Source organism: Haemaphysalis longicornis, unplaced genomic scaffold, assembly GCF_048455015.1.
Source record: "Haemaphysalis longicornis isolate Haplotype H1 unplaced genomic scaffold, Haemaphysalis longicornis Haplotype H1 scaffold_8, whole genome shotgun sequence".
Classification (NCBI taxonomy): domain Eukaryota; kingdom Metazoa; phylum Arthropoda; class Arachnida; order Ixodida; family Ixodidae; genus Haemaphysalis; species Haemaphysalis longicornis.
In genome coordinates, this window is record NW_027526445.1 from 70399804 (window position 1) to 70471892 (window position 72089).

The 72089-nt window shown below is 45.9% G+C and overlaps 1 protein-coding gene and 1 long non-coding RNA gene across 2 annotated transcripts; both read right to left on the reverse strand.

The window, feature by feature from the left end:
- Window positions 1-22122: 22122 nt before the first annotated feature.
- On the reverse strand, window positions 22123-24404 carry LOC144149287 (uncharacterized). The gene is made up of 4 exons (XM_077680854.1): window positions 24258-24404; window positions 24017-24165; window positions 23667-23855; window positions 22123-22550 (listed from the first exon to the last, which is right to left on the reverse strand). The coding sequence occupies exons 1-3, from the start codon at window positions 24266-24268 to the stop codon at window positions 23686-23688; spliced, it is 330 nt and encodes a 109-aa protein (XP_077536980.1). The 5' UTR covers window positions 24269-24404; the 3' UTR covers window positions 22123-22550; window positions 23667-23685.
- A 146-nt stretch (window positions 24405-24550) lies between these two features.
- Window positions 24551-28660, reverse strand: LOC144149288 (uncharacterized). Its single transcript, XR_013318255.1, has 3 exons — window positions 28528-28660; window positions 24923-25066; window positions 24551-24613 (listed from the first exon to the last, which is right to left on the reverse strand). It is a non-coding gene; the product is annotated as an uncharacterized LOC144149288 (long non-coding RNA).
- Between the last annotated feature and the right edge of the window lie 43429 nt (window positions 28661-72089).

Here is a 72089-nt window from a genome sequence, read left to right on the forward strand (position 1 = left end):
AACACGCCAACCTACCAACACGAAAGCTAAATTTCTTAGTTGAAGATGTAATGCTACTGGTGGAGTTAAAGGTGTGCTGTCAGCTCTGTGTAGTATGCTTTCAAATGAAGACGAGCAAATAGGTGAACCATTGATGTAAAGTAGGATAAAAAACGGCCAAACAATCGCACGTAGAGGTGCACCAATGTTGCTTCCTTTTTATATGAAATATACATCAGAAAATCCACCTTCTGGTTACGGTTTCGGAGGTACTTTTGCAATAATAGTATCGGTGGTCCAGTTATCCCAACGAACTCAAAATCATACAAAAGAGTGTTGTGTTTGATCGTGTGAAATGCTTGCGTTAAGTCGATAAAAACGCCGCCAGCATAGCAACGGCTATATGTATACTTTTTAAGTTTGTCAGTGGGTGAAATAACGCAATGTCACAGGGTACCCAGAACGGTAGCAAAACTGGCAGGGACAACGAATGTTAAATTTTTTTAGATAATTAGTCATGCATAATGATACAAATTTTTCTATTGCTTTGCTGAAAAATTATAATATGGAAGTCTCGTGGTACTTAGTAAACCATGAAGTATATGCTTTTTCATGTACTGGAAATAGTTTACCTCTTTGAGCCCTTGCAGAAACACGCCTCTCTTAAACATTCAATTTACAATAAAACCGAGCACACTTTATATGAGGTGTGTGGAATATGTACTATCGAGGCCAGCACTTTTTACGGTCAGGTTGCGTATTACCTTGAGAGTTTCGTCTGGCGTCATTATGGTTGCTTTTAAATTTGTTAGGAGAGCCTCACACGTCCTAGTTCAACCATGCAGACTACCGTTTCTGCAAAACGTCCTCAGTGTTTTATCCACACTGTTCATGGATGTCCAGAACATAAACCTTATTCTACACAACATTGACGTATTGCAGTAGCAGACGATGCAATGTCCCGTAACCGTGCAACCGGGATTTTGACTGTGCACTGGACATAGGAAGCTCATCACCCAGCACACGTCTATGAAGTGCGTAACAAGTAATGAATGAGTTGTAACCTGTGGCATTTCGCTGTAATATTGTGACGCTTAAATTCATTCAAAAGGGATACAACACCTTTGTTCCAGCAACTTTTTCCCGGGATACAACACCTTTGTTCCAGCAACTTTTTCCCGGAAAGAATCGGAAAATTACTAATTCTAAATTTCTCTACACTTCAGCTTACGCCATGGCGGCTCCGTTCGCGTCGCCGCTATCCTTTAGACAATTTGTGTTTGCTTCCTTCTTCTCACAGCACCGCAGCTGCGCTTTGAAATTTCACATGGTAACGGGCACCGCTAAACATTTTGTGACTGCCTTTACCTCACCCCTATTAACTGACGACGCTAATCATCGTCGTGTCAGTCTCCTCCTCACGAGCCGTTTCATGATCTCGTGGCTGCACCATCTCGCCCGATTTTCTAGTACACTGTCCTAAAGCCTCATCCTGTGAAAACCGCCATTTCGTTAAATCATTCATCGTAAATCAGAGATACGATCGCACAGGTACCGACTTTTATCACTCTATCGGAGGTGTCGCTATTGAGGCCATGCTTTTTGTGTATATGAGTGCCACATTAAAAAAAGATACAGAGAAACATTGCAAGCAATCAATTACTATTGAGTAATTTCTTGATTACACTTTTGAGACTGTAGTCGTAATTTGTCACTCTTTTTAAGTGACGTGCACAAGTGTACGGCCGAGCCACCGCATTTCTCACTCACTGCTGCACCGTGAACGAACACCTTGACTGCCCGGGGCGATGCGGTGCTCAACAAACCTGTTATCATTCAAGCGCTCTTACTCATTACAACGTTGTTTGTGTGGACATGTCTTATTAAAACGCTGGTAGTTTGTTCCGAAAAGTTTTAATTTTTGAACCCCACATTATTTGAGGAAAGAATGCGAAAATATTCTGGGCGCGAAGAGGCGAATTTAACCCTGCCATATCTATCAATAGACCAGTAGTATCACTTTCCCAGAAACGCTCACGTGGGGTTTAAAATTTTCAAATGGTGTGTTTACGGAAAATGCGCTTAAGGATTGAGGTCCTAACATGCCCGATAGAAACTGTATTACAGACCCTTTGAGCGTTCCTAATCGAGAGATTTAGTTTCATTTGCGTACCGAGTTCAAGAACATAGCGTGATAAGCGCACTAGCCCACGGCGATGCAGTTTTAAACCCATATAGGGACCGGGCGGCCGTTGTATGGCACCACCGTCGCTTCAGCGAACAGCGCCACCCTTGGCGAGCCGCTCGTCACTGGAATGCCGGTGACGGTCAGCGCAGCGTAACTGTGCATGGCTTTCTGTCGTTTTTCTGCGGTGCGGCTTGCAAAGCGTACATAACCCCACGTGCCTTTTTCAGATCGGTAAATCTTGAGCGTGGATGTGACGTTTAAGAGGCATGCCATGTGTGTGATTTACACCCATACTCAGTATTTAGAAATATGATCGTTGGGTTTTTTTATGGCGCAAGGACGACTAAGGGCAAAGAGCGCAAGAGAAAAGTTTATTTAATGAAGTGAAGTGGTTACCACAAAAAGGTAGGTAAAAAAAACGTGGCAACCGAAAATAGTAAAATCAGTTAAAGATAATGGTGATGGCTGGTGTATAGGGCCAGATTTGATTATGCGTGATAGGAAATGAGGTTTAAAAACTTCATGTCTGACAAATAATCAAACACACGTTTCACAGAAACACTGGCATCGTCACCTAGAAACAGCGATGGATGTAGGGGGATCTGTTGTCTGTAGAGTTCTCTGAAGTGTTTGTGTCGTGTTGTCTGAAGTGCCTTGCATGTGATTAGTATGTGCACCACGGATAGGGCCTCTCCGCATCTGCTGCACTGGGGTCTCGAAGATCCCGTCAGCAGATACGAGTGCATTGCATGGGTGTGCCCTATCCGTAATCTGGCCAAGGCGACTTCAGAGTATCTATTGCGTGTGTCGGTGGTGTATGGTCCCAAGTGAGGTTTTATTACATGTAACTTGTTGTCTGTTTGTTCACTCCAGTGTGTTTGCCATGTTTTGCGAAGTTGTTGTCTGATGTGTGGTTTCACGTCGGTGTAGGATAATGTGGTTATGTCTACTGTATTCAAGAGTGCAGCAGCAGCAGCCATTCGGTCCGCTGCTTCGTTCCCGGCTATACCACAGTGGCCAGGGACCCAGCAAAGAACCAGTTCAAATTTGCGTACATACACAGACATAATACCCTTGACTATTAAATTGATAACGTGATTTTTTGAAGACTTTGTTGACGACAACGCCCGCACAACACTGAGAGAATCTGTATAATGGATTGTGCGATGTGGCTTTGAAGGATATGATTAACAACCAGAAGTACACCATAAGCCTCTGCCGTAAAGATACTTGTATTACTGTTAGGAGTTCTCGTGACACGAAGGCCGGGCCCATGCGCCGCGCAGGACACCGAGGTGGAAGTTTTAGAGGCGTCCGTATAAAATTCAGAAAATTGGTACTTCTGCTGCAAATACAAGAAGTGCTGCAGAATTGCACATGTGGGAGCTCGGTTTTTATCTACCTGTGCGAAAGATGTGTCGCATGATACAGGGCGGAGATGCCATGGTGCTATAAAATCTTTTAGAGAGGTTGGATAGTATCTAAAAAGGAGACAGCAAGCTCTGACGCTTCATCTCTAACTCTGTAAGAGAAGGGCGCAGAGAACGATGGTCAATTTAAAAGGCGTTCAGTCATGGACGTATCATGAAAAACTGATTTAAAAGGATGGTGAGGCATGGATGAAATTTTAAAAGCATACAGGAGATCTGTGTATGCTCGCTGACGTTGTAGGTTCCATTTATTGCACTCCACATAGATGCTTTCGACCGGGCTAGTGCGGAAGGCGCCACACGCCAGGCGGAGCCCGAGATGGAGCACTGGGTCCAGCATTTTGAGTGATGTTTTACTTGCTGACCCATAAACAACGCTACCATAGTCCAATCGTGAACCTATCAAGCTGGTAAAAACACGTAAGAGAAGTTGTTTGTCAGCCCCAAAAGAGATGTGCGACAGAACCTTCAGGATATTCATTGTTTTTAAGCATTTATGTTTTAGTTGTTTTATGTGTGGGATGAATGTCAGCTTTTCGTCAAAGATAATACCTAAGAACTTGTGTTCCTTTTTTACAGGAATAGAGACACCGTGGAGTTGAATGTCTGGATCTGGCCGAATGCCACGCCTCTTGGAAAACAAAACACAAGTGCACTTCCCTGGATTAAATTTAAAACCGTTGCTATCAGCCCAGCCGGCAAGCTTGCTCACACCAAGCTGGACTTGCCGCTCGCAGACAGACAAGTTACAAGACTTAAAAGATAATTGTACGTCGTCTACATAAAGTGAACATAAAATCGACGGTCGCAATGCCTTCCGAAGAGAATTTATTTTCAAAATAAACAAAGTGCAACTTAAAACTCCACCTTGCGGCACGCCATTTTCCTGCACATGAACCCTAGAAAGTGCAGCTCCAACTCGCACGCGAAACGTTCTTTCAGACAGGCAAGCGTGTTCATCATGTTACCCGACATGCCAAAAAACTTCAAATCGCTGAGGATGCCGTACCGCCAAGCAGTGTCGTACGCGTTTTCAAGATCAAAGAATACTCTCATACAGTACTGCTTATGGAGGAAATCATCTTTAATATATGACTCTAACGCAACGAGTTGATCGTTCGTAGATCGCCCCGCCATAAAGCCCACCTGGCAGCTCTCGAGAAGACCGTTGTACTCTAAGAAGTACACGAGTATCCTGTTTATCATCTTTTCGAAGAGCTTACACAGGCAGCTTGTCAGGGCAATGGGACGATAACTGGCGGTAGAGGAAGGGTCCTTCCCTTCTTTTAGGAAAGCCACTACAATGGCCTCCTTCCAAGAGCATGGAATGTTCCCCGAAAGCCATATTTTGTTGTATAGCTGTAGGAGTGTTTCAAGTGTGTCTGAGTGTAAGAATTGTATCATTGTGTAAGTAATCTGATCTGCCCCTGGAGCTGAAGGTTTACATGTGGTCAAAGCAGCCTTCAGCTCATAAATTGAAAAAGGAGAATTGTAAGAAGTGTGCGACTTGTTGCTATAACGCAGTGACTTCTTCTCCACAGATGTTTTGTGTTTCATGAAAGTGTTTGTGTAGTGTGCTGAACTGGACACGTGTTCGAAGTGTTGTGCAAGCGTGTTGGCCTGGTCTTCTAGTGTGTCCCCTGTTGTACTAACCAGGGGCAGGCTGTGTGTCTGTTGTCCTTTTAGTTTTCGTATTCGTGTCCAGACTTTGTGTGTGTCAGTGTATGAGTTGATGGAAGTGAGGAAGGTGCGCCAGCTCTCCCTTTTTGCCTCACGACGCACTCGCTTCCCAAAAGCCTTTGCCCGTTTAAAAAAAATTAGGTTATCTGACGTGGGGTACTGGCGAAGGACACCCCACGCCTTGTTCTGGGCCTCTCGTGCCCGCCTACAGTCCTCGTTCCACCAGAGCCTCCTTGGGTTGCGGGACGCACTGGAGGCCTGGGGCATGGACTTTTCGGCGGCGTCGAGTATGTGTGCCGTGACGAGTTGGGCTGCTTCCTCCACGTGTAGGTGTTTTATGGTTGTGCGGTGTAGTTTAGATGTTTCTGTTAATGTACTCCAGTTTGCTTTTGATTCATTAAACCTGTTATGGGAAGATGGACTGCATGGGCCTTTACCTATGTACGTTAGGGAAGTGGGGAAGTGGTCACTACCATATGGGTCCGTGCCCACGCCCCACTCAAGACAAGGAAAGGGAATTGCAGAACCAATAGCCAAGTCGAGATGTCAGTACATATTATGTCCTAAGTTATGGTATGTAGGCTGTTCTTTGTTGAAAAGGCATGCTCCTGAAGATGTAAGAAATTTCTCTATCAGGCGACCTCGGGCATCCGTTCTGGAGGAGCCCCAAAGAGAGTTGTGCGCAGTAAGGTCTCCTGTTAGGATGTATGGTTCGGGCAGCTGGTCGACCAGCGCCTCGAAGTCAGAGCTCGAAAGTGCATGATCAGAGGAATGTATATGGAGCACACCGTTGTCAATCTATTGAATATTATTGTGCGAATTGCTACAGCCTCAAGGACAGTGTTCAAAGTGACAGGATGGCATGCTAAGGATTTCCAGGCGATTATGGCCACACCTCCAGAAGAGTGTGTGCAGCCAAACCTGTCCTTTCTGAATAGCATGTACCTACTTAAGAAATTTGTCTGTTTAGAATTCAGGTGCGTTTCTTGGAGACACATGAGACGTGGCTGATTGGCATGCAGCATATCATACACATCATCGAGATTTTTAAGGAGGCCTCTGCAGTTCCATTGAATGATGTTTTCTGTTCCCATTATTTACGTTTAAGAATGAATGGAGTGTGTGCGTGTGTTCATGTGTCGTCTTTCGGGGCTGTTACTCTGGGATTAGGCTTTTTAGGCCTGTCTGTAGGCTTGGAAGTCGGTGGCCGCTCCTTGCGCTGCGTTGCAGGCCGGAACGGCCCGACATCCATCTCGTCGTCGGATGTCCGAGGGGTGCCCGACGTACCGGGCCCCCCGGACTTGGCCCACCCTCGGCAGCCCTTCGTTTGGGCCACCACCGCCGAGGGCGTCTGGGGCACCAGAGGTGGCACGGGCGGTGCGGTGGCGGTGGGAGCCGGTGCGGAGCCCGTGGTGTCCATCACCTCGGTACCCTCCAACGCACTGGAGGACGGGGAGACAGAGGCGGGAGCGGCACCGGTCCCGACAGAAGTGGTTTGCACCACAACCGCTGCTGCCTCAGCAAGCGGCGTGGTGCCGGGTTGGGCTGCGTGAGGCAACCCAGCGGGGGCGGGGGCGGGACCAGGTCGGACTCGCTGAACAGGGTCCCTGTGGACACCAGACGCCGCTCCGCCCCCCCGGCGAGCCGCGTCGGCGTACCTCCCCAGGGGGAAAGAGGCGAACCTCTTTCGCGCCTCTGGGAAGGTAAGGTTCTCAGTTACCTTGATGTTGATTCTCTTTTTCTCCAGTTGGAACTTTTCACACTTGCGGGACTACGCTGCATGCGGCCCGCCGCAGTTCCCAAAAGCATAGGTCGGCGTACTCACTCGTGAGTACACTCATTTGTACTCATTTGTACTCAAACTCACGAGTGAGTACGATGATGAGTGATCACACACCCAGAAAAAAACAGTGAGTACGATGACGAGTGAGTACAGGGGTAAGTCCACTACTCGGGAGTACAGTACTCATGAGTACACTACTCATGAGTATGAGTACTCATGAGTACGGTATTCATGAGTATGAGTACTCATGAGTTTGAGTACTCATGAGTATGAGTACTCATGAGTACACAGTACTCATGAGTACACAGCACTCATGAGTACAATACTCATGAATACTGTTTTTGCGAGTGCTTGCACTCTTGAGTATATGCACTCCTGAGTACAGTAGTGCAAACAGCAGTGCAAACAAGAAAACGGACCACAAAAGCTGCACCCGAAGACACGCAGAAAAACGCAGTTTACGGCCACGGCTGCACCGGTAAGCCCCGAGCTCCACTGAGCCTGACCCGGCCTGAGAACAAGAGGAGACGCCAGACGCAACGCTAGTGCTTACGTTCCGTTTCGCTTTCTCACATGTACTTGCCTTCACGCAGTAAGTCGCCCAACGACAGTGCACCGCGTGAGACATTTTCTTCCTCTGTCCTGATTTATATGTAACCTGTGTTTTTCTCATCAATTAAACAATTTGTTTTTCTACTTAGTGTTTCATTCGAGCTACGACCTAGCTAACAGTGCAGATTAGTTGGTTATTCGTGAGTAATACAAATTGAGTACTGATGAGTACAGATTCAGTACTCAGGAGTGCAGAATGAGTAGTACTCATGAGTACAGAGGGAGTACTCATGAGTACAGATTCAGTACTCATGAGTACAGATTGAGTACGAATACTCGTGAGGACAAATGAGTTTGAGTACAAGTGAGTACGATTACAAATGAGTATTTGATGAGTGAGTACGAGTCTGAGTTTGATTGAGTACAGCGTGAATGAAAAACATTGTGATTGAGTTTGAGTGAGTTCTTTCTGTTTTGCCGACCTATGCCCACAAGACGGGGTATCGGATGGACAATTGTCGCTTGGATGATCATGCGCCGCGCATTTCGCACACGTCGTTCGGCCACGGCAAGAGTTTGTACCATGCCCGAACCGCTGGCACTTAAAACAGCGCCGCGGGTTCGGGATGTACGGACGCATGGAGCAACGGATAAAACCTGCATTTATGTGTTGTGGGAGTACTGCGCGGTCAAAAGTCAAGATAATGTGCTTGGTGGGAATCTCCTTGTCGTCTCTGCGGATAGTGATGCGTCTCACGGCAGTGACGCCCTGATCCTTGAAGCCGGCAAGGAGATCCGCATCCGTTTCGTTCAAGACATCTGTCTCGGATATCACACCCTGCGAGCTTTTGAGGCTTCGATGGGGTGTGACCCTGATGTCTAGATAAGCCAGTCTAGTCTGAGCTAGAAGCTTCGTGGACTGCTGCTTTTTATTTATATCGATTAGGAGTTCACCAGACCTTTGTTTTTGCACTTATATGATTTTCCTACTATGGCTTCAAGATACTTGGCGATCAAGAAGACTGACTGAGATGCTAGAGGGTGGGTTGGATTGAGCGATTCCATCACAAGAAATCGAGAAAAATTATCCGGTTCAGGACATGTTAAAGATGGCAATGGGAGAAACGATACTTCGGTGCGGCCCCTTTTCAGGGACCGATCACGTTTGGGGGGGGGGGGTTGAAAATGCCATATAGCATAGTATAAAAGCAGGGAGACTGGGGTACTTTCTTCTTTGACCTTACCCTGGTAGTCAAAGAGGTCCCGGAGCTCCCTGCCTGGTAGACAGGCAGGGAGCCCATCGGCCGGATCTTGACCAAGGCTCCGACGGCCACCGTTAGAGGTTTCTACCCTTCACCTTAAAAACACATCACCACGGTAGGTCACAGCTTATATTGGGGGGCTCGGGGTCCGCGGTATAGCCAGTACCGTCACCAAGATTACTCAAGGTGCCCCGTGCGGGGGTATTTACAAATAGCAGACGACGCTCAATGCGCCAAGCTGGAAGTCGAGCAGGAAGTGAAAGTTCGTTGCTTCATGCAATTTTTTCATGCCTGCATGCAGTTTTGCGTATCGAGGAGTATACTGCAGCTAAATGCTCCCACAAAGCCGGTGTGTGCAACCGATCTAGGAATGCTGCGGCGCTGGCCTTGGGCAGTTGATGACGAAACGGCGTCGACATCGTGCACAAGCAAAAGGCAAAGTTGGGGGGCGTCTTCTAAGATTTACCTCAAAACAGAAATTGTGATGGACGACGCTTCCGTAACTTCATTACCTACGGCTGAAACGTGTTTAATTTCACAGAAATGGTCTTACTACAGTGATCGGGAATCGTTGATAAAATAAATACCGCATGATAGTAGAACGTTACTGCCTGTCGTGGAGAAGCATTGCTTTACAAGAATTGCAATGATTGCTGGCTAGTTGGTAAGTGGTTTTTCAAAAACCAATTCCTCCGTGGTTGAAGGACGCAAGACAGGATGGTGCCAAAACCTGTACTCAGCTTCACAACTGAATGCTGTGGTCGGTTAACAAGCTGCCACCTATGCTTGAAAAATCATGCACACCTTCGCCTAACGACGATGAGGGTTTATCGCAAAGCTCTGTCGTGTGGGTTTCATTGGTTGCCTTCTGGATTTAAACTTTGGCTAGTGGAGCGTCGAATTGGCCCAGCACGCAGTTTGGTCTTTTGATCGCAGCGTCTTTGACTTCGACCATTTCCCATTTGATTTCGCAGGAAGAAAGATTTGCGTTCAACCATCATAATCATTAGACGGAGGGCTAGATGATTTTGCTGTTTAATTTTGAACTTCCATGCCCCCCTCTCCAAATCTAAACATTGTACAGCGTGTCGGAAATGTGCTGTGCTGGAGGACTCGGGCTGATGCACCCATATTTGAGGCAACTAATCGCGCGTTTTTGGTGTCTTCACCAAGCATTACACGATTTTTTAGGTACTCTGTAAAGAATACCTAAGCATTAAAAACACCGGCTGACGTTAACGCTGCCACATTTTTTAACTATCGGTGCCAGCCTTTATTCTACGCAGGTAGTAAAACGGGGAGGGCAGGAGGGATGGTGAATTGTTTGTAGCTTGGGCTGTTGAGTTGGTGAAAAACTTTGGCTCTTGATAAAATGACCACCACAAATGTGGGATTTCCACTTCGGTTTTCAGGCTCCCATGCTGTCACAGTGTCGCTCACCAAAATCGAAGGCACAAAGCTCATGGTTACAGAAAGCGTACCGCAACATTTCTATAGGTACCGTAATCCATCTCGTATGCAGGTGCCTTTCTATTTAAAGGACCCGTATCGAGGTATCCGAGCGCTAAGGCTGGCTTGGAAACCGTAGTCATTGAAACCAGTGAAAATAATTTTAAGTGGTAGAAATGAATAATAATATTGCTAATAGCTGTATTCCTACTGAGATCGCGCGGAGGGAGGCGCAGAGCGCTGCAAAAAGCGGTCGTGTCAGTGTAGCCCATTCCCAACCTTCCATTGATCCAATAAGTTTGCGTAGCCGTTAGTGCATTTAAGAACAAAATAATACTACTAATAGATGTTTTATTCGTACTCAGAACGGGTGGAGCCAAGCGCAGATCGCTGCAAAAAGCCCTCATGCCATTGCAGCCTATACCCAACTTTAGAAGCGTCCGACAAGTTTACGTAGTCATCACTGCAACTAAGAACTCAACACATCTGTCTAGACTGTTTCACCGCACATATACCTCTCAACACCACCAAACCGTTCAAACCACCGAAGCAAACACGACAAAAACAACTGGAGGCTGTGTAGTCCAATGCACCGGCTCATTCCACGGACGACGGGAGCGCCGAGTGGTGGCGCCACCCGTCCAGCTGCCCGGTCCCTATAGTTGCACGTATTAAACCTCTGTAGTTGCGTGGATGCACGCGCTTTCCGCTTATATACCGACCTTATTCCTAACGCCCTTTACTAACAGGCACAAAAACTGCTGTAGCAACTCGTGGTCTCCCGAGCCCGTAGCGATGACGACGATAAAGGATAATTTGACAGGATTAACAACTGGAAAATAACCAGCATATCTGAAGACCAAATGCCCTTCTTCAATTCAAAGTTAGCATGAGTGTAAGAACTCGAAAATTGGAGGTGATATCAACAGCTTAGAAGATGATATCGCACGTAGGGATTAGCGAACAAGCTGTTACCGCTGCGAAGGGGCGGGGGGGTGGAGGTGGGGGCAGGGCAGCGCTATCTTTCTCAACGCTACGGACGGAAGCAACGTATAGAGGAACGCAAAAATTCAAATCTCAAGTACGCCTGTGATACTCACAGCGACTTATTTCCTTTCTGCTCATGCATACTCACCATCCGCGAAAGCCGTTCATCCATGAGGCTTCTATTCCATGTGCGTGCAACTAAGTCGGTCAAATATCACCTCTAAACATCACGCGCTTGAATACAGGATTGGTATTTTGCTGCAAGAGTGCAAGAACGGAAGGCGTTTGTGTCACTATATACAAAGGAATTTCGTTGCTCTATTGTAGACATTTTATAAATATTTATAGAGCAGACCGACTATATCGACGTCTATTAATACACTTGTGCTGCGCCCATTCTAAAAAAAATATTAGCGGACACAAAAACATTTTTCTTCAGTTGCGAATTGAGTGGCATCAATGTGCATTTCAACGCCTGAGACGTCATAATTTGCCTTGCTTGACTGAACGGCTTTGCACTATAGGCCTCCTGCGCTGGAGTTTTGGCGACATGCAGCGCCCCTGGCGGCCGATGCCTCTGGGTAGTACAAAAGCAGACGACTCTCGCCGCCCTCCATGTGTTTTCAATTACAAGCCAGAGTGAAAGTTGTTTGTGGTGCTTTGTGGCGTGTTTAAATGACTGCATACTGTATGAAATAGCCCTTCAAGGAGTTGCAGAGGCTAAACAAAATAATACCCGCTAAACAAGCCGATATGTCGGCTTTCTTATGAGCGAGCTGTAGCGGTGGTCGCGGCGTGGGACAGTATCGCCAGGTCGGGGTGTTTAACTGTTTCACGACAGTTACATTTTTTTCTTCTTGCGTGCGGTCGACAAAGGAAAGTTCACGAGTAGCATAAACACGGAATGCTGCTCATCCTATATCCTGAGGTAACTGCAAAAGGTTGCTTCAGCGGGAACATGCAAGCGAACGCAAGAATTGCGCAGCCGACTCAGCTGACACTGCTTGCCTGGCACCGCCATTAAAACGAGTGGAAACTTTGTTTCGTATTTTCGCAAACTAAATGATTCTTGCGTAACGTTTTACGCCGCACGATTTACGAACGGCAGGGTACACGTATACAATCGAGTAGGTGGGTAATAGCGCCAAATAAACAAATTGAGCGCTATGAAAGTACGCAAAGCCTGCACCAAATCACACGCCCGCTGCCTGCAGAGATGTGTACTTCTATAACATCACATAACACAGCCGCATAGACGGCGCGGGGCCCCGAATATATACATACGATCATCACTGACTGTGTTGGTTTTCTAGTGCACGGGTCGTCGAATTTGAACGCCGACACGCCAGTTTTGACTTCAAATGGAGACAAGAACAGACAATCGGTAGTCCAGTCGAATCCCCCCCCCCTCTTCACACTTCGCCAGATTATTGTTAAATATTATTAGAAATTCGCTGAATTTTTTCTCTTTGCGTTCAAAGCCCCTCTGCTCCTCCAACCCGATTTGCCGTCCACCCCTCCGCCGTGTCGGCTGCATGGAACTCGGCCGTTGCTGACCCGCATTCTAGGCTATTAAGTGCGAACTGGGAATGTATGCTGCAAGAGCGTAATTAAGTAAAGTGAGAGCAAACAGGAAAGTGAGCGGCCTCGCCCGACCACTTTGTTTTAAGGCCACTAATTTTGTAATCGCAAAACAGATTTCACGCTTCTGACGGTCACGGCATTTTGTCACTGAGACACGCAACAAAACGGCAATCTAACGGTGCACCATGTATTCGCAACGGCGACGCAAACGAACACTGTTTAATGAAAGTGCACGCATAGTGTGCAGGTACGCAAAAGAGCGGCGCACGGCAGCAGGCGAGCGCCTGCGGTCCGCCAGACTCGCTGGCTTTTAATGCGCGTTCATCGCCGATTTTGTCACTCTTCTTTTTTGATCGGCTGTTTTTGAGAAGTCTTTTTCACCTAGATTATTGGTTTAAACTGGAAATTTCACTTCAAATTTCACTTCGTACTACCATCGATCGGTAAACCTACGAGTAGCAGACGCCGTCACCGTCCCGGCACTTTCGTCGGCGCTGTAAACGTGTTTAGCGCTGCAAAGCTTTTACCCCTAATGCAAACTTGATCGCTGAAGTAGATCGGACGCGTGACGGATGAGCTGGTGACCACGTCGCAAAATAATCGGTAGCGTCGAGCTCATTTTGCTTCTGTCAACACGGGATCCTATGAGACCCGCGGAGCTTTGTACTACCCGCAAGTACTGCCCGGAAGCCGCTGGCGCAGCGCCCCCTTAGCAGCGCAGGAGGCCTATTCTCTCTTGAGACGCTTTCTTGTGCGGACCAGTATAAAAAATCAAAACATCCCCCTCGCGAGGGGCACGATCAAATGCAGAGCATTTCCGCGGGGGGCGTGCCTGCCAGTCTTATGGATTACGTATTGGTTGTTGTTGTAATTGCCTTCCAGCGTAGACATTGTCGATGAAGTCGATGGTGAAACGTGAAACGTGCCGTGAACCCCCTGCCGCGGCTATTACGCAACGTGGAGAGGCTACGACGCAACGTGGCGCGGCTATGACGCAACACAATCCAACACAATCCACTTTAATCCAACCCAATCCAAATCCAAGCCAAGCCAAGCCAAGCCAAGCCAATCCAATCCAATCCAATGCCCTTCGCGAGAGAGTGTTATAGCGCCGAAATCGCGCCACCACATGAACGCGAACCGAACGCGGCGAGAGAGGGTGTTGCGAGCGGAGAGAAGGCGAGGAGGACGCGGGGGAGAGGGCGCACGTGTGGCCGACGGTTGAATGAGTCGCGTGCGTAACCTTCCATTCTGCGTCGGCTCCGTGGAGCAGTCGGTAAAGTGCCGCGTACCTTGCGCTCCGCCCACAGAGTCGTGGGATCGAAACCTGGCGCCGGAAGGTATTATTTCTTTATATAGTGTAGGGTGCGGACTACGTAGTGATGCGGACTACGGACGCCAACGCGGGTGACATCGTGAGTTACTATACTCCGTTTCATACATCAAGTGCAACGCTGTCAAAGCTAGCGCTCTTGTTTGCGCTGTGTGCTTGCGCGACCAAAAGTAGTGGGTTGCTTGCGGTGAGCCAGAAACAATAAATGCTTCGCCGGCAACCTTAAAGCATAGATATTTATCATCAGCTTCACAAAAAACACCCGTATTGCCGGACAAACGATCGAAATATGCGAGTTTGTATTTTATGTTTGTCGCTTTCGTATCAGGTTTTCGCTCTCCGCGCAACCTTGAACGCCGTTTTTTGTTTACTCTTGAGGCAGCGTTGAAAAAATGGCGTCCAGCTCTCGGGCTTCGGCCACGTCTCCTGTACGCATTTTTTCGAGGGTTCGCACATCAAGGTTGTCAAAGAACGCCAAGCAAGTAATTGCAAATGTGTACGCCCGTACCAGGATGCGTTTCACGGCGAAATGTGTGCAGGAAGTACTGAGTGTTGTGAGCGAGGACACGGAGTATCTCCCCGTACCGTGGCGAAATTGAAGGCAGAGGAGTGTGTGCGTGGGAATTTGGTGTCTCCAAAGAGAAGACCTCGCGACGTGACGATATCAAGCACGCGAACCGTCAAGCATGACAGCTTCACAGTCCATGCTATCCGTCTGAAAGTGCAGAGCATGTACGCAAAGAGGGAGATCGCGACACTGGGCAGTGTGCGAAAGGCTGTCAACGAAGACGACGACTCTCCGAACTTCACGAAAACCACCTTGTGGAGGTTAATGAAGGACATGAGCTTCACCTATGATCAGAGAATATGGAATCTTGGCATCATTGTTTGGCACCGCAGGTACCTGCGGGCGATCAAGGAATTCCGAAGACAGGGCAGTAAGAATCGTTGATGAACTTCCCAGGAATCTGTGACCTCTCAGGGGCGGCTTTGTTCACGAGGGGCAACTGGCAGAGCTGGAGCGTGGACACCTTTCTGTCGAGCCTGCTCGGGCTGCTTCATGCTGAGCCGATTCCCCGAGAAGGCTTTGTTACCGCGACAAAGCAAACTGTGTTTCCTCGTTGTGTGGTTTTGTTTGTGGGGTTTAACGTCACCAAGTGACCCGTGCTATGACCCGTGCTACATTGCAGTGCTGTCCTGTTCGGTCGTGAAGTGTATACAGCCGGAACAGTCATATAACTTCTGCAAAAACTGGGTGGAAGAAAGAAACGAAAGGAAGAAGTCGGAACCCACCAGGAAATCTACCAGAGGTGCTCTCCTATAAATAAAGTTTGAGTTTGTTTTTTAAACCGCGAAAGTCAGCCTCCTCTTGCAATATTTGTGTACGACACACAATCCGTATGCATTTATGTATGGCAACAAATTTTAACTCATGAGCTAGTACTGTTTTTTGTCATAGCATTAACCTATACAATAGACATTTCCTTAACACAGAAAAAAAGGCCATATCAAGGTTCGGTATGTAAAAACAATTGACCTATCTATGATTCTCTTGCGAATAAGAGCCTAGCTTAAAGAGCTACATTTTCAATCACAAAAGAACTCTTGCTTCCGGGTGAAACATTGTAGTGAAGAAATAAATAAATCACGCACAAGAATTCACAAAAATGTTGCATATATTCGGACTGGAAAGGGGCGAATAACAAATTTAAAATATGTATTATGCGTTTCTGTGCCATAAATCAGTATTCTAAGGTACAGAAATCTGCTTTCTAGCCTTTCCCATAATAACAAATGGTACGTTATTCGCAGCAAGTGCTTCAGGCTACTCCACAGTGCAGTGCCAAAGTCGGTTCCAAGCTGTTTCGGTAAAAACTGAACCCGTTGCTCTGCTGGCGGCCCGGTATAATCAATAACATGCTGAGTGTTTTAAGACAGGCCCAGAAAGAAGTGGATCATCAGGGCAACGGCAAAAACGAAAGTTGAAAGTGAGCACCTGTTGGTAATTCACCCTGGTTGGAACAGCTGTGCTAACTAATCAATGAATTAACGTGTTTTTCTTACACAAAGTTCTCGATAGAATCTACGAGGTAAACTGACGATCCCGCAGAATCGCGACAAAATCGCCACTGCTGGTCAAACATCGGTGCGAGCTTGTTTCGGCCCGCACAAATGAGCACGGTATGCATCCAATGAACCCATACGTGCAGTTCATTTCCGCACGTGCGCATTAAGTTACTGGGAACGAAATAAGATTTAGAACTGAACTCGCAGAAGATGTGATAAAAAATAAAAAGAAACGACGAAACGCGGTGTCGAACCCATGCACTTAAAATTCAGCGACTTTTCTCCAGAGCGACGCGTTAGACCACTCGGCTACAAAACCGCGCGGAGCGATACACCTTCTTTATTTGCGGACTACTTGCGTAGCCTTCACAGCGTTGCACTTGATGTATGAAACGGAGTATAAAATGCTCTGCATTTAATATCTGCATCACTGTTACTTATTTGCCAAAAGTTAAAAGTAAAAACAATCAACAAGTTAAAGGACAATTGTACACGTAGTTTTTATAAAGGGAACAGTTCAAATATAAAACGCTATGCACACTAGTTTTGGCAAAATGATGCAGTAGTTATTATGCTAAAATTTGCACACATTTTGTACCCATATTTTTCCGTTTTCAACTGTTACTCAATTGCTTTTTAACTTTTGTAATAATAATGCTCTTTAGGTGTCATGATGATTCGAACAATAGGCCGAAATCTACGCGCGGCATGTACGCTTACGAAATGTAGGGTGATTAGGAGTTATGCTGTTGTTTGATAACGTTTTTACCATTAAGTTGCATTTTATATTAACGCACTACAAACGCGTATGGTTTGAAGTAGTCTAAACTGAGCTGGGAGTCAGATAAATAGGTTCATCTGCTTATTCTGTGGGCTTTCATCGTGTAATCTGTCGATGGATCGGTTACGGGCGATTATGAGAAATTAAAACATTCTATTTTATAAACTTTATGAACATATAGTTAAAACATTGTATATATTCTCCAGGCATGTTCATAGCTTTTTGTAGTAGTTTTAACGAATAGAAAATGAGAGTAAGTTCACAGGGAATATTGTGTGCGGCAGCGAGCTAATCTGCACACAACCCAGAGCGGGGGAAGGGGAGTAAGGGGGAATAATTGAATAGAGCCGAAAGATAGAAGGGATAACTGATAGGACTAAATCTTCATAGCACATCGCTGACGTCCCAAACAAGACAAGCAGATCATTGTAATGACCCTTAAGCGGGCGGAACGCTTGTCATCGCGTTCTTCCCAAACTATTTTAAGATGCTTTACTGAAGCCGAAGTTGGTTATATATTGGTAAAATAGTGGGTATGCCCGCTCGATGTTTTTTGTAGTATGTATTTTTGTGTTTAGGGTAGGCAATTTTTTGAATATCACCTTTTATGTCTTAGATATTAAATTGTCATTCTAACGCCTATCGTTTCTGAGCATAATTGCATCGCTTTTGCTGTGACATATGGCAGGATATTTGAACGCGATAATAATCATCAACATGCTCACGCAAATATTAATCACTACTCAGTTTCGCGGTTTCACTCACGTTACTTCAACCAAATTATTGAATACAATGTAATCCCTATAAAGCTATAATTCTATAATCGGAAGGTTAAACGATCAATCGTCCAGCACTTCTGTAAATACGAAGCCCATTTTTGCAATTCTGTTGGGCACAGTGGAAGTTGACTCACACCATCATGTACCATTCATGGCTTATGCGGCTTGGTGAAGCAACCCTGTTGTGGGCCAAAAAATACTTTGTTCCCATCAACGATTGTCGTTCATACTGTTTCAATGAACGAGGAGCGGTTCCAAACAACTAGGGTGCTTTCATGGGCACAATGTGCCGCTTTTCTGGAAAACATTTTCCCAAGTGCCGCAATGAACTGGAAGCCATTGAAAAACATAATGTCTGTGCATGACTGGGAGATTATACTCTTGGTGGATCTCGCTGAGCTAGAGCTAAGTGCCGCGAATGTTTGTACCGCGAACCAACACCATTTTGGCTGAAGTTGCCTTAAAGGGACAGACAACCGATTTTTGTCGAGTATATGTTCGCTATCCCAAATGAAAGGGCATCACTCCAAACACCTTAATCCGAAACGGTTTTGCTGATAACGCCCTAGAACTTTTTAAATCTGAATTTTTAGATCTACGAACCGTATGTGTCCCTTCGAAAAATTGTGCTGGCAACCATGGCACCGAGTAGCACGGCAACATACGTTTGTCTGTATGCGAAATATAAAGTGGTATTTAAAAACTTGCGCACAGATAAAAAAATTATGAATTGAGGGCTTTTTTAATCCTTTATGTGCTTTTTAATCATGCACTGCAACTTTTTTTTTTTCGTTATAAGTCAGCCACGACGCCGACAGCCAAGCCAAGTTTCCGAAACCGAAACAGAGCTGTTCGTTACACGTGATTAAAGTTTTGCGCCGCTTAGCCGCTCTTCCAAATGGCATCGCTGCACAACTTGAGTGAACGCGAAAAAAGGATGCTGGAAATTATGCAACAACAAAAATTGGACCCGTATGCGATGGGCCCCGAGAAACAGGTATCATCAGACGAAAGTGACAGCGAGCCTGATTTTGACGACGGACCGCCGTCGCCAGATCCTGCGCGTCTTCAAAATACCGACTGGTAAGCATATGCAGGCCATAATGTTTTCATAATACATGTATATCACATGCTTGACGTTATCAATTAAACTACAGGTGCAGCTGCAAGAACTGCGTGGTAATGACGTATGCATACGAGTGCATTTGCTGCCGAGAATTACTGCAAATTTGTACGGAGACGTGCGTGACCTACGATCCGTACTATGCCATACTCTGCCTCGACCCGGTAGTCCTGCGAGTGGCCTACGTCGACGTCCGTCTGAACGGTGAAGACTATGGCGTCGAGGACGAACACAGGTCTGTACAATTTCAGAGTGATCCTGCAACTCAGAGAACAGGCATTCTTACACTGCTTTTGTTTCAGGAAGTACAGGCACACTGCCTACAGGCAGTTCACGAGGTGGATCTGGGGATACCTCGGCGTCGGCATCCGAAAAGTTATTCCTTCCTGCGCGGTCCATCGAATTAGGGAAACGTTTCCCTCTGAAAACTATCAAGGTTTTCAATACCCGCCGCTAGTGTAGCTCCGTAGAGCAGCTCTGAAGAGCAGTTCTGGCAAGCTCTGTAGAGCAGCCTTTAGCCGTGAATCTTTTCCAGCGCCTCTAAAATAAATGTTCTGGATTGGGAAAAAAAACACCTTTTCAAATGTGATCTGCCAGCATGAAATATGCCTGAAAATAAGATACTACAGAAACTGAATTCCTACACTAATTGGCAACTGCTCAGAACTTTTGAAATCCTACACTAATGGGCAACTGCTCAGAACTTTCGTAAACATGTTCACAGAAACACCATAGGAGACTTTTATTAGAATGAGAAGAGAACGTCTCGGCATACAAAAAACATGAAACAAGGTGCGGAGGCGAGTTTTCCAATGGCCAGTAACAAGAACACAAGATGTTCACACAAACACCATAGGAGACTTTTATTAGAATGAGAAGAGAACGTCTCGGCATACAAAAAACATGAAACAAGGAGCGGAGGCGAATTTTCCAACGGCCAGTAACAAGAACACAAAATCGAGCAGCAAGAGCAAACATTCGGTTCTTGGGTCCACAGAGTCGCATTATTATTCGCTAACAGTGTCCCATAACCACCATATAGGGCGACATTACACTGTTTGAACTTATCAATATGTACATCAAACGGGGAGTAAATAGACCTAGAAAGAAACGTCCATCAGGTTGCCACATAACATTTACCTCATTTTCATGGCTTAGCACAGGTGCAGTTTTAGCTTTCTGCATTTCAGCTTCCCTTATAGTAGCACAAGCACAAAAATTTTCACCTCAGAGCTTTGGAAGGAAGCAGCCGCACAACAGGTGAGACGGAATGCGCTGCACAGTGGCCAACAGTGTGGCTGCATGCTGTTTGAGAAATCAATGAAAAAGAAATTATTTGTCTGTCAAACTGACAAGTGTGGCCCAAAATGAATGCGACATGGATGTGTGACATGCGTGCGCTTAAAAATGAATTGCTGCAGTTATCCTCCCTCTGCCCCCCCCCCTTTTTATTTTCCTTGTTCTTCCGGGTTTGAACAGTGTGTATATAGCTGGCGCCCCAATTCAATAAACCTAATGGGTCGATTGTAAGCGCATGTGTTTGTCTTCTCGTTCCGTCCCATCTTTTCTGCTGTCACCTTCTTGTGAAGTTATGTATTAACCAGATCAAGCTGCCACTCTTATTAAGGCTCCTTTGAGCATTTGACTGACAAGAGAGGATAAAAGCACACAATACAACATGGAACACCACATCTGCATTCATATACTCGGTGACAACTTAAGAACGGCACCGGTAGTTGCCGCTGTGCCTTATGACCGTAGCCGGATGTTTCTCCGCGCGGCGCAAGTAGGGCGTTACTGGGAATATTTTGAACATGGCGTGAGCCGTTCCCGTAATTTTTTGGACTCAATATGCATATAAACGACTCCAGTCACAAGAAACAAACTGCGTGAGACAAGGCAGACGATATTACGCATTCATAGCAAACCCCTTTCAAAACGCGCGCGCACCGACTTCACGGGTCCGGCGCATTGGCGGAGTGATCCACTACATGAGGTGGTGCCGTTCTTGAGTTGTAACCGAGTCTACCAAATGCTATTAAGGCCATTCCCATTTGCAATAAGGAATGAATGTCAAGCAATCTTGCAAGAAACCAAGGAAAAAAAAACAGGCCACAACATAAACGCAACATGTCAAAATGAAAAGGTCTCAGCTTCTGAAAAGCACCACTGATGCCACTGTGACACATGCATCACCCTTCTTATTGAAAACTATGCTTGTGCTTTTTTGTTTGTCGCATTCAAGCTCAACTCTTTAGTCGCGGGTTATAAAGAGGTGCATTTACGTAATAAAAAACTGTCGATGGAAGCCCATTTACCGCCTCCTCACGAATATTCTGTGCTTTAATGTATGTTTTACCAACATGTGTGAGTATACACAAACCAGACCACAGGCAAGTAGCTTCAAAGCATATGACTACTTTAGTGTATTTGCTGTTCTAATCCTTTCGTGTTCTTTGAAAAAAAAATAATTTTGGTATGCACTACTAATACAAACAAGTACTGAACCTTTACAAAAAAAAAGCCATTCCACTCTGAAAAAGTGGATGACCAGCGAAGCTGAGGCAACGCAGAATTTTGAACAAATATATGAATTCTTAACGGACATCATGCTGTGACCAGCCATTCCACAACACCATTCAATCTTGGTAGATGGTCTAAAATTGGGGGGGTAGCTGTATCCGTTCTTGGTGGAGAATTGAAGCGTAGCAACAGGCTAAGCACAACCCGCACACTTAGAAATCTGCAACGTGCCTATCAACCAGGAGTACACACTAAACGCAGCCTCTGCATTACAACAGAAAGGATATGAAATTCAAAATGGGAAATGGTGACCTGCCAAGCAAGAGCAAGTGCAGTGCCAAATGAATACAAGCAAACATACAAGCAAATGAACAAACACGCACACAATTGCCTCGCACCTCAAAAAAACAAATGTAGACACACAGACACCTAGTGCTTCTTTTTGCCAAATCGTTTCAACTTTTGGCCAGCAGGATGAATTGAGGGACAGATATACAGGCCAAATTTTTTTCACCCAAGTAGCTGCCCAAAAACTATGTAAAAATGGAACAGGGGGCAGGAAATAGAATGGGACGGCACGCCTTCCAGTCTTATTAATTCCTTTCTGCTCTCATTGCTCAAGTCACAGTCGAGGCACGAGCAAACTCGGTCACACAGATGTCTTGAAACATCTCGACCTGGAATGGGCCATTGTTTCATACCTTCCTCAGCAACACGAATACGAGCTTCACAAACACACACCCTGACGAAAATGAAACAATATCTGCAAGTCGTAATGGCGGAAAAGTTTTCCCGCACCCTCTACCACCTAGATCGCTGCAATCGGTTGCCCTTGGATTAGGGGTCAAAATCCTTAGCAGTAAACATGAAAACATGCAACAATGGGCGTCTCAACCACCGGTGTCTCAGCCTCCTGCTTTGGGTTCGCTGCCAGATGGAAGAGTATCACGGGCCGCACGGGGTAGCTTGCCAAGAAGGTGAGATCCTCAGCCTGTAAATCAGCTGTTTTCATGTGTGACCAGACTGCGATGTCCCTTGCAGCACCTCACCCTGCAAAGGGGGGCAGAGGTGAAATTGTACCAAATGTTAACTTTCTTGAATTAACTTTCGCTAAGGTCGTTTTCTTGCTTGAAGTCGTACGGTCGAATAATAGCTTCCGTACAATTTATAGGAGAAGGCAAAAACAAACTGTTTAATTATTGTCTTGGGTTAGTAAAAACTGACAAATGCGCCTGGGCGGCGCCGTTCTTTTTTCGCTCACATGCGCTTTCTCGCGATCCGCTCAGGTCTCTCACCACACACGCACACTCGCTGACGCTCAACGCTCGACTGGCTGGGCACAGTCCGTCTCGCGCCCCGGTGCCAGAACACTCCTGTGTTTATGACCTACGGAGCGGCGCTCCGTAGGTCATAAACACAGCACACGGGACGGCGAGCAATGAGGTGACCGTGGAAGCACGTTTACCAGCTCCATGTAAGGGGAAACAGATGTCTGAAAATATAAACAGAGCACTGGCACTAAAATAAAATACACAAGAAAACGACCTTAGCGAAGGTTAATTCAAGAAAGTTACCACAATGTAACAAGCAGAAACACACGTGCATCAACATTGACTGGTGACATCAGGGTCGGTATTCTGCGTGGTGTTCGTTTCGAAAATATTGCCGCGACTTTATTATTGCAGGCGCAATCCCCGACCGGCTAACGGGGCTGTTCCTTGTTATGGGTATGCGCCCACTGGTGAGCAGAGGAGGAAGAAGTAGTCCGAGCTCGCTTGTGCTAGCTGTGGCACCGCCAGTGCTTGCCGGCACAAGTTCGCCATTTTAATAAACGTCTTTTACTCTCCTTACTGGAGTTCATAGCTACAATATCCATTTTGGTCCATTTCGTCTGGACGCAGTTGCATTTGTGAGGCCCCTGACCAGTGAGAGTGCTGCATAACATTCGGACGTCTGCATTAGGCAATTAAGGCTCACTCAAAACACACACTTCGAAACGGGCATGAACTGGACAAAACTGGGAATTCTGCCCCTGATGTATGTTACAGAGAGCACAAAATAAACGCAATCATTTTCCTGGTTCTTGACTAAGCGTGTGCCTTGATAAGGAACATATCCAAGCTCTGAAAGTGTCCCTGAGACAATGGAAGGACTCGGAATACTCACATAACAAGCGTCCAAGGTGCTACTTCTTGAACCGCAGCATTCGCTTGGCCTTCAAAACATCTATGTGGAGGCGAGGGTATGCAGCAGACATGGGTGCTGGTTGGGGTGACACCTTCCGCAGCTTCATGAAGCAGTAACTGTGCAGGGCACACTCTTCCATGCTGGCTACAAGCAGTTTCTGGACATATTCTGAAACGTCCAAGCACAGGAACATGATACACAGTTTACGGCTACTCTACACCACAAGCAACACCATGGCCAGTATTTTCAAATAGATCGTTAGCAACTGGTTGCTTCTGATTCTAGAACACAAGGAATTGCAGAAAGGAAAATACACCAAACCAGCTTACTGTGTGTTGCTTTGGTCTTTACAGGGCACAGCACTTCCCGCCCTTTGCATGATTTCGGCAACTTCCTGTGAAATTGGGGGTTGCCACTTGCATCCGTGGCCTGGTCTCGGACGACATTCTCGTTGTGGTGGAGGATGGCAAGCTGTGTCCTGCAACAATGATGTGAATGAAAACAGACTGCACGTTGCAGCACAAACTGAGAGAGCAGCTTTACAAAGATAAACTGTTAACACCACTGCACCTGGCACGCATGACACTTGGTGTGTATGCAGTTGACTTGGGAGCAAACTGATTTATCAGAGAGTGGAAGGACTCTAGGCATGACGTCTGTGATGCTGTTGACAGCTGTTCAATGTCCTTCAGCAGCCGTGGGTTGAGGACAATGCTCACCAGCTTTTGGTAGGCAGGTGTCCCTGTGAGAATAAAAGTACACCATTAAAAAGCAGTCTCCCTTGGCCAAGCATTGTTAGCATAAGAAGTAAGTAAATGTATTCGCACCGGGATCCAGCCACTCGTGGGGAGGGAGCTCATCATGCAGGCATCTGTGAAAGGGCCCTTCTTGCCCATCGTGCACATTTATTATGTGCCTTGTCAGGCCTGCAGGTATGAACATACATTGCACACATGTAACAAAACGGTAAACAAATATGACACCTCTTCCTCAAAAGTAGCGTCACCCGTTTCCCTCAACGAATTCCCTTACAGCTAGCATTGCAGAAACTACTGTGCCTGCATGCTGCACTTAGTAAAAACAGTTTCATAAGTCTTTATGCGATTTCGAAAATTACAAAAAGTTCTAAAAAGTTAGTTCTGGGTTTATCAGCATAACTGCAAGTGGGTTACACCATTAGGTGGCCATAATGCTCAATGTATGGTATCTGCTATTTTGTGTAGCTTGCTACTTACTTTTCCAGATGCTCAAACGCATAGTCACGTCGCCTTCTGAGAGTGCAACACAGAAGTAAAGGTGGTTGCAAATGTTCCGGATCCAACCACGCAGGGACGAGCACTCCTTTCTTTTCGAAGCAGCGTCCAGCTTTTTTTGGAGTCCTAATGGTTCAAAGAAAGCACAAATTAGTTTTGGAAACGTTCCAGAGCAAAAGCTCGTGGACAACCAGACAGGTAAAAGAGAAGACTAGCTAAGCCACAGTCTGTGAAATTGACAAAGGCTTACAGTACGTAATACTAAATAGGTAGGGCAGGCTTTCGCGTTCACCTGCATTTGCACCACCAGGTAAAACATTGCAATGACATCAACACTGAGAAAAAGCGTACCGCCTGTTATGAGGCATACTATTTTATAGTAGTTGGAAAAATGCAGATTTTCGCTTTTCAAAAACTTGGGCGGGACAACACTTCCCACATACATTAATTTTACATTTACATGTTCTTGCTGGCTCAGTGTTTCAACAGTTAGGGAAGCTCCACCAATCGCACTTCAGTGTTCTTAATTGGTGATGTCATCATTCATAATGTGATAAAGTGTATGGAGCAGCAATACCTGTTTTCATGCTTCCAGAATTTTCTGTAATAATAAGCAACTGCTGCTACTGTCAGTGGTATGTTTGTACTCAAGGCACTATAATCGAGTAATACACACACACATCACCTCTCTCCACCACCTTAAACCTTTTGCTGGAACACCTCAAAATATTTAACACAGCTTTAATAACTAGACAGCTTGGCTGAGGAATAGGGTATTTTAAATTTAAGAACTGCCACATGAAGGTGAGCGGGTTCAAAAGGGCTGACCCCATCCCAAAATTTTCATGATGGGTAAAGGGGGGGGAACAAAACGCAAGAACAATATCAAATAGCACAAGCGATGTCAGCTGAGCGAAGACGCCTAGCTTGCTACGTCAGATGAACACAATGACGATGATAAAGTTGCTGATGACGTGCACACGTTTTCAGTTATTGACAAGGTCTGTTCAAGAAATATTTTGTATGTCACCATAAGGATGGACAAAGCCACAAACATCTCCTGTTGTGAAATAAATGTTACTAATAATTATTGTTTTGTCGTGAGCTACGCACGAACGCAGCAGTGGTTCGCTAATGGGGTCCACGGAACCCAGGGGGTCTGCAAGAACATTTCGGAGGTCTGCGAGGCCCTCCCAAATTCTTCCACTCTTTCCCCTCCCCCACCCCCGTTCTTTTCTCCTTTTTGCCAAACCTTGATTGCAACAAAAATATGAGGCTTCGCTGCATGGCTTTTGTGTTTAATTGTTTCAATTTCTTTGCATAGGAGATGTTTTAAGGTTGGCTTTTTTCCACAGCATGCTAGCTATGCGGAAAAGCCAGACGTACAAAAGGCAGCATAGAGGTGTTCAGGCTACAGTAATCCCTCGTTAACTCGAAGTAGTAAAAACCGGGAAACATTTCGAGATAAGCGATATTTTGAGTTAAGCAAAACGCCGAAAATGTTTGCCCAGGTCACTGTAAAAGAAAAGCCAGTGCTGCCAGGAAAAGCTCCACTGCACGAGAGAGCTACCGTAGTAAAGGCACAAGAATTCGCAGGGAAAAAAAATTCCATGATTAACCCGACTTTTCTCTCCAATGTCAGAGATTTGCACTGCTTTGGGCAGGATATCTTGGTCGATATTTGGAAGCGTCCGTTGCACAGACCACTCACAACTCAGCAAAACTGAACTCAAGACGCGTCGCGCGCAGATCGCAGGGAAAACAAAGAATACCAGCTCGCACATGCAAGGGCTATGTTGCGTACTGACAGGTGCACGCTGCACCACCGCGCATAAGTCGCGCACAGGTGCGCACATGTGATCACTCCCACAGTTGCTTGACAAGGCGGATAGGAAACGGCTGTGTCCGCAGGAATTTCAAATTCGCCCTTCACGACCGCGTTCGGCATTATAGTAAGAGCTAAGCGTTCGCACGGAGCCCTCGTTTCCTGTTGGGAGTGGACTTTGCCTTCTGCCCTCCAGGTCAAGATTTCGAGATATCCGCTGTCCCCTCCGAAAAACGTTTCGAGATAAGAGGGGGCAAATACATAGCACCTATGGGAGGTTAATGCACGGCGAAAAGAAGTTTCGACTTAACCGATATTACGAAATATGCGAGTTCGAGTCAACGAGGGTTTACTGTACTTTCAGCAGCAACAGCAAATCGTGGTACAATATAAGTAGGGTTCTGCGTTTTCGAATAAATCCGATAAAATCCGAAAAACACTCGCCGGTAAAAATTTTGCGAATTCGGATTTATCTGAAAAACTCCGAATTCAGTGAAAACGAGACTACCCTTTATCTTTGCCAGGCATCCTCGAACAACTTTTCCCATTCTATTTTCATGTTTCCACTTTTGTTCGTTCCATTGACATTGCGCACTGGATTTGCTAGGTCTTCCCATATCTAGTGCGAATGTCGAAAGAGCATTCTCCATGTTTCGCGTGGTCAGTCGGAAGGAGCGTGCTGCGGTGACAGACACTAACATTGGAAAATATGCCTGAATATACTACAAGTTGTAAATGGATGTCACCATGAATGTTGCAAATATTGACTCTGCAATAAAAATGTCTCGACTGTTTGATTTCTTTCATTGTTGTACATGGCACTTCTTAAAGATCAATACTCTACTACCTTAATAATCCGAAAAACTCCAAATTCCGTGTACTCTGAAAGGACCCTCCGAAAAACTCAGAATTCGCAAAAATAAATAAACTTTGAAAACGCAGAACCCTAAATATAAGACACATATAAAAGTCATAAAAGTGCGAATTGAATAAGAATAAGGACCACTACAGCTGCAGCTGCTGAGTGTTTCACGTTATGACACGAATCAACAATGTTTTCTGCGGGTTCCCCCATCACACTTGCTAGTGCAAAAGAAGCCCCCGGCACACTCATGGTTCAGATACACTGCACTAAGTTTAAAGGCCTCGAGTTCTGCTCTTACTGTGATGATCAACTATCTTGCAATGGCCCTGAAAAAAAAACAATCTGATGGTCATTTGAAGTAAGCTCATTGCATTTCAAAGCTTTAAATTAATTGAGTCTTTGTATAGTAAGTTTTTTCGTTTAGTTTTTCTTTTTTTGCTTATTTTCCCTTTATGTTCTACTTCTCTCTCCCCCTCCTCTTCCCTGGCTGGATATGATTTTGTATGTTACCACTGTGTATAAGCATTGAAGAGGTTGGGTGAATGTCTAGGAAGACAAGCATTTGTATATGTCCGCTTGCAAATGGTTGGAATTTATTGATCGATTGATTTGATTGATTGTAGGGTTTAACGTGCCGACGCAACGCAGGCGATGAGGCGCGCCGTAGTGGAGGGCTCTGGATTAATTTTGACCACCTGGGGATCTTTAACGTGCGCCGAAATCTCGTACACACGGGCGTTTTTGCTCTTCACCTCCATCAGAAAAGCGGCCGCCGCGGCCGGGAATCGAACCCGCGACCTCGTGCTCAGCAGCGAAATGGTTGGAATTGCTGGCTGAGTGCTTGAGTGCGAGGCCTGCAGAAAAAGGAGCCAGATGAAACAGTATTGGTCAACCAACCCTTCGCGACATGCCAGCTATCAAGCTCGTGCTCCACTTCAGGCTCATGGTCCCGCAGATGCTTCCTGATGCTGGGGTGCCTGTCAGTTGTGATGGCAGCAATCTTGAGGTCAGCCCTCCGCAGGTCATCAAGTCCCCTAACAAAGCCTGCCTTCTCCATCTGGGAGCTGCTCTTCACATCTGGTGACTGCACCACAGAACACACACAAAAAAAATGTCACCTTAGCGCACTGTTTGTGCTGCCTTCCACGGTGCAGGCAGGCTCATGAAAGAAAAAACAAAGCTCATTCTTGCCTCTCCAACTTGCACCTGAATGGAATGGACCACCTTTGATGTTTCCGCATCCACAAAATTGTATGTGAGGTATTTCGCTGAGTGACCAGGGGAGTCGCACCTTCCATCCCCAAGCAGGCGAAGCTCCTGGCCTTTTAGGGTGACAAAAAGGTCTGCCTGTTCAGCCTTCCAGGCCTGTAAAATGACAAATCCCATACAATTCCAGTTCTTTTAAGGCACCTCTCTGTGTCTTACCTTCTTTATGGCTGGTACAAGACAGCCCTTTTGGTAAACCATATAGCATGTCTTAGATGGCACACTAATGTTTACCGACGCCAGCAGGCGCAGCACCTTGGTGGGACTTGCCCCACCGAACATTATTGCCGCACACAGCAGAATGTTGCCAGCAGCCATTCCATTCACCAGTGGCTGGCTGTACCACACTTTGTAGTGGTCACCGCATTCAGCGGTGATTTTCAGAAGTGTGCCCTGGACATACGTAGTGACCTTGCACCGTTGACTGCACTCCGCACACCTCTCAAACAACTTGAGCAGAGCACTCTCGAAGACGATAAATTTCCGCTCAGCATGGGGCAGCTCATTGGTGTCCCTGCAAAAAGCACATTGAGTTATAATAGGGGCATGCTACACAGTCTAGGCACTTAACATACTCCTGCATGCTGTTGTCAGGTGATGGCCTGAAGCTCGTGTCCTCGCAGTCCTCTGCAGCACTTTCGCAAAAAGAGGCAGATGATGTCGACACATCCAGCTGCTTGTACCTTTTGTGTGCTGGCGTTGAGGCAATTAAGGGTGCAAAGTCGGGGGGAAGGGGCTCAGCTTTGCTGCCATGGCAAGCGCATTTGCAGCATTTCCGTTGCTCGATACTGCTGTCGGTCTGCACGGCAATGCTCCTACGGTCGACCTGAAGCAGCCGATTAGCCTGTGTACCTAGAGGAACCAAAGCATGCATTTGAGTTTCCAATCTTGGCAACATTTGTTTTTTTTTTGTATCTTCAACTCTCTTTGCAATGCTGTTTTTTTTGGAATTGCGATTTTGGGAGTTGTAGTAGTTCATTAATTTTTGGGTGACCCGACTAATCGCGCTAGGCCTCGATGCATGTCGGTGAAAACGTACAGTTGGCAAAACGCTTGTCTATAACGGGCGAGCGGTGTGCTCCGGACTGCGCGGGAGACATCTAGTGATAATGCCTGGTTTGAGACCTGTAGAATGTGAGCATGCGTGACCCGCATCAGCGTGATGGCTATTTCCCTCCTCGCTGTGCCCACCGCCTTGGCTTCTGTACCCTCTTTTGCCGTGAGAAGCGCTGCCTGCGCTTCCGGGCTGGGAAACAAAAGTGGAGACTACTGATTGTTAGTACAGCGTTGGCTGCGTTTATTACGTGCGACACCGCTTAATTTTCGCAGCGGACTACGGAATTTAGACAGGAGTTGTTTTTCTCTGTATACGAGAAAACTAACAACAATTGCCAAAAACGCATCGCTGCCGGCATTCTGGAGTGACTAGGTATCAGTCCGTGAACGCTTGCACAGTGCATTAAGTATTGTGGCGTTAGCCCGTCAGCAGTGACGTGGAAAGCCAAGCTCAGACACCGGATAGTGGTGCACGCCGTACTCATGCAGCGTATTGGCGGAACGATGACGCAGTGAACAGCTGCCCGCCAAAGCTAATGCAGAAGAGCACGCTAGCGTGAGTGATCTCCCCTTTCGTTCCCCGGCCTGGCAGCGCAGGCATGCAGCGTTTCTCACGGCGAAAGAAGGTGTGGAAGCCAAGGCGACGGGCACAGCGAGGAGGTACACAGCCATCACGCTGATACGGGCCGCGCATGCTCACATTCTACCCATCTCAAACCAGGCGTTATCACTAGGTGTCTCCCATGCACTCAGGAGCACGCTGCTTGAGTGTTATAGACAAGCCTTTTGCCGACTGTACAAATTCATGTGTACTGCCTATGGCTCTGGCACACAAGATAAGAGCAAGACATTGCTTTAGCCACAACTTTATCTTGATTCGCAAGGTGAAATCTACAAGTTCAGCATAAAAAAATTGGCTTCAATCCACGCGGTGAAGGTCCGGCATGTGAGCTTAGTGATTCCCATTTAATACCAATTTAAACTAGTTAGTTTAGTAAGTTTGAGAATTGTGAGAAAGCTGAGGGAACTTTTATAACCGCCATTTATCAGAACCAGTTCCTACTTTCACCTGTTGTAACACACAACCGCATTCGTATTCACCAATTTAGAAAACAGAGTCCCATTCGGGGCAAGCAGTGTGCAAAAAGTAGCGTTTCTCTACCGCTCTGCAAACCAATCCGTAACGTATGTTTGCCGCACAACCACTTGATTCCGTCAGGTGCGGGTTACCCTGGAGGTGCTGTCAAACAAGTTAAGCCGTGTAATGGACACAAAGCTCCACCAAAACAGGCCCACAAAAGCAGACGACAAAGTTGACGCCACCACTGCCGGCAAGCAGGCACTTCCGAGCAGGGAATGCTGGGTAAATTCACTGCGCCATCTCTAGTATGCTTCGTGAGTGAACAACCCCCCCCCCCTTCCCAGCCGCCTTCGCCGCGTTGGGAGTTTGTTGTCCCGTACGCCACAAAAGAACATTGGCTGGTAGAGCTAGCAAGCTTTGCTTTAAAAGGCACCACATCCACACCAGCATTGCATGTAAACCACAGGAAACATTTTATGCAGACATTTCAGCTTTAGTTCTTTACCTCTAGATGTGTACTGAGCACTGCTTTCCGACAGGGCATTTTGAACGGCGTAGATGTGGTCACCACATGGCTCTGCCAGAAAGAAATAAAAAGGCGAATGTATAATAAGTGCATCCACCTGGGCATGTGATACCCAAGTCCCCACTCTCGCGGTCCCATACCACACTGCACCTGTGCCAGCACACAAAGAGCCATTTTAGTATTCGACCATGACGTACCAGTTCAGAGGTGTGTGCAGAGCCACTGAAGCTGTCACCGACGGCCAGGCATCTAGCAACATCGTCCAGCTCCACGACGCTACCATCAGCTGAACTGCTTGGAAAGCCCTGCATATCCAGACAATATATGAAGCCAGTCATCAAACCATGGTAAAAATGAGTGTAAGCTAAACCTGAAACAACTTCCCGAGAGCTTTAAGACACAGCAGACACTTGTCCCCCCGTGCCACACAAACATCTACCACAAGAGCACGAAAACCATTTACGCGCTCTACAAACAAACATTCCCTCATCCTATCTGCCTCCACCTTTTTAAACATTATATAATTAGATGCCTTTGCAGAGAACCCGCAAGCTACCCCATTTAACAAAACTTGTTGGGGGGCTAGTTGGTTGATGAGTCTTAAATATGTTTACCGCAAAAACCAAAGACGGTGCACAAGAAAGGAGACAGGACAAGCGCTAACCGTAACTTAATGGCCGCGAGCCAGGCGAGTCAAAGGCCTGGCTCGCAGGCCTTATATTTAAGATTCATGAACCAAACATATTTAAGAATCATAAACCAACTCGTCCCCCACAAGTTTTGTTAAATTAGCCGTCACTCTCTGAGGGCTCCTTTGTATCCGTTCCCTGCTGCTCTTGCCTGCTGCCCTGTTGCCTCAACGTGCCAGGCAAGGTTAATCGCCTTCAATCTCCAAAAAGGACTTATACCAGCTGACGTGAGTGCTCTTTTCAGTTACTGGAACCCGCCGTTTGGCCTCCTCAAACAGATGTGCAAACATTTGAAGTCGGAACTATGGCGACAAGTTCATCGATTCAAAGACCGGTTACGAGTTTTGTGCTATGCCTTTTACCCTGCCCGGCTTGCGGCAATTAAGTTACGGTTAGCGCCTGTCCTGTCTCCTTTCTTGTGTACCGTCTTTTGTTTTTGCGCTAAACATATTTAAGAAAGCTACACCATGTTGTAGGCACATGTGACAATCACCATGGATTCCCCCCAACCTACAACTTCCTACTACCTATCTTTCGGAGAGTGCCTTGGTGAACACCGGCCTGGATTACCAGCTTCGGCTGGCCTAGAGGGCTGTCAATGCCTCCCACACTCAAAGCATCTTGGACTGTGGCTGCCTCTGGCAAGCTCTAATACAAGCTCACCTCCTGGAATCATTTATTCTGTCTCTCTCTCTCTCTCATGCATCTCAAACCACAGCCTTTGTGAGGATTGTAGCATAAAACAGAGCAAAATTTATAATGACGGTAATAATAATGATACCAATCACTCAATCTTCAATTATTAATCAATTATTTTTCACTTATCAATTATTAACGAAGTAAACAAATAGCTAAAGTGACGGAATAAAACTTTGATACGGTGGGTTATGAAGGTTGGCTCTCTGTGTTAGTACAGAATAGCAGAACTCCTGTACATCTCATGCTACCTACCAGTTTAGAGCTGTCTGCACAGTTGCTAAGGCTGGAACTGATGACGAAATTGGCTACGACGTCGTCCACCCACACGTCGTCGTCTGTCGTCTCCAGAACGGTGCCATCGCATACGCTGCTGGGTAGCTCCTGCACATCCAGGAAAGTTATGAACCTTTATGAAATGAAGTGAACGTATAAAGTAATCCCTTATCTGCTAGTTATCAGGTGCTGCAGAAAAGCCATTAAAAATAAATGAAACCACCCGGCACATGTAATTCGCTTTGCATAGTTTAAAATTTTCGGTGCCACAAAGACTGTTGTTGCGGCTACACGAGTAAGCGTGTTTGTTTTTTTTTTTTAGTGCGCCGCTCGTGCTTCGACCCTGTGCGCGATTCTGTCTGTCCAGAAGTTGTTTCGGAACGGAGTGCATTGCGCTAGCGAGCACTCCGTCGTGGCACGAGCTGCGCCGGGTAATCGCAAGTTCAACTAAGAAAATTGTGTTTGCATAAGTAAGTGCCACTGGCTTTTCTGCACGGTAGTTTCTATGCTGCGCAAACTTGAATAAAAGCAGTCGTTAGCAAGTGCATTCGCTCGATGTTAAAGAAATGTTAAACATATAATAAAAACAACCTTTTCTTACCTTGTCAAGGGTCCGGAAAAGGGAAACAGACGGCACAGCATCGCCCTTCAGTCTTTTCCTAGTCCGCTCGCTTCTCTCCGGACAGTAGTAGTCCGAGGCGCGAAAATGAGCAGAGCAGACGCGTTCGTAAGGCGACAATTGGTAGCCCAGAGCCGCTTCCCACTGCCTTTTCCTGTTTATGTCGACTGGCAAGATGTGGAACGACACGTCTGAGTTGCGCTTGTAATAATTCGAGCAACTCGTCACTGCACAGCGAGAGGAAGGCATGCTTATGCAACGAAGACGTCAAGAGAAGCAGACAATCAAGCCACCATATTGCGCCAGTGAGCCGTGGCAGCTGGCATCTGCTCACCGAAAGAAAGCGAAAGCAGCGCCGCTTAAAAATTTTCAAAAGAATGTTTAAAAATACAGATACAATTTAAACTTATACAAATTCTCCTGGTAAAAGGTTTTCAATAGTTAATAAGCGTTTCAGCAGTTTTAGTAGCGGCAAGGTTTTCAGGTCACGTGACAGGGACACATATAGTAGTGTCAAGTTTCCACGCTGCGGACCGCCACCCCGTGGATTTTGGAAAGTTTAGTGCCAAATTAAAATTATTTCCGCTAATTTGTTTCTAACTTGCTTGTGGTTACCGGGCTATATAAAACGCTGGCTTTCATATGAGCTAGAGAACAAATACTCGACAAAAATCGGTTGTCTGTCCCTTTAAAGAATAATGTTGTCGTACTGTAGTACCGTTGTTCTGCAGGTACAGTTTCACTGGTCAACCAACTTCACTGGGATGAATGGCCGATTTACTTTTCGGCATAGTGCAAACGTTATCTTAACGCAATCGGTTGGTATGTTTCGAGAATAGCTTCGCTAAAAGGTTTCCTTTACCACGTTTTCCCCAGTGTTTATAACAAACTACAGCCCCTCGGTTACGCTCACTGGACAACTATAATTCCCATGGCCAGGCCAGGTTTTAGCTTATATATTCTCAAGGTACCACAACAAGGAGTAATGAATGTCCCGAAACTGCGGGAAACACCCGCAACTCTTGATTGACGAACTTCCGGTGCGTAATCACAATGTTGCTACTGAGGCGGGAGCCGTGCCAAGTGCCATACAATCCATCCACATTTCTTCAGACTCCCTTCTGTGGGGTTGTCCGGAGACTATCAAAGATTTGCTTAGCAATTGTCCATGTACTCTAATGAGCGAAAGAACCTTGAGGCAGCATTACTACTCTTGAACACTCTCCCTCTGGCCGAACACAAGATTTTGGGCATGTGTTCTAACAACAGCAAACAAAGCTTAGCCGTTAAAGCCCTGCTTACATTTCTCAGTGACTCCTCTCTGGATTCTCGGGTTTAGGTCGGCAAAAACAACAGAGTGCGAAATATTGTCTCAATGGTTTTTGATGGACTATAGTTATGTGCTGAAAAGTGGACTGTAATCATCTGTTTTAGCGCCCCGCTGTATGAGACACGGTCATTAGTTTTATTGATTCTACATAGTTCACTTGTTCATTTCATTGTCACTTCCCTTACCTTCCATATTCATTCCTTTCTCTTTTTATTCCCGGTACCCTACCCCCAATGCGAAGGAGCACGCCAAATATCACTTTCTCAGACCGACCTCTTCTCCTTTTCAATAAACATTTATTCTCTCTCTTTCTTCTTTAGGCTACAGCCGGAGTGCTCAGCCGTCCTTTGTAGTGTCTCGCAGGTTGTTGCCCAAACCAGGCCATATATCTCCACTTTCCAGATCTTCCCGAGTTTGGGATGACTAAGCCAGCCGCAAGCCCTACCCCACGACAGGAACGACCACAGATACGGAATGAAAGACGGTGCGTGCGGCAAACATTTCCTGCTATGGGCTGTGCATTAAATGTACACGCACCGCACAATAAAATTTCGCTAATGGAGCCCACTTATAGCTTCAATTCCGAATATCAGAGAAGTGGTGCGCTAATTTTCTTAGTAGCAGCGTAGTCTGCAATACCGAAAAGAAAATATTGACGTCAATACTGGAAACAGGAACTAACAGCTCGTATTTTAGTCTGTCGCCGCCAGCTTTCTCTTCACCTAACGTCACCATATGCGAGAAAGTAAATACTGAAGAGCGACTGTGCCTCTATTATATAAAACTGCATGCGTGAGCCACGCAGGCAACTCCAGAGTCGCTTCTTTCCCGTGCAAAACCGCATGTGGATAAACATCGCTAATGATACGGAGTTGCACAACAAAGCACTCCGCATTTGTTTTCTTCAGTTTTGGCTAACCTTGCTCTGTTGCGTGAACGAATTCCAAGGAATCGGCGTGTTGAGAGAACTTATCTGCAGCCTGGTACCTCCACCTTCCTTCAACCTGCTAGCGCCATCTGTCAGCAGGTGTCACGATGGTTATTAAGCGCCCACCTTTCGATCAAGCTACGCATCATACGGTGTTCACCATCAGGGAAATTCTGAGGCGTCAAGCAAAAACAAATGCGCGAGCAGTGATAAAGCAATACTCCGACGTTCATCCTACATCACCGGCACCTCCCGTTGGTCTCTTCAGTGAGCACGAGCCACGCTTCTCTTTTGCACACTCCTAGAGATAACATCCTCGGTAGTCAAGTTGTGATCAGTAGAATGGACTTTGTCATTTCAACGGTCGTCCGGAAGAGAGATTGTATGTGTCTAATGTCACTCCGAAAATGTTTATTCTCATACAGTAGATCACATGACAATTATTCTTTACTATGCACAGAATGGCCGTTAGCTGTTCCATCTACTGTGCTTGAGTTCTGGGCGGTATCCGTCTCAAAAAAAGCGATAAAATATTTCTGGTGGTGGACCGGTACATGTTCAAACCTCGCACATTGATCGCGCATTGTTACTCCCCTTTTGTTATTTAATGTAACAGAATCATTTCACAAGACCTCATTGACTTACTAACACAAAACGCCGATGCAAATCATAATGACCGCTATTTACAAGGATGATTGTTACGTTCTTCTTTTAGGGAGAGGAAGGTTGTCACGGTATTTATTGTCTGTATAGTCAAGCAAAGAAGAAATATATGTAATCTTAGAGCTCAAATATTTCACAATAAAGGAAACCTTCAATCGACCTGAAACTGAAATAATATTTGATTGGTAGAGATCGCTATATCACTGTATGACGCTGATAGAACACTGGAGGCAACCATTTGCTGCACAACCGTTGAGATTTTGTTGCAATTTTGCAACCACATGGATGTTCTGTGAAACGACTCCGCATTTCAGGGAATTTCTATGACTGAAACAGCGTTCTTCCTACACGTATATCTTCTGTTAAATGACCGCACAGAGACGCCGCGGCATTCGACTCACCGACGCTCGCCTGCACACGTCACTTTGTTCACAGCTATTTCGCCGCCTGTGTATTCTTTCACTTGTTCGGAGAGCACAAGTTTGCTCCAATAAACCTGTTTTCCTTCAAGAGAACTGCGTCGTCCTTGGCTTCGTGACAATACTACGCGGAAACTTCAATTACCTGGACTTTAGGAGGGGGGGTAAACTAAACATTTCTTGAGAAACTCTTGCGCAGTGAGGTAATGTTTCCTGAACACCTACAATAACTGATCACCAGCAACACTGCAACTTCATCCCCGTCGCACACCCATACTCAGATTGCAGCTCCGGGGCAGCAAATTCACCGAAGCGCACGGCCGAAGTGTCGGAAGCCAAAATTCGTGTAGCATTAGCGCTAGTACTGAGCTGTATCTTTGGTAAAACCTAGATCGCGATTCAACAAGGACGATAGAAACAAGACAAATACAAGACAAACACAATCCTCCTTGTTAAATCGCGCGCTAAGTTTTACCAAATATGCACCAGGTTGCCCAACAGCCTGTTCTACGGAGTTATATTGGCTGCGTCCGCCTTATTAAGATAATTGCACTCGCGAAACTAACAAAAGAGAGCCACATTCATTTCAGCACGGGAGCTGGTGGGGCGCCGTTCTCGCTTATCAATTGATTCTTATCGACCCGTTGGTCGGCCGTGTTCCCGGCGGATAAGCCGATGGGTTTTAGGTGTATTTTGTCGGAGAGTCCATCACACAATGCCGACTGCCGATCGGCTCACGTGTTTCTGTCACCGTCAGCGTAGTGGAAAAACGTTGCTGGCCATAAACGAGTTTGCTTCGGCGTCGTGTCCGCATAGTCTGGCCGCATCATACCGAAGCGTGGTAATGTAAGCAAAGCTGCTGCAACAACCCGCCGACGCTTCCGCGAAAAGCTTCCTTGTGTGTATTTTACTTATCTTGTGTGTATTTTATTTATAAGCTTATCCTATAAGCTTACAAAAAAATTGAGGTTGTGGTGCAAGTAAGTATTGATTTAGAGGCCCGACATTAATTTAGGTCACTGGGAAATGGAGATTTCAAAATCCAACAAGAAAGAAATTTTCTCGTTGTCCTAAATTCTCCAACCACTGAGGCCGCATAAGTAAATGAAGCGGGTATTGCAAGTATTTTTTGAGTTACAGCCATGTAATGAAACTAGAACTTCGGTCGTTGGGGTCACTGCGACGATACTTTGGTTTTCACGGTAATGTCTTCCTCTCTCTAACGTTCAGCGGTAGCAGAAAACGAAGACTCGTGATATCAATCAAAACGTCATTCTTGAAGAACTATTCCTCAGAAAAAGCCCTGTTTTGTTAATGTTCCAAAATTGCTAGACTAATATTGGTCAATATCCTAAATTAGGACTCCGGGGCCGAGAGGGTAAAGGTGCAAGGCCGAGTAATGCGTTGTAGGCGCGCACGCAGGATGGGTCTCATATTGCAGCCTACATAAAGCGAGTTAGTCATTATGTGGCGTGATGATTAGGGTATCTGTACACAAGCAGATAATTTAATGTCAGACGTGCGCCTAAATCACAAGAATATTGGTGATGCCTGACCTATACCCGTACAAGGGTATGCCAGTGGCCGGCCTCTCGTCTTATATATTTCAACAGCGTGGTGATTGCTCTTAACCAAAAACAACCGAGGAAAACCATCAGTAAGTAATAAAATAAAACTCCAAACGAGAATAGATGGATAACTCGAAGATTAGACTGCAAACGATAAAAGTCACGACGTACTCCCCCACCCTCTCTATGACAGGTTTGGTAAAGTGTTGGAGCACGATAAGGCTGCCGCCAGTACACGTAAGGACAGTCAGCCAATGTCTGATGCCTGATCTCTCCTGATGCCTGATGTCTGACCTCTCCGGGCATCCATCTCAATCACAACCGCAAATTTCACGGTGGAAGCGATTGAGGAAAAAGAATCGGAATCATTCCCACCATAGCTGAAGCATATTGTACAGTACGTTGACGATTGCTTCAGCGTCATACACAAGCAGTACGTTCGGCCATTCCTGCAGCATCTGAATGACAAAGAAGCTTCGATCAACTTTTCCGTGGAAGAGGAATCTAATGGCTCTGTTTATCTTTTGGACACTCTCGTAAAACGCTCCCTGTGTATGTTGTCGTTCAGCGCCTGCAGGACATCTACGCACTCCGGGAGGTACTTGAGCTTTCTGGCGCTGCACTTCATGTCCCATAAACGATCAGTGTTGACGACACTTGTCAACACAGCATTACGGACGGGCCCTTACCCGGAGGGCTTCGGAAAAGAAATGAATCCGACCGCGAGCGCCTGCACCGGAATGGCTACCCGAAGAATTTTATTCGAAAAAAGCAAAGAGGGCTGCCAGCAAGAATAAGCATCGAGGTGAGCAGGCAGAGGCGTCCACAAGGACTACATCAAAACATGCTGCCGATCCCTAAGTCCCAGAGATCATTGAAGCTCTAGCCCGAATTTTCCAGTAACGCGGTGTACACGTCAGGCACGTGCCCACTACCAAGCTGCGTTCTTAACTTGTCAACCTGTAACACCCCCTTTCACGCTACAAGTTTCCTGGTGATGTTTATAAGACTCCCTGCACCCAATGCAAACCAGTGTACATTGGCAAAACTGGCAATCTGCACAGAAGATTACCGCAGCACCAGAACGACGTGAACAAGGGCCATAGAAAAACAAGCACAACAAAGGAGCACTGTGTGATGAGCACTGTGTACACGTGTTCGACTGCGACGAGGTGAAAGTAGTGACAAGAGAGCGCAGTCTACCTGATGAGAAACCTGCTTAGGAGATGCCCAGTCAGCGACTCTTTTCATCAGGTTTCTTCTCCTCTGTCTTGCACTGTTTTAATCACGGATCCTTACCGACTCGCCCAGCTTCGCAGTATTATTAAATGTAAACACGTAAAAATTAAAGGTTATGTCTAAGGAGCATGCCAAGGAACGTTACTGCAATTTAGGTACCGAAGGTTTGGAAACGGTAAGCGATCACATCTATTTTGAGCAAGTCATATCTGATGATCCCAATAGTAATGAGGCAATTACCCGCAGAATAAGCAAGGGGCCAGCTGTTTGTTTAGTTAGAACTCTGACGCTCTAAATAGTATGCTTCATCTGTCACTACGAAAGCTGCTATATAACCAACGCGTTCTTACGGCCATGCAGCGCGAGGAAGAAACTTTGGGTCTCACTACGCGACGTGAAATGGAACTTACTCCGCCGAAACGGCTATGGAAAGAAGAATGCTAGGGGTGACGATTAGGGTTACGAAAACAGCTACATGAATTACGGGACAGGCTGGAGTCGACGACATTCCAGCATGAATAAAACGAAGAAAATAGGCATGGGCGGGTAACATCATCTGCATGAGGAACAATATGTAAACCGCCCATTTAAGCGCAATAGGGTCAGGAAAGGATTCGATGAAGGGATGAACTACAAAGGTTTGGGGAGAAAGGGTAGACTCGGCAAGCACTCAATAGACATCGCTTGAGATCTATTGGAGAAGCCCTCGCCATGCAGCGGGCACAACCAGGTTGATGATTTCATTTCATTTATTTATTATACCCGCAAGGGCGCGGAGGCATTACATAAGGGGGGAATAACAGGGTTTGCATGAGCAATTTTGAACGAAACAGGAAAAAAACAAGAAAGTGAACATGAAAGCCGTAAAATTCAAAACAAACAATACCTTAAATAAAAATTACACAAAAAATGTACAAAGGTAACAGTAAAGTCAAGCGAGCAGAATTCTAATATACAAAAAGCAGTTGAAGCATAATAGGGCCTTCAAGCCTGAACAGTAGATTTATATCATTATTACATCATGTGAACGTCTTTTCAAGCTTAACTCTAAATTGGTTGTTATTGGTCCATGTGGCGATGTCGGCAAGAAAAGCGTTTCATAGAATAACAGCGTTAGGAAAAAAGGACGCAACAAATGCTGGCGTTCTGGCGGTTATCAGGGTTAATGGGAAAGTTTGATTTAAGCGGGGTGATGTGCTGTGAGGCATCCTAAGTAACGTGTATCTTCATTCTGGCCGACAAAAGAAATTTTGGAGGAGGCACAGGCGAGCAATGACGCCTAGTGAATAAAGGGCCGGGAGTGAGTGAGATAGTTTAAGGGCAGTGACGCTGACATGATTTCAATATTGTGAGGGGATAAAGCGTGCAGGGTGGGCTTGAATAGATTTAATTTGTACAGTTAGGTTTGCGTGTGATAGATGCTAGATGGCCGATGCATATTCCAGTTTCCGCCGTACGAATACATCCGCTAGTCTTTTTATTTCTTCAGAAGCAAGTTTAAGGTTGCGGTGAGGATAACCGAGAGTACGCGAGGCTTCCGAGCAAATGGTGTCGATATACGTTGCCCAATAAAGCGATTACGTCATGTGCACCCCCAGGTATTTGTATAATAGGGCTGAGCTGATCGGTATGTGTAGACGTGTTTGGTGCATTGAGATATGGCGTTTCGAAGAAAATAAGAGTGATTTTCACTTTCATAGGTATAATGGCATATGCCATTTTATATACCACATTGAAATGCTGTCGAAGTTTGATTGCAGGTTAAAATCATCATCGGTGGCCTAAATGGTTTGGTTCAATACGCAGTCAGTTGCAAACAGTCTTAGGTTAGCTGTAGCGTTAGTAGGCAGGTAATGAATAATAAAAAAAGAAGAGGCGATAGGCTTGCACCCTGCGGGACAGCGGACGACACACTCGGTATTGGCGCCGGACAGCGCCCAGAGGGCGACACGGAGCCCGCGACACCCAGCGCCTCCTTCGGCAGATATGCGCAACACTGGGTTCGTCCCCTCAAGCCGGTACGCTGCTGGCTCGGGGGCGCTCTTCCTTTTGCAGCGCGGATGAAGCATATTAGTCGCCCCTTTTGGTCTTAAAACGAAGTAAGAGATGGTAAACTAATCCTGCCGCATAGTGCATGTGAATGAAAAAGGATTCATTTGGTCAAACTCGCGTATAGGAAGGCATATGAAGACCGCATAGGAGTGATACCCAGAAGAGAAACGCTTGTACAGCCTGACTGCGGGGCAAACCTTTCTCAAGATCAGCATGTTTCTCTTCAAAAGAAAACGTGATTTATATTATTCAATCGACAAAAGACGAGGCTTTGTCTGCAAATATATCAGACGTTGCGCGATGTTTTCGCGCAGGATATTCCATCTATGTGAGTGCACTTGCATGCGACTGCAGAACTGCTAACTAGACCACATGGGAGTTACATATAGGTCTTTGATCCGAATGTGATGCTCCATACATGTAGCAGTATGAAATTCACGTTTGTTGTGGTATAGCGAAAGTGCCCGCTTCGCCGAGAAACTTCTGGGCTTCGAGTTGCGGCCCAGTACGCTAGTTCCATACATGTAAACACGCCCCGAAAAAAGAAACTCTTCACGAGAAGGCTACCACAAGAAATTCTTTTGGGCAGGGATAGGATGGGGGGAGGGATAAGCAGACCATCTAGTAGGCGTATCGGAATAAATTTCGGAATAATCATATTCGTTTTTTTTTCTCTCCACGCCAACGGGTTCGGCAGGAGACCTCCGTTAGGAAGGAATAGTAGCGCTGTCATTACCGTCAACACATTTGCAACAAAAGTCACGGAAGAAAAATTTAGTTTCCTGAGTACACCCATGATCACTGGTCCAGAGTGACCGCAATCACTACGGATGGGGAAGTTTGTCCTCCTCTTGCTCCTCCGCGAACGCGAAAATTTTTTTCCTGTGTACATATTGTTCAAACTTTTATTGCTGCATGTCTCAGCTCTTTTTTTCTTTGCTTTTCAGTCGCTTAGACAACAATTGCATTGCTTCTTTTGCAAGAAGAGGCGGTGATTTTATGCTATCCAAAAGCTCGCGAAACATTTGAGAACGTTAACGCCTATAAGTGTCCGCGCCTCATATGAAACAGAGTAGAACGGCTGGGTGATAAAACTACAATGCTGTAACGATGCTTGGGGGCCCTCTTTGTTACCCAATTTAAAGCGCATTTATGTGTATTGTCCCCCTGCTAACCAGCCTACTAGCAAGCTGATGGTACACCACGGCAGCATGTAATCCGCTCGCTTAACGTGGGCCTTTCAAGATTCAGTAACCATTCTTGGTATCTCCGGGAAAAAAAAAAACTAAGAAAAAGAATCCGCGGGAGAATGCAAAGCCTTGAACACATGCTTCCCAGTTGTGTTAGCCTACGGCTCGGCAGCGAGGCGACAGCATTTTATCAGCGCCCCGTTTTATTTGGGGGCATCCCCCCGACTATATAACATTTTGCATTACTTTGTTGCACTGTGTAGTACATATACGCGCAAATAACGTTGTAACACACGTTTTTTGCAAAGTTGCGTTGACTGGCGCTGAAGGCGGTCGGCGCGGCGGGACCGACCCAGAGTTGCGCGTGTCTGTCGCGGCTGGCGCTGCGCTCGCGCGGCAAACTTCGCTGTCCGGAGCCTATAGGAGACTTGTGTCATTAGCCAAGGTGAATGGCGTGCGTCCTTTAAGGAAGTGTTCGATCCATGATAACATGTAAGAAGGGATTTTTAGTTATGATAGCTTAGCTAGCAGGTCATTGTGGCTGGAAAAATCACGTGCTTTAAAAAATACACAAAAATTGCGTCTACTAGATGGGTATTGTCCATTTGCTATAGTATATCATGCATGAATTCGGCAAGCCGTGTCTGACATAAGACCCTTTTAGGAAATTCATGTTGTTGCGGATAAAAAAATTATTTGATTCCAGGTAGGTCATTAGACTACGGGTGAATATGTGTTGCAGTAGTTTGGAACGTAAAATGGTTAGGGAAATTGGGTGGTAGTTGGTTATTAGTGAGCCAATACCGGATTTGCATAATGGCACTATCGGCGCAACCTTCCAATCGTCCTGAACGCAATCTGAGTGCAATGACTGGGTGAATATTAAATGTAGAATCAGGCTGGAATAATACCCAGTGTCTTTTTTTAATCTTACCGTTAATGTTGTCGCAGCCTGATGATCATGATGGCCTTAGGGTACGGATCAGGTTTGATATTCTGTCCGGGTTCATCTGGATATCGGGAAACGTGATGGATGAAAAGGAGCGCGGTAATGTGATGGTGTCGGAATTACATGTGAAAACGGAGGAGGCAAAATAGTTGTTAAGAACTGTTGTGCATTGGTTGCTTTCAATCGGCTCCCCATTAGGGCTTGTTAAACTTTAAACTTGCTCTGTCTGGCACTTGGGAGAGATTATTCGCCAAAATTTGCTGGGATTTGTTTTGAGGAATGACATTAAATCGCATGAAAAATGTTAGTTCTTTACTTTCGTTGTTCCTTTAACGTAATGTTTAGCGCACGCGTGGTTCCTTTACCATTTAGCTGTCTTGTTACTTTGATTTTCTGATCTGTAAAGGCGCTTTTTTCGGCTAAGAATTGATTTGAGGTGTCGGTTAAGAACGTGGTTGTTTCAGTAAGATATCACGGTTAGCGTTGGAATGTATTTGTTTCGTAATCTAAAAATCTCGTTGGCTAGTTGAAGAAGATGGGCTAGCTGGAAGTGGTTCATGAAGGAAAAAACAGCGCAAAGACGGCAAAGAAAGACAGGTACCAAGTAGCCCAATTGAACGTCCTCCTGCAGTTTATTTCAACCATAGAGTTTCATACTAATATATACTAGAGGGAAATCTGGCGCTGCATTCGCGTGCCGCCGTGGGCGGCGCCATTGCAGCTAGCGACGTTCCTCGCCTCCTTGGCTTGGTTAGTCACATGGCTTCTTTTTCGTCTTCAAGCCCAATCAACAAAATTGGTAACATTGTTTTTTTTTATTCAGCTTGCATGAACCTTCTAAATAATCCCTGGCAAATACATCTTTCTGGAGGTTTAATTTTATAATGACAAAACAAATTTGATTAATCTTCTGCCGTAATATTGTTGCATTTTTGCAGCCAGAGGCAACTTTTCAGCCTGTTTGTGAGCCATGCCAAGGACAAGTGGAACGTGCCTGCCCGGTACATGACGGCACGCTCGCCGAAGCGCGGCTCCCCTAGACGGTGGCTCCAGATTTCCCTCTAGTGTATATTAGTATGAAACTCTATGATTTCAACTACATCGGACTCTGCTACGTGTTTAAATTTACCCACAACACCTTCTTTTTTTTTTTTTTTGCTATCCGTATGCTCAAAATGAATGCGTTTTATGTTAATCGTCGTAAGTGTATATATGCCTTTTTCTGTGGAATAAAAATTCGGTTGCAAGTCAGCGCGTGTCTTGCCTCCCTTCTTTTTCTAGTTCGTCAGCTTTGCACTGTTTTTTCATCATAAACAAGTAACCAGCCATTTGACAGTCTTTCTTCAGTTTGTTTGTACCTTATCTGGCTCTGCTACGTGTTTAAAAAACCCTACAACTCATTCTTTTGTTTTTTTTTCTGCTATCAGTATGCGCAAAATGACTGCGCCATATGTAAATCTTCTTAAGTGCATATACGCTTTTTCCAGTGGATTAAAAGATTTCGTTGCTTGTCAGCGCGTGTCCTGTCCCGTTCTTTTTCTAGTTTGTCATCTTTGCGCTGTTTTTTTCATCATGAACATGTACCAACTTTCGCAATTGACAGTCCGTCTGCTATTTTTCTGGGTCCTCTTGGAGATCCTCTTGATGGAATTCTCTCCTTATCAATGTGTATATTTTGCGGTATCCATTGAGTTATCAGGTGGTGAACCATCCACACTGCGATTCCTTTAGGATGCAAAGATGCTGCCACACGTAAAGGAAACGCAAATTTCCAACGTAAATACAAAGAGCTGTTTTGAAATCTGTTGAGCACAGTGTAAGGTGACTTAGTTATTACGATGTTTATAAAACGACACAAGACAGTCGATGAGACGCGCCGTAGTAGAGCGCTCCGAATATTTTGACCACCTGGGGATCTTGGATGTGAACCTATATATCCAACACACGGGCGTTCTCTCTTTTCGCCTCCATCAGAACAGTGGCCGCCGCGATAGGATTCGAACACGCATTCTTCCGCTCAGCAGCACAGCGCCTTTGCCACTTAGCCAGCGCGGCGGGTCCTAGTTTGAGTTTACACAGACCCTCATGCACTTTTGGTGGCTTAGACGGGTTAACGGTGCAAGACTCTGGGGGCCCACGGATTTTTCATAAAAGCAAATGTCGTTCATTCTTGGAAAGGAAACATTGCAAGAGCTACTCTTTCGCACACGTGTAGAATGATGGGATCGTTGCATTGATGCCTCAAATCAGGCAAGTCTATCACTTTGCTGTTTGGTTGCTGTTTGATATAAAAAACAAAAGGAATTGTCAAGGCTTTTGCAGCCTTCATAATCTATAATTTGAGCTCACTACTTTTAACACTCTGTTTCTTCCGCAAAGTAATTTTCCGAACAGTGTGATATTGTTCGGAGGATCCCAATACCTTCGATTGTATGGCGTAATCTGCACCAAGGGTGCCTTAAGCTTTGCCGAGGAGCACTTACAGGAAGGCGCCAAATTTTGGTTTAAAAGGTAGCAACGTGCTTCTTTGAATAGAAGTACCGTGCGCACCTTTCGCAATTGATCAAGAGGGCTCGGCCTTTTGCTTGCTAAACAAAGTGCACTGCTACTTTTGCACAACCTTTTGAATGTGGCTTCCCGCTCAATAAATGTCGAAGGGAATCTGTCGCAAGCTCCACAAAACCGACAGCTTCTGAAGAAACATGCAATGCTCAGAAACCCTCCGAACTCGCACCGCGCGGCAGACTTGGACGTAACGAGTTTCTATAAGGGCTTCTTCGCAATCGATTGCATGTTAGCGTAATTTTGCCACGCTTCAATACCAATCGTTATGCTACAACAACCTTTCCCGGTAGACTAATAGAAAATTATCAGTTATAATGTTAGTGTACAACACAGCTCTCACCGCAGCGTGTTCATCTGCGTCACGTCGGTTTAACACATTTCAGATATGTTCCCGCTTCTCATAGAAGCGGAGCTCCGCATTAAATTTTGAAATGGTATCGTTCTACACTAAAGTATTTCTTACTTCTTTTCATCACCCGTTGTAAGAGACGACGCTCCTCACCCTTTGATAATTCTTCCCCTCAGAAACTATCACGAGCTCTCGTACATGCTTCGGTTCCCCCACCCGTTTTCTAGCACATTCCAATAAAGCCCCTCGGAGCATCGTGTCGCAGTTGCAGAACCTGGAAATCCACCAAAAATAACCTTTGACAAAAATTCCCGGTACACTGTTGGGCAAAATATTCAAGGCCAAACCTAAGCCTGCTGAACCACAACGAATTCAAAAATAACTTTACCTTTAAATGTGACACAATTATATTATGACAGTAAAAAATGTGCTTTCTCTAGCTTTTTGTCATGAAATGCTTAAGCCGGGACCTAAACTTGTAGAGTGATTTTTTTTTACCGGCGCGGTTCAGGGTTGTCCTGGACATTTTTGAGAAAGACTACATGCCTGAAAGTACCGAGTGTTACGACTCTATCAGCGGTCTCGGTAATTTACGCCTCTTTCTTCATATTTAAATGCTACAGTATAAAAGAGACATAAAAAATAGCGGGACAAATAATAAATTCCCCTTGAGTAATTTCTTGATTACGTTTTGATGCTATAGGCTTGTAATTGTAATCGGTTACTCTTTATCAGTAACCATAGAAGACTGCCACTGAAAAAGTGTATTTTCCACTCGAAGCCACCCCACGAAGTACAACCTCGCCCGCTAATGCCAATGCCATGCTCAAATGAGCCATCCTTATTCAAGACCCACTAACCATAACCAAGTAATTTCTGCAGAAATGGCACAGTAAAACGATGTTGCATCTTTCCCTACAGTTTTCCTTGTATCGAGTAGATATTACTTGGGGAAACTTGGCCAAAATTTTTTGGTTGGGAAAAAGAGCGTTTAACTGGGCTATATTTACATAGATTATACCATCTTCACAGAGGCGACGAATCATGGATTGTAATTTCCTGAAGGGTTAGCCACGAAAAATGCGCGACAAGGTTCCGCATCTAATATGGGTTAAGGAAGTTATATTGGGACTGTCGCGAACGCGACAGAGAGACGAGCCGAGACACGCCTGAACGCTATGCCGTGCACCCAGAAAACTGGGGCGCCGTTTTATTCCACGCTCGTGGCGTTCGTGGCTGCTTGCGCCCCGGCGACGCGCGGCGCGCTCTCATTGGTTGTCACTCAGCCCCAGCGCCATCGCCGCTGGAGCGCCGCCACAAGACTCTCTGAGTGCTCCTACTAGCACCTATAACCATCACCGGGAACACAGCCGTGGTTGTTCAGCTGGAAGGGTGCAGCATTACGACGCTTTGTGGCCTTAGCCACATAATGAAAGTTATTTTCTTTCCGATATTTCAAAGCTTCAAAATACAGAGCATTCATATGGAGCTGTATTACAAAACGAAGCGGGTAATACGGCTCCATATCCATTCCAGAAAAATTACACGAGTGCACAGAAGCAATTCTTATTAGTTGTGAATTCAAAGGCATCAATGTCCAGTTGGGCACCTCTGACCTGTTGCTTTGCATGGCATTGCCAAAGGGCTTTGTAATACTGTCCCTTGAGAAGCTTTTCTAAGGAAGAGCCTTGCGGAGGCTGCCGAATTTCTACTTATTTGCCACAATATAATGCATTTATTCTTCTAAGAAAAAAAATGAGTAAAAGTTGCAATAAACAAACTGTTTTGTTGCATATAAAACAAAGTCCGCATTAAAATTGCTAAATTATGTATTTTTAAAGTTATTTCTTGTTTTACTGCTGGGTGCCTCAACCCTTTCTCTAATTTATTATTTTCTTGAATTTTGCAGTCCAGTTTTTGTATTACATAAAGTTCTGTTTGCTAGAAGGGCAGAACTGTGGGTTTGGGAGTTGTTCCTGGCAGCTGCGCAAAATGTATTGTCTGGTAGCCAACTGATTGCGGTTGCATTTTTGTTGTCATACATACGTAAGTGGGCGTACACAGGATTTTAGTGCACGTTGGGGCAGAGTCAGCAAAAAAATGATGATTTGAAGATGTGAAAATGATAAACACTTCCCAGAGTATAGAGACGCCCTCTACATTACCCTCCGGTTGTTCTTATTTTTCTCTTTCAGCTCGGGCATTCAAATTTTGTTATCGTAATGTAAGCAGATCTCGAAGCCGTGGAGCTTCAAAGCAGTTCTGGTGACGAAAATTGCAAGATGGGTGACCTTTACTTGATGACACACAAAGTAAATATCATCATCAATTCCACTCTCTCCCAGCCTCTCGATTCCCCGAAAATCTCGGGGACTGCTGCCCTTTCACCCTTTTTCTCCTCAATGCTAAGAAACTCACCAATCACAGAAATCTATGATGCTCAAAATGACGCCCACACACTCACAGAGAGGGCAGAATTCCCTCTCACACAGGTGGAGATGATGTTGGCTACGGAGAGTCAATCTGCCTAAGGTCAAAAGCTCCTAGTACCATCGCAGCTGAAGCATCAGGGGGACGCCTGAGACCGTCCTGGTATACCACCTTTGGGCGTCTTTTCGTAGACCGGTCGGTCGGACAGGCCAAAACGGTTCCAACAATAGACGGCACGCAGCCGACGAACTCAGGAGCACTCAGCAGGCTACTGAAACGGAGGGGCTTATGTCACCAACACTGCTAAACGTTGTTGGTCATTAAGCAATCTTGTTCGGAGGGCTTTTGGGTGGCCGCGAAGTCGCCAACAGCGGCATATATATTTGCAGCAACAGCATGTGTTGCCGCCCGCGTCACACTGTAGATGCCAGGTCGTTTCCCGTCGTTCAGGATGGGCACCCGGACGACGAAGGCTTGGGTGGTGGAAACCGAGGATTTTGATAACGAATTTTGCAACCCCATACCGCGATCTGGTTAACAACAAAGAAAAAGATAGGGAAAAAGATGCACATGCTTTACAGCAGTGCAGAATCGTTTATAAATATCGCAATAACAAGCCATACTTTCGTCGCCTTCGTTGGGTCGTTCGAAATATCAGGTATAATTTATCGCGCATGCACTTCTAATTAACAGCGAAGGTGTTCTGCAAATCGTAATTGTTATTGTACGCAGAAAAAATACCAAGCAATTGCCCAGAGCGTACAAGTGAGCGCGTGCACGAGAGCGCGGGTCCCGCGACTACCCCTCCGCCGTTAACAAAACCAAGAAAATACGAGCGCTCGTGTGTGGGTACCGCGTAACGACCACCTAGTGTCCCATGCGCATGTTTGTCAAGCCAAGCATACCACCTTAGGGAGGTTGGCGGAGATTGCAGCCACGGCCCGGCAGTTGAACAACCAAGAAAATACCGAGTGCTCGTCTGTGCACATCTCGCCGCTACCACCCACCGTCTCCGGCGCTCATTTCCAAGCGTAGGATACCAATTCGAGGACATTGGCCGATATTGGCTAAAAGAACTCCAGCGTTCCCCTTATCTTGCCTACACTTGCTCGGAAAAAGAAAGACATATCACAGCGTGCGACCCACCAAAGTGATGTGCAATAATTATTACTTCCAAAAAAGGGAAAGAACCTGACACTTATAGCAACAATGGTGGAGCAAAGGTTGTCGCGGCAGCTCAGAATGAGCAAAGCGAATGCAATTATTAACTTAAACTGTCATGATGGTCGTAAAGAGTGCGTTTAGGTTTGCTACCTTCAAGTCGTACGCGTTTGTCGGAGCATCCTTCATTTTTTTGGTATTCAGGTTTGGTTACATTTTGTTTACATTTTCAATGTTACAGATGTTAAGTAACGAAGCTAGTTAAGGGCACCTACAGTATCTCAGTTAAAGTTTTTCCGTGAGTCCGAACACGTACGAATATGTTCGTATTGCCACACGGCCTTTTATGCAAGTCTGCACAGCTATATTTTAACACTTGGCCCAGTCGCGAGCGAATATACGCGAGAACAAGCACTTTCTGATGTATAATAAGCTTTTGGTGCATTATGTATCACGAAACTAGCGCTAAATGGACATACAGACAGACATACATCGTCCGCCTTCTTTCGTCTGTGTGTATGTTCATTTAGCGCAAGTTTCGTGAAACACTTTCTGATGCTTTGGCAAAAATAGCAACCATTAAATTTTATTACAAAGGCTGCAGAACCTTCCCCTATAAAGACACTAATCTGTGAAAAAGTGAGTGCGAGATCAATGCTGCTCAGTTAGCAAGAGGCCACTTGTCGACACCACATCGCCGGTAAATGAGTCATCGTGGCACGCACAAATATACACATGTCTTACTTTGGTTGGTGTTGCCTCTTCATATTCGGAATGCTAGTGCCTACAGGTAATTCTAAGTGGCCAAACCTTGTGTTACATTATTTTTTAAATACTTCCGTTCTAACTCACCCAGCTGTCTTTATTTCAAGGTATGGCGCCAACATAACGTAGCAGCCAGAAATGAACCCTGCTTAGTCAAGGCTGAAAACTTTACTAGCTCAAGAAATGGTTTCGTACGAAATCAAAAACTACCTTGTTGCAAAATCAAATTCTCCCTCTAGACAACTGAAGCGCACACGCGTTTAAGCAATTATCTCGAAATCTTAAACAACAGGCTCTACTCCATTTAATTACGCGTAGGAACAAAGGTAACACAAGGTACTACTGAATGCTAGGGTGGACAAGATTGCCAGCCTAGGCAGCTGTTTTTCTAGTGGAAAAAATGAAATTAACTGCGTGCCATATATTTTCACAAATTTTCTGGGGAATAAAACACCATAGCCAAGAATTCATGTAACTACGTGTTTCAGCGTACTTCTTGTGGCTAAGTTCATTTGCCAGACAATAATCCCAGCTTCACACAGAAACAATTGTTCCTCGGAGCATGAGTCATCACCATGTGCAATTAGATGTGCCTTGTTTGTTCCGCCAGTTGCTTAGTGCAGCCTTCGGCTACTCTTCAATGCGACACCTGGTGAAGAGGAACTGCCGAAGCTGCAGTTTAGGAAAGTGTATCCTCACACTGCTGGTGAATCCGAATTATTCATCACGGTAGGCAGAGAAGTGTTCCAGACGCTAGCAAACGACGCCACCGTCAGGGCCGGGCAATATCTCTGAGTTCTCTGGAAACGTTTTTCTTGAGGAAGCGCACTTTTGATCCAACAGAACGATTTGTGAAGTTGGAGTTATTACACAAATATTTTTTGACAAAACCAGGGTAACAAAAATTGTAATAACTTTTACCGATGTAGGAAGACTGCGTTAAGAGTTTATTATCAGTTTTCATAACAGACACAGCAGAAACAGCTCCCTCTCTGGTCGTTGCTCTGTCAAACGACCAACGGTGCCGCAAAATCAGCTCCCATTCATGTGTAATGACCACCGCAAACCATCTTTATTTTTTGTCCATCCAGAGTACGACCCCAAACGTTCTTTTTATTTCGTGAGCAGTATTTATTTATTTATTTATTTGACATACCCTCAATCGCTTTTGCATTGCAGAGGGGAGTGGGTTACAGAAAATACAGTTGACACAAATGCGGCAAAAAACATACAAAAAATCGTGACTGACTATGTCAATGATTTGATAACAGTATTCAAAAGTAAACCAACAGAAACAACAAAACACAAAAAACCACGCACACGCAAAAGTTTAAAATCCCGACAATTAATCAATCATGCGGCATCATCGCCCAAAAAGAAGGCACATAAAGTTTTTTGAAACAGAGAAAAGTCCGATATCTGGGCGATGTCACGGGGAAGATGATTCCAATCTTTGGAAGTATTTGGAACAAATGAATCAAAAAAGGCATTCGTGCGACATTGTGTTAGCGCAACTTTATGTTGATGATCTACACGAGAAGAGCGGTAGGCAGGCCTTAAAATAAGTTCGTCGTTAATGGAAGCATGATTGTAAATCTTAAAAAAGAGGCTAAGGCGAAAAACCTTCCGACGAAGAGATGAACACGGTAAAGATATGATATGTTTTATTTCTATGATATGTTTTATTTCTCTCAAGCAAAGTACACAAACAAAGTACACAGAGTACACAATGAGAGAGGACGGAAGGGAAGAAGCTGCCATATGCAGCTTGAAGACCCCTTACGCCCCACTTAGCAGTTATGAGATTAGAGCACAAACGCAACGCGACAGTTTGAAAAATGTACACAACTACAGAAATTCAAATCGTTAAAAACATTGTTATACAATTCTAAATATATACAAGTACACAATTCCACACAAGTACCATTACACAATTCTAATGTAAAGGCAAAAAAAAATACAGTGAAAATATTACATCGTGACATTTCATTGTAAAATTGCTACTTAGATGAGCCTATTCGGTCGAAGGCTCAAGAAGATGCATCAATTCTATATAAGTTGTTGTAGAAAACATTCGAATATTAACGTTGTTACCATCGAGAATATTTAAGTATTTGGGTAGATTCCAAGATAATGACTGTGTGCGGTATTTGGTGCGGCTTAGGGGTAGGATCCATGGATTAGAGTGCCGTATATTACAAGTAGGTTCATGACGCACTAGCTTAAAGATTGTTATCATGAAGGCATTGTTCATTGTTACAGCAGTTTTGTAAATGCAAAGTAGCCTATATGTATACAGGGTAGTTACTCTAAGAATATTATACTGCCTGAAGTATTCTTCTGTGTGAGCATTCCACGGTATATTAGCTATCAGCCTTATTGCTCTTTTTTGCGCAACAAGAACGCGTTGTTTATTAGACTTTGTCGTCGTTCCCCAAACCGTGTGGCAATAAGTGACCACAGGTACAATATATGCATTGTAAATGAGCAGTTTAACTTGTGTGGGAAGTGTTAACCTATGTTTACATAACAAGCCATTTAATTTCTTCATTTTTGCTCTAACACTGTCAACCTGTATATCCCAATTCAGCGTCTCCGAGAATACGACACCGAGAGATTTTATACTGGACACGATGTCAATCTTGTCATTTCCCAAAAGCAATTCGATGTCACCACTTACTACTCTATTTTTTGCTCTATATATCACAGCTTTCGTTTTATACGTATTAACCTTGAGACGATTTCTATTGCACCAGCAACGCAAATATTCCAAAAATCGGTTGCCACAGAGTGACAACTCAGCTAGTGTGTTTCCTGTGGCAAGCATTGTAATATCATCAGTGTAAGCTACGAGATGAACTGGAAAAGGGATATCAAAAATATCATTTAGATATACTAGAAACAACAAGGGTCCCAAGATGCTGCCCTGCGGTACACCAGACGTGATGGACTCATCGTCTGACAAGGTTTCATTAAAACACACCATTTGTCTACGGTACCTTAGGTATGACTGTATTAAAGCAAGGCCAATTCCCCGAATGCCATAGTGACTGAGCTTTTGAAATAAGACGGAGTGATCAATCAGGTCAAATGCCTTGGATAAGTCTACGTATATGCCGATAGCAAGGAGCTTTTCTTCAAATGCATCAATTATAATTTCTTTTTGTTTCGTTAATGCCATTTCAGTGGATCTCTGTTTTCTAAATCCGAACTGGCAATCGGAAAGCACAAAGTGCTTACTTAAAAAGTTAGATAACCTGCTATGAATAATTTTCTCTAGTGCCTTAGATAATACTGGAAGAATAGATACCGGTCTGTAGTTAGAAAAGTCAGAAACAGAACCACCTTTGTGTATGGCAACAACCTTTGCAATTTGCATTTGTTTTGGGAAGACGCCAGTACTGAGACATAGGTTATAGATATGGACCAGTGTCGGGGCCTAAAGGTCAATTACAAATTTAAACGGGTGAATTTGAAAACCGTCTTTATCCCTGGATTTACTTGTTCGTAGGTTTGAAAACATTGATACTACTTCAGATTGTGTTGTTGGAAACATAAAAAGCGTTTCCTGTACGCCAGGTGTCCCACAGGGATAACTAACAGGGACATCTAATGGTGCACACAACGCTTTCGTTATATTGACAAAAAACCGATTAAACTGGTTGGAAAGTTCCTTCCCGCACAGAACTTCCCCTTCTTTTTCAATCGAAGCCATTTGGCTGTGCGACCCGAAGTTGAGCAAGCGTTTTAGTTGGTCCCATTGGTCTCGCGCATTGTTACTTGAAGAGCGATCGAAAAGATTGCTGAAGTACTCCAGTTTTGCTCTCTTCAGTTCTCGGTTTAACTGATTTCGGTATTTTTTATATATATCTAGTTTTTGAGGATCCCGTGATCTTATGAACTGCGCGTATAACTTGTTCTTACATTTAATTTTCAGGATTGATTCTGCCGTTATCCAGGGTTTCCTATTTTTGCATTTCCTGGCATGCCTGAGAGGAAAGGAAGCGTCATACATGGCCTTAATTTTGGACAGAAAAGCGTCGTAGGCTCTGTCAGCGTCATTTAGTGATAAGACGTAGCTCCAGTCATTTGCGGAAATCATGTTCCGAAAGTTGCTTAATCTGTTAATATCGATACGACGATATTTCAAATTATTCGGCCTACAAGCGGTATCTGGTCCAGCATTGTTAACGAAAGCAAAGATTGGAAGGTGATCGCTGATGTCACCGGTAATGGTACCGGCATTTATGTTGGGTTTATCGGCATTAGTGATGATAACGTCAATACGCGTTGCCGTGGAACATGTAATGCGCGTCGGGGCTTCGATAACATTGCAAAAACCATAGGCATCAATTAATGCTTCAAGTACCTTTCCTGGTTTCGATAGTGTAGGCTTCATGGATGTGACACTAGCAGTGCGGTCGACATTACAGTGGATAAAGCGACAGGTGTTATTTTGTACTATTTCAATTGTTTGCTTGAGATAAGCGTAACTGGGATCCCCTATGGCCGCGGCATACTCAAGTTTCGGACGTACTAGTATTTTATAAAAAGCAATTTTAAAGAAACAGGGGCTTTACTATAATTCCTCCGCAGGTAACCAAGCATTCGGTTTGCGCTACTAGTTATTGTCTCAATGTGGAGGTTCCATGATAATGTAGAAGTTATGTGTACGCCAAGATAACGGTAAGACGTTACGTTTTCGAAGTTAATGTCCTGTAGTCTATATCTATATATTGGGGGATCCTCATTCTGGCGTGAGACGTGCATTACCTTGCATTTATTTGAATTATTTTTAATTTCATTTTCTAATTTTCGCACCAAGACTTAATGTCTTGATGCGAAATAGATGGGGATTATAGAAAAAATTTTCCGCGTGGATACGCGGTGATCATAGTCACTCCCTAAGACAGCGAGCAACAGCACGGGAAGAAAATAGTGTATTGAGAGCCACGTAGGTAGGTGTGCCTTCACGTTTAAAACAAAAATGTTACCAACGTTACGCAGGCAATGTGCGTCTGCGGTTGTTTTTTTCGCTCTATCCCTTAACCTTACGCGTGCTTCCGGCTTGGCCAAAGCTTGCCTAAGTGTGCGGGTTTACAGAATGACACTGTTTCCGCCGTAACCTGGCGACAGGTCTATGTGCGCTTGCCACACCCCAGATCAGCGTCCGAACTAGGCGCCACTACTCTTTCCTTTGAAAAGCTTGAAGCCATACAGTCATCATTGCTCAGGGTAACGCGAGGTCCCTATGGCTGATGTTGCAGATTAAACATGTGTTAGCGCTTCTCATCGCCGTTTGTCAGCTTAGAGACGAGACGCGCTGGCATCTTTAACCCTACAATGATGTATCTTATACAAATATTAGGAATTTGTAATTTTTTTTTCAATATTCCGCCTTTATAAAACGTTCATGCGCTACCCCGTAATCGTAGCTGTTTTTATTTAAACTTATCAGTAATTGTGATAACCGTGTAGGAAGGGAATCTGTCAATACCGCAATGCTTCAAAATTTTTAAAAATGGAGCTATGATTTACCAAAGTCAGAAGCTGTCTTGTTCTACCACAACGTATTGTTCGACACATACCGTTCGCGAAGTATTGCTCTACAAATAACGCGTTTCGTCAGGAAAAGCAATTTAGAAATGCTTAGGAATTGAGATCGCATAGGTTTTCCGCAATAAGCAAAACACTTACACACTATAAAACTACAATAACACACGAGTGATGCGGCCTCGTAATCCAGTGAAAAACGAGAGCAATGTTCAAAACAGTCGTAAGCATCCTCCCACAATTTTCATACATGGCCGGAATAAATGCACCACAAGAGCAACGAAGCTGAAAGACGAGTATCAGTTAAAAGAAAGGCACTTTCCCTCCATTTAGGTGGTCTGATTGTTACTAACCAACAACTTCCGAAATTCAATTTACAGCGGAACTCCTAAACCTTGAGCTTTGTCCGCTGCGGTTACCAATAATTTCATGAAAACATGATGATGATGGTTTGTGTTTAATGGCGCAAGGCCGACAAGGGCAAAGAGCACCAGAGAAGCTATTTAATGAAACGAAGTGATTACCACAAAACGTAGGTATAAAACGTGTAAACTGGACATTGTAAGATCAATAAAGATAATGGTGATGGCTGGTGTATAGGGCCAGATTTGATTATGCATGATAGGAAATGAGGTTTAAAAACTTAACATCTGACAAATACTTAAACACGCGTTTCACAGAAACCATGGCATCGTCACCCAGAAACAACAATGGGTGTAGGGGAATATGTTGTCTGTAGAGTTCTCTGAAGTGTTTGTGTCGTGTTGTGCAAGTGCCTTGCATTGTATGAGTTATGAGTATGTGGACTACGGATAGGCCCTCTCCACACCTGCTACACAGGGGTCTTGGAGATCCCGTGAGCAGGTGCGAGTGCGTTACATGTGTATGGCCTATCCGTAATCTAGCTAAAGAAACTTCAATTTGCCTGTTGTGTGAGTCAGTAGTGTATTGTCCCAAGTGCTGTTTTATGACGTGTAGTTTGTTGTCTGTCTGTTCGCTCCAGTCTGCTTGCTAAGTTTTACGGAGTTGCTGTCTTATGTGTGGCTTGAGGTCTGTGTAAGGTAGTGTTGTTAGTTTACTGTGTTTCGGAGTGCAGCATTGGCGGCCATTTCATCCGCCAGTTCATTTCCGCCGATGCCAAAGGGGCCTGGCACCCAACACACAGTCACATCAAGGTTTGAAGAATACGCCAGCATAATTGATTTGAAGACAAGGTTAACTACATGGTTTTTCGATGACTTTCCGGATGTTAATGCACGGACGACGCTCAGCGAATCTGTATAGATGATGGATTTAGGAATATTATGTTCAACTATGTGATTTACGGCCAGAAACATGCCATATGCTTCTGCCGAAAAAATACTTGTCTTTGCATTCATGGTTCTACCTCCTTCAAAATTGGGTCCATGAGCAGCACAAGACACCGCAGTGAACGTTTTGGAAGCATCACTGAAAAACTCTGCAGCCCTGTATTTATCCTGCAGATACATGACATGCTGCTGAATCGCAATTCTTGGTGCCCTGTTCTTTTCAAGATGCATAAAAGACAGGTCACAGAGCACACGGCGCATATTCCGTGGTGGTATAAAATCAGTGATGGGTGTCTTATGAATGTCTAAAAAGGGTACCTCATGCTCAGAGGCTTCCTTTCTTACCCTAAGTCAAAAAGGCAGAGAGATGAATAGACGATTTAAGAACAATTTTTGTGAGGATGTGTTATAATGGTGGAATTAAAAGGGTGGTCAGTCAGAGCCATGATTTTTGAGGCAAACAACAAATCCATGTAAATCCTCTGGTGATATACCGGCTATTTATCACACTCGGCGTAGATTCTCGACTGGGCTAGTGCGAAAAGCACCACATGCAAGGCGAAGACCCAGATGCAGCACTGGGTCGAGCATTTTCAGTGCCGTTTTTGTTGCAGACCCATAAATGACGCTTCCATTGTCCAATCAGGACCCCACTAGGCTTGTAAAAATACGAAAGAGGAGTTGCTTGTCCGTTCCATAGGACTGGTGTGACAAGACTTTAAGAATGTTGAGAGCCTTTAAAAATTTATGTTTCAATTGCTTAATGTGAGGGATGAATGTAAGTTTTTCATCCAACACCACTCCTAAAAACTTGTGTTCCTTCCTCACAGGAACTAAACGCTATTAGTGTAATATCTGGCTCCGGATGAATCTCACGCATCCTGGAGAAGACAACACAGGTGCTTTTTTCTGGATTAAGTTGAAACCCATTCTTGTTTGCCAGCTGGCAAGTTTTTTGACAGCGAGCTGGACTTGACGCTCACAGATAGACATATTGCATGATTTAGAAGATACCTGGATGTCGTCTACATACATGGAATAAGATATTGTACGTGCCAATGCCTTCCAAAGGGAGTTCTTTTAACTATGAAAAGAGTGCAGCTTAAAACTCCACCTTGCGGAACGCCGTTTTCTTGTACATGAACCCTTGAGAATGCGCTACCAACTCTCAGATGAAAAGTTCTTTCGGACAAATAACTAACAAGAATGTTCATCATGTTCCCTGAGACAGCAAATGACTTGAGGTCGCTGAGGATCCCGTAGCGCCAGGCGGTGTCATATGCCTTCTCAAGGTCAAAAAACACGGTTGTGCAAAACTGTTTGTGAATAAAAGCGTCCTTTATGTAAGATTCAAGGGCGACAAGTTGGTCATTCGTAGATCGCCCCGCCCTGAAGCCTTCCTCGCAGCCCTCGGGAAGACCGTTGTACTCAGGAAAGTACACAAGTCTCCTGTTTATCATCTTTTCGAGGAGCTTGAACAGGCAGCTTGTAAGGGCGATGGGCCGATAGCTAGCGGGGGAGGAAGGCTCCTTCCCTTCCTTCAGGAAAGCCTCCCTCCAAGAGCGAGGAATGCGCCCCGAAAGCCATATGTTATTGTATAGATGTAGAAGTGTTTCAAGGGTGTCTGAGTGTAGGTGTTGTATCATGGTGTATGTGATTTTGTCTGCACCTGGAGCTGAAGGCTTACTTGTTGCCAGGGCTGCCGTCAGCTCATGAATTGAAAAAGGAGAATTGTAAGAAGTGTGCGACTTGTTGCTATCACGCAGTGACTTCTTCTCCGCAGATGTTTTGTGTTTCATAAAAGTGTTTGTGTAGTGTGCTGAACTGGACACGTGTTCCAAGTGTTGTGCAAGTGTGTTACCCTGGTCTTCCAGTGTGTCCCCTGTTGTACTAACCAGGGGCAGGCTGTGTGTCTGTTGTCCTTTGAGCTTACGTATTTGTGTCCAGACTTTGTGTGTGTCTCTGTACGAGTTTATGGATGTCAAGAAGGAGTGCCAACTCTCTCGTTTTGCCCCACGGCGCACACGTTTTCCAAACGCCTTGGCCCGTTTGAACAAGAGGAGGTTACTCGACGTGGGGTACCGACGAAGGATACCCCACGCCTTGTTCTGGGCCTCTCGCGCCCGCCTACAGTCCTCATTCCACCACGGCCTCCGCTGGTTGCACGGGGTACCAGAGCCGTGGGGAATTGACTTTTGTGCGGCGTCGAGGATGTGCGCCATGAGGAGCTGGGTAGCTTCTTCAACGTGTAGGTGTCCTATGGATGTGTGGTGTAGTTTCGATGTCTCTGTAAATGTGTTCCAGTTAGCTCGTGCTTCATTGAACCTATTATGGGAAGATGAACTGCTTGGGCCTTTACCTATATATGTTAGTGAAGTGGGGAAGTGGTCACTGCCATATGGGTCAGTGCCCACTCCCCACTCAATACATGGAAAGAGAATTGCCGAACCAATAGCCAAGTCAAGATTTGAGTATGTATTGTGTCCTATGTTATGGTATGTAGGCTGTTTCTTGTTGAAAAGGCATGTTCCAGAGGATGTTAAAAACTTCTCTATCAGGCGACCTCGGGCATCTGTGCGAGAAGAGCCCCAAAGAGAATTGTGTGCATTGAAGTCGCCTGTTAAGATGTATGGTTCAGGAAGCTGGTCGACCAGCGCCTCAAAGTCAGAGCTCAGAAGTGCAAGATCAGGAGAGATGTAGATGGAGCATACCATTATCAACCAATTAAAAATTATTGTGCGGACAGCTACAGCCTCAAGGATGGTGTTCAAGGTGACAGGGTGGCATGCTAAGGATTTGCGGGCGATTATGGCCACACCGCCAGAAGAGTGTGTGCCGCCATCCCTGTCTTTCCTGTTTACCAGGTAACTATTCAAGAAATTTGTGTGTTTGGAATTCAGATGTATTTCCTGGACACATATTAAACTTGGCTGGTTGGCATGCAGAATCTCATGCACGTCGTCAAGATTATTCAGAAGGCCTCTGCAGTTCTATTGAACTATGTTTTATCTTCCCATTATGATGTGTTAGAGCTACTGGAGTGTGATTATTTATGTAGGGTCTTTCGGGGCTTGGACTCTTGGGAGGGGCTTTTTTGCCTTCTCTACTGACCTGGACGTCGCAGCCCGGTCCTTTCGTTGCGATGAAATCCGGAAGGGCTCGACGTCCACGTCGTCATCTTAAGGCAAGGGGGTGCCCAGCGGACTGGGCCCCTTGACGTGGTACCCTTTCGGGTGTTCTTTGCCTGCGCTGCCACTGCCGAAGGCGTGGGGAGCACCACAGACGACACAGGCAGTGAGGCAGAGGAGGGGGTCGCTGTGACTGCCTCCGTCTCCATCTCCGTGCCCTTGCGTGTGCTTTGGGCCGGTGGAGAGGAAGCAGTGGATGCAGCGGCATCCCCAACAGACGTTGTTGCCACCACAGCCGCTGCTGGGTGAGCGAGCGGTTTAGAGGCTGGTTGGGCTGCCAGGGGCAACCCAGGGGTGGGGGGGGGCGAGGGCGGGACCAAGTCCGACTCGCGGTACTGGGTCCCCGCCGAAACAAGACGCCGCTCCGCCCCCCGGCGAACAGCGTCGGCGTACCTCCCCAGGGGGAAAGAGGCGAACCTCTTTCGTGCCTCTGGGAAGGTGATGTTCTCTTTGTGACCTTGATGTTGATTATTTTCTTTTCATGCTGGAACTTCTCGCATTTTCTGGAGTACGCCGCGTGTGGGCCCTGACAGTTTACGCAAATAAATTGTAGAACGTTACAGTTGTAGGACGGGTGGTCGTGGTGGGCGCATTTTGCGCAGGTACGTCTGCCGCGACAGCAGTTTGTGCCGTGTCCGCACCGTTGGCACTTGAAACTGCGCCGCGGGTTCGTATTGTAACCTGCGTTGATGAATTCTGGAAGGGTGGACTTGTCAAAGGTTAGGATGAGGTGCTTTGTCGGTATTTGTTTATCGTCTCTGCGGATGGTTATGCGCCTGACCGCTGTTACGCCCTGACTACGAAGCCCCTCCAGCAGGTCAGCTTCAGATTCATTTAGTAGGTCACACTCTGAAATCACGCCCTGGGAGCTGTTTAGGCTGCGGTGGGGCGTGACTCGGATTGGCAGATCGGAGATGCTGGTTTGAGCAAGAAGTTTATTGGCCTGATCCTGGCTACTGACCTCGACAAGAATTTCACCGGTTCGATGTTTTTTGGCCCTATACGGCCCTCCAACAATACCGTCAAGAAACTTTGAAATAAGAAATACTGACTGTGAAGCAAGAGGTATTGATTGGTCTACAAATTCCATCACGATGAAGCGAGAATAGTTGTTCGGTTTCGGAGGACTCAAGTCAGGATGTGGTGGAAAAGAAACTTCAGTGCGGCCCCTTTTCGGGGCCGATCACGTTTGGGGGGGGGGGGAGTTGAAAATTCCATATAGCATAGTATAAAAACAGGGAGACGGGGGTACTTTCTTCTTTGACCTTACCCTGGTAGCCAAAGAGGTCCCGGAGCTCGCTGCCTGGTGGACAGACAGGGAGCCCATCCGCCGGAGCTTGACCTGGGCTCCGACGGCCACCGTTTGAGGTTTCTACCCTTCACCTTAAAACACATCACCACGGTTGGGTAGAGATTATGTATGGGGGCTCGGGGTCCGCGGTGTCGCCAACACCGTGACCAAGATTGCTCAAGGTGCCCCGTGCGGGTAATTCCAAGAAAACAGACGCAAGCGGTGCCTATTGGCGTGAAAGGACTGCGCCAAAGCAGCTCGTGTCACCACTAAGAGGATGGAACGCGCTAGCCTGTCTGCCTAGCCTCTCAGCATTGCTTAATCCTAGCCTGCCTTGATTCCAGCAGCGTCGAGAGGAGGCCTCACAGTTGGGCTGAACTCTGCCCGGGAACGCGCGGCATAAAAAAAGGTTCACTGGTCCAAGAAGACAGCTAGCGGGATTAATGCGACAGGCGGTATTGTGCTGAATGAGACCCTGTGTAGACCCTGAATGAGACCCTGAATGAGAATGAGACCCTGAATGAGACCCTCTGCGCCTGGCGCGCAGACAACCGGCGCGCCAGGCAGCCTCTTTTCTCATAAACCGGCACTCGCTGGCTGCTCCTGCTCCTGCTGCTGCTCCTACCGTACCTGCGAGCCAGCCCGCCCATCCATATAGCCTCGTCAACCTCGGATCCGCCATCAGTAGGGCGGGGATGAAAGCACAGAATAAGACTAAATTATGGCATTCAGTTTAAACGTTCACAGGTAATAGCCTTTTTAATTTATAACGAGCAACTCGAACCCGTCAAAAAGTTTTAATCCATACAAATAATAAAAATGCATTGCCTTCAGTGGTTGTTATAATGATTTTACCGTCTCTAATGTGTTACGAGGCCTTATATTGACGGGAAAAAGGTTTCCATTTGTTATTCAATTTGATTATGTATGTTTTTCATGTTGTGCAAGCCCAATTACTTTATGTAAGAAACATGTTTCTTGTGTATTTGTATTCTAAATGAGTTGTTTTTCTCTGCAATGCACGTTTATGTCAGACAATTCTTTCTACTAATTAATAATTAGGTATTTGAAATGGAATAGAATAGAATAGAATAGAACTCATTGTCGTTACAGAATGGTACATCACTGGAATATAGCCAATACTAATATAGGAATATAGGAATATAGTCTCACACTAATGAACTGTAGTGGGACCCCTTAGTATGTTGTAATACTAAGGGGTCCCTTAGTAATAGTACGTATACGTACATTTGTATTTATTCTGTTTAATGGTCTCGTTTCGCTTAGTAGGATATGGTCGTCCTGTTGTTTTGTTTTCACCGTAGTGTAAGCAAATATTCGTAGTTTAATTTTTGGTTTTTATTTGAATAACTATTGGGTGCTCCCGGCGCATCAGTCGCGTCACTTCGGGAGCAAGGGCCTCTCAGCGTGCTGCCGTTTGCCCTCCTCCTGAGGTGTGAACACAAATAAATAAAAATTAGGCGTCGGTACTGTCTTCACGTTAAACACCATGAAGCGATACGTAATGTTTTCTACCCGGCATTGCTCGTGCTAACGGGAGGTCAAGGTGGCTGCTGTGGCATTCGGTCACGTGTTTCCGCATCTAGCCGCCGTTTGTCAGCGCAGGCACCAGTAGCGCACGCATTTTTAATCATACTCCGATGCATCTTCCCGTATATTTTTTTCTGGAGACTCTATAGGGGACCCCTTGGTAGGTCTTTACCATTCCCGACGTGTATCTATTCTGGTTGCGCTTAGTCCTTACGCCGTGATCAACCTAATCATCGAAACGTTTAAAATGCTAGGATGGAGCGCTCTGAATTCGAAAGAAGTTACGAATGATGGCTGCTGCCGTTTTTCTCGGTTGAAATGTATCACCGCTGTTATTTACCAAGTATTTCACCCCGAAACTCTTTAATGTAATTTTGTAGTGACTAAAATGTGTTTAAATTGTTCATTGGTTCGGCCGAAACCTAATATTGCGACACATAACAACTCTATTGCCATAACAATTAGACTGCGTCCTGATGGAGTATAAAATAAACAGATAGATATGATCAAAGCAGTTTTCAGCACGCGCTGGCAAGTTCATGACGCTGGCGGGAACACATCTGTCAAGACCGCAACAGGGGTGAAGGCCGAGGGTCAGTTCAGAAGGTAACATTCTTTCCTTTGAGGAAGTCAGCCTCAAGTGACCGAAAACCACGTAAAGTCTCGTTTTCCTGTTTTTAGCCGCTCTTTCTGATGCTCCGGATGAATAGAGATGAGAAAGGGCAATACGAAAGTTCAGAATATTATTTATTGTACCAACGTGACCAGCTCGTAGACCACAAACTTGCAGGACCACCGAGCACTTCCCACTTGAGAATTGTGTATTCTTATTTCACACTATTCCCGGTGTCACGCGGATCCGATATAATAGTACTTGTAGGATCTTCTGAAGAGTTGCTACGCAGCTCTATCGCAATCAACAGCCATTGGCCTGCGGCTCCGAAGCATCTTTACAAACTAAGGTCAGTCTGCCTTGACTGGCATCATTATCATCTTGGATCGTGCCTCATGACCACAGGCATTGCTTCTTTGTCTTCACCTTACAGCTCGACGTTCCATTAAACAGAGACGTCGATTGTCGTTTCTCGCTCCCCTTGACGCTTGATTCCGGTCATTGGGGGTCGACGGATCCCAGAACTTCGGGCCGAAGACCGGGACTCTTGTTTGCCAGCGCGACACAGACAAGCAGGACCGATAGCGTTTCTTCGACGCCTTCTGCTTGAGAGACCGGCAGACCTACCTCGAAGGACCAAGGATGACTAAAATCGGGCGCAAGCTGTGGCGACTAAGTGCCCTTCACGACAAGCTTTCCGCCGTCTTGAACGAGATAGAAGACAGCGTCCGATTTAGCACCCTAACTACAGAGATGGACGCAGCGGTATCCTTGGAGAGGATCGAGGCCATGTAGCGACCGATCCAGAAGCTGGACGAGGCCATTTTTGTGGATACCACGGAATGGTCACCGAAGAGACTTCAAACACGACTTCATTCAGTGAGAAGGTGAAGAAGATAATGAGGCAGCTTCGCTACAGATCTTGAGACCAGCAAGACGGTGAGTCTCTCGTTTGGCCTCGTATGAGCAGATCATTCCATAGCGAGCCCGCATCCCCTAGAGCAAAGCTACCAACAATAGAACTCATGAAGTGTGATGGAGACCGTCATAATTGTACCAGATTATGGAGTCAATTTGAGCTGGCCGTACACAACAATTTGGAAATGCGAGCGACGGAAGTTTCATTATTTCACCAACCTACTCACCGGCAGGATGGAAAGTTGGGCGAGTTGGTAGGTCGACATGATGTAAAAATAGCGCGGTAGGACAATACACGAGGAAAGGAACCAGACAGGACGAGCGCTCGTCCTGTCTAGTTCCTTTCCTCGTGTATTTTGTCCTACCGCGCTGTGTTTACATCATGTCTACTCACCGGTTCGGCCGCTTCAATAATAACAGGGCTCCACATGACAGAGCATGCTATACCGACCCAATAGATTTACTCCTGAAGCGGTTACAATCAGACCCGCATTGCGCAAGACCACCTGGAGGCGCTGATTGATATTTCACCTGTTGCATGCCTTGGGCATCTACAGCAAAGCAATCTTGCGTGAGAGGCAATTCTTTCGTTTGTTTTAGGGCGCAGCCTTTCCAGCTTGTTCGTTTGCTGAGGGGCGTCGCCATCGGTGTCATCGAGAGAACAATGGCAGGTCGAAGAGTCGAAGAAAGCACATGAGGAGACCGTCGGGAAATTGGGATGGGAGGGCGGTTCACCGTGTTGGCCCGAGACACTTCCCCGAAAGTGACGGGTGGGTGGGGGCAGTGTGCTGTGCCAGCACGACACGCTTGACTGCGCAACGCTTGGCGAAAAGATGAAGAAGGCGCGCACGTTGATGATGTGCGTTCCCTTATAACGCATTCCGCGGTCGCTTTCTGAGACGCACTTCGTGAGGCCGTCGCATAGGCTCACTATAGCTGCCGTCGAAAGAACCTAAGAGTGAGTGCTGCGTCAGCACAGTGCAGTCATCAGGGGTGAGTGCTGAACTGCGAATGAGGCAACCGATCATGCGCTCAGTCCGCCGCTGCAGCTAAACGATCTGCCAGAGCGGAGGCTCAGCACCACCGACGTCAGAACCCCGAGTGACTCCTGAACAATCAACAAGGCAATCGGTGCAAGTGCTTCGTCAGCCACTGCAAATACAAGTTTTCTGTACGCATAAAAATATGTCCGCTTAAAAATCTCTTCGTCCGTAAATTTTCCAGAGTCAAAACAGCTACGCAGCTGCTCCCAAATATCGCATTAGGGATTATCGTTATAACCAACCAATTTTTCGAAAAACGTCTAGCTTTCTCTGTGTTCATTCTTCGCTATCTGGAAAGGGACTGGTGAGTGCCAGTTCGCGGTATTTCTGCCAATCAGTTGTGTGGGCTGGGCCGATCTTTTGTGATTGTATGCCAGAGTGCAAATTCGGAATTGGATAATGGAATGATCACTGCCCAGCGATTCAAAGAGATATTGGCATCTAGGATCCTTGACTCTGTCTTTTAAAGTAAGATCCGGGGTCCTGTCTCAAGAGAAACTATCCCCGAGCCGGGTCGGAGGGTGTGGGGCATTGCATAAGTGCAGGCTACCACCTGGTATGGCGTCATAAATATGTTTTTCTATCTTGTTGTCTCTATGATAGCCCCAGCCTCTGCGTTCTGCATTAAACTCATACGGTATTACCAAAGTATGCTTCGTGGTGCGGTGTTTAACCCTTTCCAACAGGCGGTCAATCTCACCTAGCCCGGCCTTCGGTGGCCAATAGATATTTAAAAGGAAAACGGTATTCTGATTTTGAAGCGAAGCTTTTTACCTCTACCCCCCCCCCCCCCCACCACCACCACCCGAGGGATCTGTCGCGACCATTGGTGCCAACAAAAAACTCCCGCAAACAAATGGAAGACGTTACTGGCACAGCCAGAATTCGAACCTGTAACGAACACAGAAACAGAGCGAGAGCCCGTTGTCTTACTGATTGAGCTAAAACTCCCGCGGAGACGGGGGAGACAGACGGGGCACTCACCGCACACATCTGCAGGTTTACCCCTAGCGTTCTAACTGAATGCACGTAATAGCGTCACGCGACCGGTCGCATCACTGGGCGCTACCCCCATGGCACGCGTAGCGGCCGTGGGCGCGCGCTGCGCATGCGCTAGGACTTATAAATTAAAGCAGCTCACACGAACGCATGACCTCTTACATTTCTTCGATTTCTGCCGCCGATGTCGTGGACTCCATTGGCGGCGGCCGGGACACAGGAGAAATGAGATTGTCTGATACCCCGTTTGAGCTTGCTTTCATTAAAAAAAACGTTTCCACTGATGTGCTTCACCAATACAACTCAACCAACCACCGTTAATCAATCATGCTTTGAATCAACCTTAGAAAATAATATCTCTTTGAAGTCATGAAGCATGTGGTTAGGTGCATCTCACTTGTATCGGGTTTCAATCTTTGAAGAGACACGTGTGGTAATTCAAGCGACGTCGCATGGGTAATACTTGTCGGTGTGATTTACAGCTTCGCTTTCCAACCACCATCATAGGCGGATTGGCTCGCACTTTTTTCTTTGGTGGGAGTAGCTCGATATAAGTGTACTTCATAAATGTGGGTAGAGAGTGTACTTGCTCTGCTTCACTCGTCTGTACGAGCATCGCGGTCCTCTTTTGTTCTTCCGTGGTATACATTGGTTAGCCTTGGAGATGTACGTTGTCCGTTTCGGTTTCTTGTAGCGTAATAGCGATGGGTGAGTGCGGGGACGCGTAGAAAGAAAACGATGCCTCTTTGCTGCAAGCCCAACCGCAGTTCCACTGCCAAATAACTGTTGGTAATTTTAGAGGACACTCACGGACCATTATTCTTACAGGTTTACTATTTCCCATTTGAGGCCATGTCACTGATAGATTGAGTTGTCGAGTCGTTGGTAAGGCGGTCGTTATGAGGAGTGGTCGAGTTTCCAAAGCTTTGGTGCGTGTTATTTTTGCGAGTTTTCCTTTTCACCGATTCTGCAGCCTCCGGTAGTTGCTTCTATGGTGTGATTCGGCTTTCCATGGTCGCGCTCAGGGCTTCGATTATACTTTCAATATGGCCGAGGTCCGGTGACTCTTGGGTCTTGAACGTTGGCTGCCCCATGTTGGAGGTGGCCACTCCTTGTGGCGCTTGCTACGCAGGAGGCACCTGCAGTGCACGTCTAAGTGCTCGGTGCGAGGCGGCGGCGCTTTGATTTGCATTTTTAGTTGTCGGCTTTCCGGTTGTAGTTGTTCCAGGCGGTGGTCGTCAATCGGTGCCTGCATTTCGAGGTACTCTTTGAGCTGTGCGTTGTTCGGTTCTAGTTATTTCATGCGATGGTCATCAGTCAGTGCCTGGAGGGGGACGAGTTTGGCTTGAAACAGGGAGGAATCTTGAGCCCGCAGTATTATAGACGGAATTACGGCGAACCACTTGGCGAGTTGCATGGGTTGTTGACGGCGTCCGCTGCTACCCGGCACGTAATGCGACGATAGACCAGACCTGGTTTGAGTTTTGAAATAAGGTTGGAGACAATGAAGCACCTGTACACCGGCGAGACGTTCCCGTACATGGTTAGGTGGCGGGGCAGGACGAAGTTTTAGCCGGCATTTCTTGCTGGCCGTTGGGTTGGCAAATCCGTATAATTTGCACTTCGGGGAGCGGGATCCCTCCCAAGACTGGAGCAATGAAGCTCAGGCGGTGTGTGGGTCATATGTTTCTCCTATATAAAAGGGGGTGTAGGGGCCCTTGTCTGTTTTATTGAAAGCGATAACGCCACTTGGGGTTCGATGGGTGCGGGTAATAATTGTAAAGTGAATCTTTAAATGTCCATGCGAAAGCTATCCTGCTTGTGCATAAAACTTCGTTAACCCGATAACTGTCCGTACAAACATAATTTTCTAGGGGATTAGATGTAACTAGAAAAAGTGAGCCTTGATATTGTCGTATGAGAGTGGATGCAACCCAAGCATCGTCGTGAACACACGACAGACCGAGAGATAACGGCGGCCATCGGTGGGCGGCGGTGCTGGAGGAGCAGCGTCAATGCCACAATGGCAACAGCAGCCGCACGATGCCTCAAAATAGGTTATCCACTTTATATGTTTTTTGAAGGAGCAGGTAGTTGAAAATAAGCGATGCCGCGAGTAGAAGCGGTAACGAATGAAAATACCTCCAACACACAACCAAGCTACACACGCCCAAACATCGGTTGTGCGTTACAGCATCGGTGGTTAACCGTCTGTACTGAGTGTACGGGCGCATTGACAAGATGGACAACCTTTGCAGGCGCGCGCTCAGTATTTTTTATTCAAAAAACCAATACTGTCGATAAAGAAAACGAAGTGACGCTTCATATGTTCAGCCCATGGCCACCACATTTCCCTCCACCTCACGTCACCATCTGGGAGAGAATAAAGAGCGTGAGCCGATGGGACCACGCATATATACAAATCTGCGCGCATTAGCCGCGCAGGCTGATTCTAGTGTCTCTTCCATCCACTGCGCTACAGTATGTGGATAGGCATTCCTCGGCATACCCGGTGCCACAACAAAAGACCTCGCATTTCTTTCTGCGTGGGCTTTTGTCGAGGCACTGCTCGGTTACGTCCATTGACACCTCGGCTACGTCAATTGACACCAGTTGAGTGCACTTCCCAGCAGCGTGGCCTACCTACCTTTTAACGGACGGCAAGTTGGGCTAGTTGTTCAAGACTGATAATATCAAAAACTAGCCGAAGGAAACAGGACACTTTTTTGGAAGGACGACGACACAGTGCTAGATTGAAGTTTCTTAAACGTAACACTGAAATATTGCACCCTGAGCATCCACGTAGCCTCATATCTTGGCTCCCAACGGCAATCACGAGCTATATCCTTTGAATGCCAAGGACAATACGCACGGTGCGCTCCAGCGCCACGGACGGACCACTCATGCAATTGTCACCATTTCTTATCATTAGAGCTTCGGTGATTCCCCGTTCACTGTGGGCGTTGTGTCCGGAGATTGAAACAGTGTCTTCATAGAGGGGGGCAAACACACTTCTCGCAATGATGACACATGTTTGAATACTTATCTCTCTGCAACGAGCCTTTGTGTTCCATGAGTCCTTGATTTTGGCAGCCGCCTGTTAACTCGATGAAAAACTTTTTGCACGAAGAAGGGTTCAGATAAACCAGTGCTATGATGCAAACAACAAATGGCGACACGTATATACTATGGCATAGCGCACGCGTAGCCACTCCGGTTGTCTTGCAATCAAAAGTGTTGCACACCTAACTTGTGATTGCCTCCCCGTTTTTGAAGGCACTATTGCAACAGCTAAGCATAAGGCTCAGAGTGTACGGGAGATTGTGGAAACTTTCAAGACTAGAAGAAATGGTGACAACTGCGTGAGTGCTCGTGTCGTTGGCAGATGTGAAATTTGTTTCCTTGTCTCTTTGCGGTGCGCAATACGTTGTACAGTGTAGCCCTGGGCACGTGTAATTGTTCAAAGGATTTAACTTGTGATTTTTCTCCATCACCAAGATATGAGGCCACGTGGTTGTTCAGGATGTCCTGTAAAATTCAGTAGTGAGTTCACCGCTGTGTATTCGTACCGCCTTCTTGTGTCCTATCTCATTTGCGTTATTTTTGGAAGTGATCTGCGCCTAACCTCCTTTTAGCTGGCGACACCAACCGCCCACTGGCATCAGGACATTCGTATTATTGCACGCGCTTAAACAGGGCGACGCATCGTACTGCGTTTTGCCATTCTGCGAAACTCGAAGAGGGTTCAAGCTAGCGCGCGCGCGCGCAGTGATAAAGCGATATTGATATATTCCTCCTAGGTGACCTGCGCCACGGATTGATCCTTAACTGAGCACTATCTAAACAGCCATTTTTACTCAGCCCTATAAACAACAACCTAGGGAGCCCAATTTAGACCGGTAGAATAGAGTTTCCATTAACAATCATCTCCAGAGAATAGATAATATAAGGGTGTAATGGCAATGCTACATCATGTGCTCCTAGACATTCGGCCAGAGTAGTTTTTTCTCTGTTGTTGAAAGCGTGGGTTTTAGCTTTCCTGTCAACTGTTTTGAGTTATGGACTGTATCGCTCTCATAAAGTTGCAAACATATTTTACCTATTGCGGTGAATGTCTGACTCGGACGATCCTCCGCAGGCGGCTGCCGCAGCTACGACGCCGGCGTGGGGGGCAAG

Coding starts and splice junctions, on each gene's coding strand:
- LOC144149287 (XM_077680854.1), bottom strand. Junction 23,856..24,016: donor AAAGACCAAAGCAACACACA/GTAAGCTGGTTT, acceptor TGGACGTTTCAG/AATATGTCCAGAAACTGCTT.